Source organism: Canis aureus, chromosome 23 (genome assembly GCF_053574225.1).
Source record: "Canis aureus isolate CA01 chromosome 23, VMU_Caureus_v.1.0, whole genome shotgun sequence".
Lineage (NCBI taxonomy): Eukaryota > Metazoa > Chordata > Mammalia > Carnivora > Canidae > Canis > Canis aureus.
In genome coordinates, this window is record NC_135633.1 from 22,194,647 (window position 1) to 22,266,735 (window position 72,089).

General features: G+C 34.8%; 5 protein-coding genes across 6 annotated transcripts in view; all 5 read right to left on the reverse strand.

Moving 5' to 3' along the window:
• Positions 1–8,619: 8,619 nt before the first annotated feature.
• On the reverse strand, positions 8,620–9,579 carry LOC144294778 (olfactory receptor 56B2-like). The gene has a single exon (XM_077866729.1). The coding sequence runs from the start codon at positions 9,577–9,579 to the stop codon at positions 8,620–8,622; it is 960 nt and encodes a 319-aa protein (XP_077722855.1).
• Positions 9,580–19,469: 9,890 nt separating this feature from the next.
• On the reverse strand, positions 19,470–20,345 carry LOC144294781 (olfactory receptor 52N4-like). Its single transcript, XM_077866736.1, has one exon. The coding sequence runs from the start codon at positions 20,343–20,345 to the stop codon at positions 19,470–19,472; it is 876 nt and encodes a 291-aa protein (XP_077722862.1).
• A 12,467-nt stretch (positions 20,346–32,812) lies between these two features.
• On the reverse strand, positions 32,813–34,184 carry LOC144295348 (olfactory receptor 52N4-like). Its single transcript, XM_077867733.1, has one exon. The coding sequence runs from the start codon at positions 34,051–34,053 to the stop codon at positions 33,088–33,090; it is 966 nt and encodes a 321-aa protein (XP_077723859.1). The 5' UTR covers positions 34,054–34,184; the 3' UTR covers positions 32,813–33,087.
• Positions 34,185–45,978: 11,794 nt separating this feature from the next.
• On the reverse strand, positions 45,979–46,944 carry LOC144295349 (olfactory receptor 52N4). The gene has a single exon (XM_077867734.1). It carries the CDS (start codon positions 46,942–46,944, stop codon positions 45,979–45,981), a length of 966 nt encoding a protein of 321 aa, XP_077723860.1.
• Positions 46,945–67,196: 20,252 nt separating this feature from the next.
• The window catches only part of OR56B1 (olfactory receptor family 56 subfamily B member 1), a 6,381-nt gene continuing 1,488 nt past the window's right edge, over positions 67,197–72,089 (reverse strand). The window contains exons 3-4 of one of the 2 annotated variants that reach the window (XM_077867736.1): positions 71,072–71,222; positions 67,197–69,977 (exon numbers count right to left, since the gene is read on the reverse strand). In XM_077867736.1, the coding sequence (XP_077723862.1) occupies positions 69,000–69,971 (972 nt within the window). In that variant the 5' untranslated portion in view covers positions 69,972–69,977; positions 71,072–71,222 and the 3' untranslated portion in view covers positions 67,197–68,999. The remainder of the gene's footprint in view (positions 69,978–71,071; positions 71,223–72,089) is intronic. The other variant, XM_077867735.1, reaches the window with a different exon arrangement.

The window sequence follows — 72,089 nt, forward strand, 5'->3', positions numbered from 1 at the left end:
GAGAATAGCAAGGCCACACAAAGCAAACTAATTAAGAATACTCCTTGAAGATCATTCTGGGGTCATCACAGACTCATGAAGGAGGACAGAAGGAGCAATGAAGCTACATTTCGGAGGAGATTTTTTCAAAGAGGAAAAGGATTTTTTCAAGTGCTCTTCAACATAAAGTATGACTCGGATTCTGACAAATAAGCCATCCAGTCCATTCTTGTTTGCTCTTTCCTACCCAGATTCGCACTTTGTGATTGGGCAACCTTCTGATCTATTTTGTGTCCTCCCACCACCAAATTCAGCTTTGATCATCACCTTCTTCAGGAGAACTCAACTTTCTCTCAGAGAGAAGAGAGAGAACCACCCTTTAAATGTTCTCAATATAAATGCTCTGCATCACTTGCCATCAGGGAAATACAAATCAAAACCACAATGAGATACCACCTCACACCAGTGAGAATGGGGAAAATTAACAAGGCAGGAAACAACAAATGTTGGAGAGGATGCGGAGAAAAGGGAACCCTCATACACTGTTGGTGGGAATGTGAACTGGTGCAGCCACTCTGGAAAACTGTGTGGAGGTTCCTCAAACAGTTAAAAATCTACCTGCCCTACGACCCAGCAATCGCACTGTTGGGGATTTACCCCAAAGATACAGATGCAGTGAAACGCTGGGACACCTGCACCCCGATGTTTATAGCAGCAATGGCCACGATAGCCAAACTGTGGAAGGAGCCTCGGTGTCCAACGAAAGATGAATGGATAAAGAAGATGTGGTTTATGTATACAATGGAATATACTCAGCTATTAGAAATGACAAATACCCACCATTTGCTTCAACGTGGATGGAACTGGAGGGTATTATGCTGAGTGAAGTAAGTCAGTCGGAGAAGGACAAACATTATATGTTCTCATTCATTTGGGGAATATAAAAAATAGTGAAAGGGAATATAAGGGAAGGGAGAAGAAATGTGTGGGAAATATCAGAAAGGGAGACAGAACGTAAAGACTGCTAACTCTGGGAAACGAACTAGGGGTGGTGGAAGGGGAGGAGGGCGGGGGGTGGGAGTGAATGGGTGACGGGCACTGGGGGTTATTCTGTGTGTTAGTAAATTGAACACCAATAAAAAATAAATTAAAAAAAATGTTCTCAATATGACATAGTTGGAAAAGTGGCAGATTTTGTAGGTAAGGAATACATTTGCTAGGGACGCCTGGGTGACTCAGCAATTGAGCATCTGCCTTTGGCTCAGGTGCTGATCCCAGAGTCCTGGGATTGGGTCTCACATCAGCTCTCCTCAGCGAGCCTGCTTCTATCTCTGCCTGTGTCTCTGCCTCTCTCTCTGTGTCTCTCATGAAAAAATAAATAAAATTTTTAAAAAAGGAATACATTTGCCAATGGTTCAATATCTATTTTAACATCACGGTATTGTAAAAATTTACTGATGTTCTTGAATCAGCTACAATTTAACCAAAACCTTAATATTTGGAACATTGTATTGATATTTGTATTTGCAGTGTCTAGCAAGATGTTGCACACATACTAGGTGTAAACAGGTATTTTTGAGTGAATAAAAGATTAATATAAAGATGAATCAAATTTCATAATAGATATTAAGCATTCTTATATGTACTCAAAATATTATTTTTTGGAGAGTAGAAAGGAACCACTAGAGGAAACAGAACTATAATGTCTGCTTCACAGATCAATAGAAAACCCAAATTTCAAAAAAATACCCCTCGTAAAAGAGATAAAACAAAAAAAAATTTTAAAAAGCAGAGAAAAAAATAAGGCAGCATGTAAAATTAATATTTTGAATTGGATCATAAAAGGGAATTAAGTAACATATATTACATATGGGTCACAACCAACAGTGATAGTAAACACCAATTTATGCTATGAAAATATATGCAGAGGGGCACCTGGGTGGCTCAGTGGTTGAACATCTTCATTTGGCTCAGGCCATGATCCTGAGGTCCTGGAATCAAGTCCCACAATGGGCTCTCCATGGGAAGTCTGCTTCTTCCTCTGCCTATTTCTCTGCTTCTCTGTGTGTGTGTCTCTTATGAATAAATAAATAAATTCTTAAAAAATATGTATATATATGCAGAAATATACATTAAAAATATTTTTGAAAGTTATATGAGATGTACAAAGCAAACCATACACAAAGTATGCACAAAGACTTTTGGTTATCAAAATTCACACTAACACACTAAACACATACTTCAAAACTGTTAGGAAATATTAATATCAGACAAAATAGAAAACAAATTAAGCAAATTTTGAATCAAGAGCACTTTTGAGAAACAATAGATGACATGCTTTAAACAATGCAAATAATTCTGATCATATAAAATGTTTCATTTCCAGGTATGATATGGTTTTCCACTCACAAAATAATAGGAAATTCTGAAATAATATTTTTCACTTTATTAGTCCACGGTAGAAAATTCAAAAGTGGGGAATTCGCTAAAATATATTGCAACTCATTAGCTGATCCTTAATTTTTTGTATAACAATCCTGATGTGCATTGAAGTTAATAATTGCTTGACTCTCAAAACCCTTATAATTTGTATTATAGACAAAGAATAATAGGGATTTGCAGTATTAAAATTTGATTCCTTACATACCAAAATTTTCATCGAGTGTTTTTCTATGAGGCTGATAAATTTCTACTTAATATTTTCATATACTGCTATATTTTCATGAGCCACCCAGGGACTCCTATTATCATGTTTCTTTAAAAAATTATTAAGACACAAAACTGCAACAATTCATATGCACATATATACACATATATTTGTACACACATAGGCAATTGATCACTATGCATATGAGAGATTTTAAATGTATTGTTTATAAATATTTGATTAGTGTTACTGTCAAGATGTTAAAATTGGATCATTTAATTCAATTCTTGACTCCATGCAACAAGAGAAAGTAGAAAATTAGCTGAAACATGTATAACCATAAATTGAGATTAAGAAATATGTCTCAGGGATCCCTGGGTGGTGCAGCGGTTTAGCGCCTGCCTTTGGCCCAGGGCGCAATCCTGGAGACCTGGGATCGAATCCCATGTCAGGCTCCTGGTGCATGGAGCCTGCTTCTCTCTCTGCCTGTGTCTCTGCCTCTCTCTCTCTCTCTCTGTGACTATCATAAATAAATAAAAATTAAAAAAAAAGAAATATGTCTCAGATTACTTGTATTCCATTCTTAAGAATAGATTTCTTCTATGAGGGATCCCTGGGTGGCGCAGCCGTTTAGCTCCTGCCTTTGGCCCAGGGCGCGATCCTGGAGACCCGGGATCGAATCCCACGTCGGGCTCCCGGTGCATGGAGCCTGCTTCTCCCTCTGCCTATGTCTCTGCCTCTCTCTCTCTCTCTCTCTCTCTCTCTCTCTGTGACTATCATAAATAAATTAAAAAAATTAAAAAAAAATAATAGATTTCTTCTATGAGATAAACATCCTATTTATGTTCCATGTGTTTCCTTTTGATAGTTCTGGTGTTGATTACTATAATGGTCCTAATATTACATGAGAAATTTAGGTCCACTTTCAATACATTTGCCAAACTCTCAAAGATCCAAGTTAATACCAACTAATATAGTGGTAACCACAAATTATAGATCTTTTCCATAACAATTTTAAATGATTTCTAAACATAGCTTAATTTTTATGCAGGGAAAATTAAGTACACAAGTGTACAAGTTGTACAAGTATATTGAGGTAGTAGCATTAACACAAAAATATAGCTGCTTAATAAGGTAAAAATTTTTATCATCTGCTATTTCATTCCTACACCTCATAGACAATTAGCTTGTTTCCTCACAGGATAGTCCTTATTTTACAACCCAGGATGTTCTCTCAATATGACAGAGGTTCCTCCAAATAGATTTTGCTATCTAGAATGGAAAAAAACAGTCACAAATCAAATTTCTAGAAATGGATAAAGCAAATAAGATTTTCATTCCAAGACAATGGGAGGGCAGGTAAAGAGCAATTGTACTCTGACCATGACTGACAACTATTCTCTAGCTCTTCTCCATTTTTTTTTTTTTTTTGTCATGGAGGTGATTCATACCTGACTTCTGCTACAACAGAATCAGTGATTTCTATTTCGTTAAAAGATAACATAGCTATTAATAATCATGATAGAAAGTTACAGTGAATGGTAACTCTGATATTTAAGGAAATAAGCAAATGCCTTTGAATGGGTGGGTGGAATCAAACCTGTGTTTCTAAACATTTAATAATCAGTTAATATACACTAAAAGCCTGGCTCTAATTTATCTTAGTACTAACAACAACAAAAGTCCTGCCAGTAGTCCCACTTTTTATGTCCTTCAATACCTTAATTTCTGGATAGCAGACAGTGAGCCGAATGAAATCTGGTCCAGGTATTCAGGTCAAAAATGTCCTGGTTCTATATGTATGTACATGCACAACCCTCAACCTCTAAATCTCTGATGCCGGTACTACTGAACTGAATCTTTAAATAAAAATGTGTGTTATACATCCCAAAGGAATATTACACCCTATTAGAGACATAGGTGCTGCTATAGGAGATAAGCTAACCTCTACTGAGGGAGAAAAAGAGGATAGGTTTTACATTCTTACCACTTATGAAATGATGCACAAATAAGAGAATAATTTAATATGAGCATACCTATATTGGTATACTTGTGTGTGAAAAATTATGTATTGAGGGGTGAGAATGACACAATTTTATTTACATTTTTTAAATTTAAATTCAATTAGTCAATGTGTAAGTCTATCATCAGTTTCAGATGTAGTTGTATGCAACTGATGAATTATTGAATACTACATCTGAAACTGTGACACAATTTTAATGAAAATTATTGATTTTAATATTTATTGAGAGTTTCATTTCTCTTAGTTTCAGGCCTTTAGGACACAAGCTGAAAGCACTTAAAATGTTTCACAAAATTTCAACCCCCATCACACACATTTGTGGTTTCTTTAATTGTTTATTTTCACGTTCAAGTGATGCTGATAATGAATATTATGGCATTGTAGAAATTCAGGCTCAGCGTATTAGGACAAGATATTTTGAAGCTCTAATAAATAATAGTTTAAACACTAATAATGATGGTGATGAAGCAATAATAAGAAAGCATAATAACTGATTTTATTTTTCTAGGACTTATATTAGATAGTGAGCCATGGCTACATAGTTTTTTGATTGAAATAATAAAAGTGAGTTTGGAATAAATAAACAGAACTCATATTCTATATGTAAAGGTAACTTCTAATACATTTAATAGAGTTTTGCCATATGTGTTTTGGAAAAAAGCTTGGATAATACCATATTAAAAGATAAATTCTGACATTTTTAATGTACAACATCTAGGAAGCACATTCAAATATGATTATTTAGGGGACACCTGGGTGGCTCAGTGGTTAAGCGTGATCCTGGAGTCCCAGGATAGACTCCCACATCGGGCTCCCTGCATGAAGCCTGCTTCTCCCTCTGCCTGTGTGTCTCTCTTTCTCTCTATGTATCTCTCATGAATAAATAATAAAATCTTTTTAAAAACCCAAATATTATTTGGTAATATTATGATGAAATAACATTACATAATATGTATTTACACACTTTTTAAACCATTTCCTATTCTTAGACATATATGTTTCTTTAATGTTGCTAGAAATGGTGCAACAAATATATATGTAGAAGACATTTTTAGCACTTTTTCCATTTAATTTTTTTTGAGGAATGAAATTCACATACTATAAAATTACCCAATTAAATCATTTGAAAATGTACAATCAGGTGGCTTTTAGTACATTCTCATCAGCACTTTATAATTCCAAAACATTTCCATTATCTCAAAAGGAAACTCAATAATCGTCAAACAGTAATTCCCCTTTCCCCTTTCTCTCCTGCTCCTGGCAAAACTACTATGCTCTCTGATTCAATGGACTTACTTATTTTGAACATTCAATAACTGTAATCATAAAAAGTGTAACATTTGGGGCACCTGACTGGCTCAGTTGGTAAAACAAGTGGCTCTTGATTTCAGGGTTGTGAGTTCAAGCCTCATGTTGGGTATGGAGCCTACTTAATTAAAAAAAAAAAAAACCAAACACCTAAAATTGTATTGACAAACATATAATTTTTGTGTTTGACTTTTGTCATGTAGCATAATGTTTTCAAATTTCATCTCTGAAATAGCATGTATCCATATTTCTTCATTCTTTTTATGGGTGAATAATTGTGGCTTGTATGAATATGCCTCAGCCTGTTCATTCATTAGGCGGCTGATGAACATTTGGGTTCTTTCCATTTTTTTGCTAATAATCCTACTATGAACATTCATATACAAGTTGTTAGAAGGTGTGTTTTCAATTATTTTGGATATATACTAAGGAGTTGAACTGTTAAGTCATATGCTAGTTGTGTTCAACTTTTTGAGTAATTTTCACTGTTTTCACATCTCCTAAATGATTTTTATACTCCCACAAGCAGTGTGTGATTAACTAGCAGTAATACTAGCTAGTTAAAAAGAATTAAAGTTATTTTTTGATCAGAATATGTGTTGTTTTGGTGTTGAGTTGTTTAAGTTCTTTTCATACTTTGGCTATTCACCCTTTTTTGGTGAATATCCAATATCTTTTCCCATTCAATAGGTTGCCTTTTTGTTTTGTTGATGTGTCCTTTATTCTTTAAAAGAGTTTTATTTTGGTATAGTTCCAACAATTTGTTTGTTTTTGTTACATTCTTGAGGAGACATATACAGAAAAAAGTTGCTAAGGCCAATTTCAAAGAAATTACTACCTAAGTTTTCTGCTAGAAGTTTTATAGTTTCAGGTCTCACAACTAGGTCTTTAATCCATTTTGAGTTGATTGTGTGGAGGATGTAAGAAAGTGGTCCAGTTTTATTCCTTTGCATGTAGCTATGTAGTTTTCCCAGTACCATATGTTGAAGAGACTATCTTTTCCCCATTGAATATTTTGCCTCTTTTGGCATAGATTAGCTGACCATATAAATATGGGTTACAATTAGGGTTCTCCATTCTGTTCCATTGATCTATGTTTATTCTTGTGCCAGTGCCATACTGTTTTGATTACTACAGGTTTGCACTGCATCCTGAAACTAGAATTATGATACTTCTAGATTTATTCTTCTTCCTGAAGATTGCTTTGTTATTCAGGGTCTATTGTTGTCTTTTACAAATTTCAGGATTATTTATTCTAGTTCTTTGAAAGATGTTGGTATTCTGATAGGCATTGGATTGAATGTATAGATCGTTTTGAATAGTAAGGACATTTTAACAATATTGGTTCTTCCAATCTGTAAATATGGAATAACTTTCCATTTATTTGTGTTACCTTCAATTTATTTCATCAGTGTTTTATAGTTTTTGAAGTACAAGAGAAAAAGAAAACCTCTGGTAAGAATGCAAATTGGTGCAGTCACTGTGGAAAACGGTATGGAGGTTCCTCAAAAAATTAAAAATAGAATTGCCAAATAATTCATAACTCCACTACTGGGTATTGACTTAATAAAAATGAAAGTATAAATTCATATATATATATATATATATATATATATATATATATATATATATATATATATATACCTGTATGGGTTTTTTTGCAATATTATTTACAATATCCAGGATATGGAAGCAACCCAGGTACCTATCAATAGATGAACGGATGAAGAACATGTAGTGTATATATACAATGAAATATTGCTTGTCATAAAAAAGAATGTGATTTTTCCATTTTCAACAACATGGATGGACTTAGAAGGTATAATGCTAAGAGAAATAAGGCAGACAGAGAATGACAGATACCATATGATTTCACTTATATAAAGAATTTAAGAAACAAATGAACAAACAAAGAAAATGGAGACAAACTCTTAAGTATGTAGAAAAAATTGGTTGTTACCAGAGGGAAGGTAATAGAGAGGGGGTAGATCTATAACAATGTATAAAATTATTGAATCATTATATTGTATACCTGAGACTAATATAACACTGTATGCTAATTATACTTCAATAACAACTACAATAACACAGAATTAAGGCCAGTTTAGGGGATTGAGTGCTATCTTGTGCTTTTTAATTGAATTTGTCTAATGACTAATGATGTTGAGCATCTTTTCATGTGGTTGATCATCATTGTACATCTTCTATAGAGAAATATCTATTCCAATTCATTGTCCATTTAAAGAGATATGACACATTAAAAAGCAAAAAGACAAATGGCAGGAGTAAGACCTATGTTATCAGTAAACAAATTAATGTACATGGATTAAATGCTCCAATTAAAAAGAAGATATTGGCAGATATCTGCTCAAATCATGCCTACTCAATATTGTCTAAAGTTCTAGCCAGGGCAACTAGGTAATTCTTTTCCCATAGATTCCTTGAGACAATCAACATCATTGTGCTATGATGAAGGTCTTTCCTGAGAACCAAAATTTCAAATATTAGTTCGCTTCTGTTTTTGAAGTTTCATTTTCACCACAGAGTCTTAACTGAAAATTTGCCAGGGTATATGTTTCTTACATCTTCAGCCATGTGTAATGATTGGCAAATATAATTAAACATATGTAGGAGAATTATCTAAATGAGCCCATTCTCAGTGTTAATTACCTTTGTTGTACAGATTCAGAACCTTATAGAAGCCCTGCCTGAGGTCCTTGTTCTTGAGTGCATATACCATAGGGTTAAGGGCAGGAGGAATAACATTATGTAGTACATTAAGCAGAACTGGGATGAGAGGAAGAGTCATTGTTGCACTGTGGGTGATGGAAATGACTATAATAACTGAGTAGAAGAACAGGATTAGAATGAGGTGATAAGTACAGGTACTTAGGGCTTTGGATGCAGCTTCTGCTGAATTCAGCTTCAGCACTGAGTGAAGTATCAGAGCATATGATAAGAAAATCAAACCCAGGTCACTCCCCATCAGTGTCCAGGCCAAAAGAACCTGGTAGATGCTGTTGATTGTCCTGTCATCACAGGATAACCTAGTGACTCCAAGATTAGAGCATAGGCAATGCTCAATTTGGTTCTTGGAACAGTAGTGCCTCTGAGCAGCCAACACTGGCACTGGGATGGTGGCCAGACTGTTTCTGAGTGCCATGAACACAGTTGCCTTGACGACAAAAGAATCAGTAACTATTGATGGATAACGTAGTGGTTGGCAAATGGCTACATATCTGTCTATAGCCATGCAGACAAAGATACCTGACTCCATGGCCACAAAACAATGTATGACATACATCTGAGCAAAGCATTCAGGGAGACTGATGGCCTTTGCACTGAACCATAAGATGGCCAAAATCTTGGGCATGATGGTGGTAGCCAGTCCCATGTCTACCACAGCCAGGATCCCCAAGAAATAGTACATAGGCTGGTGCAGTGTAGCCTCTTGTTTGATGATAATCAGGATAAGGATGTTGGCAGTGAGAGCTAAGAGGTAAAGTAGTGCCAGGGGCAGGGAGAGCCAGTGTTGCCAGGTGTGAATGCCTGGGAATCCCATCAGAATGAACTCAGAGACCTGGAACTTAGAGATGTTGGAATGTCTAAGATCCTGGAACATCCTTCACTAAGAGAAAAACATATTTGAAGTTACTATGTTGAACAGACACTTAGACAATATTTGAAAAGGAATTACCTAGGTTGATGATACTGAAGGGGAGATTCATGTTCATTATTCTCATTCCATTACTAATATTTATGGGATATTATTGTGAAACTGGAACTGTGCATTTTATATTGTAAGTCATTTAATCATCACAAACACTCTATAAGGTGGTTCATAAGATTTCTACTGTCTCATTGTTGAGGAATAGAACATTATAGTAATCTGGATCATGTTTATTGTATTCCATAATAAGTCACGGAAGCTTGACAAAAAGAAAACCATCTGATATTATAGCCTGGTCTTTAAGTTTGACTTTGCTAATGGATTGTTTTCTTTGTAGACCAAATGCAAGTCTCAGAATAGAGGCTTTCAAGCATTGAGTCTTCTCAGATGACAGATTAGGTTATAGAATATATGTTTATACATATAAACTTCCTTTATTCATAGACTTGATTATTTCTGAACTATTTAATTGTTATTAAAATGCATTAGATCAGTTAGCATTAATCAGTTAGTATGTCAATTTTATAAACAGTACAGTGTTGTCCAAAATGCTGGTTAGCTGTCTAAAGCCTTGCAACTATGAAAGCGATAATATGGTTTGGAAATCTTAGTATTTTGAAGTCTGTTCTTTCTGGTTCTGTGTAACTTTCCTCTATTTGGACATGGCTTAAACAGTCTAGACAGGAGCAGCCCTGGTGGCTTAGCAGTTTAACGCTGACTTCAGCCCAGGGTGTGATCCTGGAGACCCAGATCCAGTCCCACGTTGGGCTCCCTGCATGGAACCTCCTTCTCCCTCTGCCTGTGTCTCTGCCTCAATCTCTCTCTCTCTCTCTCTCTCTTTCTCTCTCTCTCTCTCTCTCTCTCTCTCTGTGTCTCTCATGAATAAATAAATAAAATCTTAAAAGGATAAAATAAAATAAAATAAAATAAATAAAAACCAAAAAAAAAAGTCTAGACAGTCACATTATAATTAATAAAGCAGAAGTGAAAAAAAATCCCAAAAACTGACGATCTAATGAGTTTGGGATCAATGTTTTGCTGAGAAGTTCTGATAAAATCAAATTACTCTCTATATAAGACACTTTTTGATACAGTATTTTATTAATATTTTAATTTTAAAATGAAGGCAGATTATATTGTATGCTCCTTCAAAACGTGTGCTATTAACTATTTCTTCTTGAGTATTTCATATATTAAGGATACAACGTAAAATATATTTAAAAATTACTGTGAATTAAAGTTATATATAGAAAGGTAATGTTGATACAGTCTGGTGGGTATATTCATCTAATCCAGATAATGGCATCCTATATTCCTTATAAGATAATGAACTAAGAAAATTAAGATGTAACTAAGAATTTTTAATTGTTGAGAAAATACAATATTTTGACAAATATACAAAATTTGAAATTAAAAAAGCCTGAGAATGAAATGAAAAGATAAATTTAATTAAGATTTTTAAGATTGCAAACTGATGCCATAATAGTTTGAAGATATACTAAATAGGATAAAAGCTCTAGTGTCTGTGTTTTGGTATCTTAATACTCACACTTAAGAAGAGAAATAGCTTTGGGCATGCTATTTTCAGTACTAATAGTGAGATTCCTTCATCAGTTCAGAGCAATGGAATAGCTTAGGCTTTACTTAAAAGACAGTTTCTAACTTTCTAAAGGATCAAAGATATATATTCTAGTTCATCATGTCAATATACCTATCTCCTCAGAAAGCAAAGGCATGCATGGTATTTGTGTCATTTATAACATTGGTTTACTCCAAGAGCCTGACACTTAAACACTCTGTACATATTTGTAATATGAATGAATATTAGAAGAGGATTAGACAGCTTATATGCCTATGATTCTTGCATTATTCATAAGGGAGTCTGAAGTATCAACACATATATTAACATATGACTGTATGTTAAGAATGTAAAGGAATGATAGTAAGGGAGAATCATGTCAAAACAATAAAGGGTTAGAAGAGAATAACAGATATTTTGTCAAAACCAAAATAAAATCAAAAAATAAAATAATGTGTATTAGCATAAAGACAATTCATATTACATCTACAAATGCAATAATTATTATAGAGTACATTTGCCAATTAAAGAAGGCATTTTCAGATTAATTTTTTTTAAAAAAAACTACATACTATTTCTTTCTTTTTTTTTTAGGTTTAGTAGCTTTATTTTTTTTAATTTATTTTTTATTGGTGTTCAATTTACTAACACACAGAATAACCCCCAGTGCCCGTCACCCATTCACTCCCACCCCCCGCCCTCCTCCCCTTCTACCACCCCTAGTTCGTTTCCCAGAGTTAGCAGTCTTTACGTTCTGTCTCCCTTTCTGATTTTTCCCACACATTTCTTCTCCCTTCCCTTATATTCCCTTTCACTATTATTTATATTCCCCACATGAATGAGAACATATAATGTTTGTCCTTCTCTGATTGACTTACTTCACTCAGCATAATAGGGATACTAGGAATACAATGTTGGAAAGCACATGTGTAAAATGAATCCAGTATTCTTAGACAAAACAATTTAATAAATCTGTACCATGTATTTTTATAGCACTTAGTGCAGTTAAAAATAATAATTATATACTGAGGTATAGAACAATTGATAAGATAATATAATATTTGTGACTCATCTGATTCTAAACACCTAATCTTAACTTGAAAGAATTTCAAGTAGAAAATTACAAATTTAAAGTTAAGATGGACAAGAAATTTTAAGATATATTTCTTTTTTTTTTTAAGATTTTGCTTATTTATTCATGAGAGACAGAGAGAGAGAGACAGAGACAGAGACACAGGCAGAGGGAGAAGCAGGCTCCATGCAGGGAGCCTGACGTGGGACTCAATCCTGGGACTCCAGGATCAGGCCCTGGGCTGAAGGCAGTTCTAAACCACTGAGCCACCTGGCTGCCCTAAAATATATTTCTTGAAACAAATATGCAAACAAAATTTATAATAATATAAATCTATATCAGTATTAACAATTTTGTATCAAATAGTTTATGTATAAACCTACATGAAAAAATAGATTACAGACCATTTTAAGCACACAATATCAGTCATGTTCTAGATCATAAATGAGAAGTAACAAAAAGTTAGTATCACACAGACCATAAAAGAGACAAAAGAGATGGATATATTTGGAAAGATTTAGTAATAGTATTAAACAATAAATATTTCAAATATAATGTAATAATTGAAGTTGTGAAAAAGAAAGAATAGAATAATAATGAGAAACTTAAAACTTTGGGAATATGTTAATAAATCTGTAAGTTTAGTAAACATTCAATAAATCTGTAACTTTAAATGCACATATTACAGACAAGAATTAGAGTAATCAGTTAATACAAGTCATGATAGTAACTAACTTCAGATTTAACAAAGAAAACAATAAAAAGTAAGGCAGCACAGTAGTGGAATAAGAAAAATAAGAATTCTCAAAAAATGAAAGATATATTTAAAGAGTCATAAAATAGGCACAATTTTGTGGATAAGATAATGAGCAAAAAATGGGTAAAGGAGACTGGGAGATACAAACCTCCAGTTATGGAATCAATAAGTCACAGGGATGAAAAGCACAGCACAGGGAATATATTCAATAGTATTGTAATAGTAAAGTATGGTGACAGTAGCTACACTTGTGTTGAGCAAGGATAGCATACAGACTTTTCAAATCACTATATTGTACATCTGAAACTAATGTAAAATTCTGTATTAATTATACTTAAATTTAAAAAATAGGCACAATCTAAGATATTATTCAATTGAAAACAAAAAGTTGAGATTAGGCATTTGGAAAAATTATTTTAAAATATTAGAGGTTATAGTGAGTTTATGAATCAAAATTAAACACTTAGGTACTGTAAATTATATTTTTTGAGATTTTATTATTTGGGAGGGAGGGAGAGAGCACAAGCTAGGGGAGGGGCAGAGGTACAAGCAGACTCCTTGCTGATTGAGGAAAACCATGTTGGGCTGGATCCCAGGACTCTGACTGAGCCACTCAGGTATCCCTGAAACTGTACAGTATCTTAAGGAGAATAAAAGTATATTGACTAAACAGATAAATAATTTGAAACAGAAGTTAAAAATGTGTAAAATACCAGAAGAATTTGCCAGAGGATTTAATATTAACTCTTAAGTTAAATCTTAAAACAAAATTTACTTCTTAGAAGATATAATTATTATCCTACGTAGTTATTCGAGGAATAATAAAAAGAGGAAAACCTTCTAACAGCTTAACTAAGACAGTTTCAAACTGGCAAATACATTTCAAAAAGAAATGTTTTAGGACTATTTTGATTATAAATTTCAAATATTTGAAAATCTATGCAGCATGCAAAAATAGATATATATACCAAATATAACTTAGCATTAGAAATATATTAGCTATAATTCACTACGTTAAAATATTATTTTAAAAATGTATGTTTGGGGGCAGAGAATATATAGTCTGTACCTTCTCTTCATTTTTTTTGTTGTGATAAAACCTAAATAAAATATTTATTACCTTAACCATTTTAAAATGCACAGTTCAATGACATTAAATGAATTCCTATTGTGATCAACCACTATCCATTCCCATAACTCCTTCCATATTATGAAACTTAAATTCTATAACTATTAAACAATAACTTTTTATTCTCTCCTCCCCCCAACCCCTGGCCACCACCCTTTTTGTATTTATAATTTTTGACTACTAAATATCTCATTTAAGTGGAATTTTACAGTCTTTGTCTTTTTGTGAATGCTTATTTCATTCAGTATAATGTTCTCAAGTCCATCCATATAGCACATTTCAAAATTTTTTTTTAATTTATGATAGGCACACAGTGAGAGAGAGAGAGGCAGAGACACAGGCAGAGGGAGAAGCAGGCTCCACGCACCCGGAGCCCGACGTGGGATTCGATCCCGAGTCTCCAGGATCGCGCCCTGGGCCAAAGGCAGGCGCTAAACCGCCGCGCCACCCAGGGATCCCCATATAGCACATTTCAGAATCTCCTCTTTTAATATCCCATTCTGCACATACACACACACATGAGCACGCGCACACACACACACCACATTTTGCTATCCATTCGCTGGTCGGTGTTCCTTTGGGTTACTTCTATATTTTAGCTATTGTGAATAATGCTGCTATTATACATGGATGTATAAATATGTCTGTGAGACACTATTTTTTATTTGTCTAGACATACACCCAGAAGTCAGTAGGTCAGAGAAGTATAGGTCAGTTGTGTCAGAGAAGTATTTGATTTTATCTATCTATCATCTATCTATCATCTATCTATCTATCATCTATCTATCATCTATCTATCTATCTATCTATCTATCTATCTATCTATCTATCATCTACCTATTGAAAACGTAATAGCTATTTAAAAAGGAATTTGGCAAGTATTATCTAGCAAGATTCAAAGACAAGTTATTTAAATCAACAAGACAGTGGTGCCCACTACCTCAGTTTGCATTCATCAATATACTGGAGATCCAGAGGCTAATGTGTTAGTAAACAAAAAAAAAAAAAAGTTCAAAATAAAATCATCTAGATTGAAATACCAGGAATTTTAAGACAAACTTTTTAAAACATGAAAAATTATTTGGAAGACAACTGTGTAATGTGTTCTTCTTTTTTTTTTCCATTTGCATTGACTTTGGTTTTTTTTTTTTAACTTTTTATTTTAATCCCAGTTAGTTAACATACAGTGTAATGTATTCTTACAGTGGATTATATTTATTTATTCACTGATTTGTGTTAAAAATGAATATATTTTGCCAGACATTTAGGAGGAACAGAGTGTCCTTTCAATTATACAGTTTCTTATTGTAAGCCACACTGAAATGTCTTGTTCTTATAGTTCAGCGTTCAACTATTTTGAGTGAAAATGCGGCTTTGGGAAAAGCTGCATTTCCCATGTGGCTTTGGAAAAAAATACTTGAAAGACTTGAAAAATTACCTTAGCTTGTGGGATCCTCAGTTCCAAACTATAAAATGAGATAATTCGTTTCTAGTTCCTGGGTTTGGTTAAGACTTAAATTCTATTAAAATCCTTACAAAATAGGGCAGCCCCGGTGGCACAGCGGTTTAGCACCGCCTTCCGCCCAGGGCATGATCCTGGAAACCTGGGATTGAGTCCCACGTCCAGCTCCCTGCATGGAGCCTGCTTCTCCCTCTGCCTGTGTCTCTGCCTCTCTCTCTCTCTGTCTCTCATGAATAAATAATAAAATCTTAAAAACATAAAGTAAAATCCTTACAAAATAGGTTAATTAATATTTATGTGGTCATTTTAAGTGAGGTCCTGGATGGCTCGTCTTCTTCAGTCAGGACAGTAGTCATTAGGGCCTGATACCATAAGGCACATTATTAAGAGTTAAAAAGCTAAGAAAAACATGAATATGAATGTGTATAGAAACCCAAAGGAGGCTGACAACTTCTGAAACAGCCAACTAAATTTTGATTTTGGAAAATTTTCTGAAGAATTGTAAAGACGTGAAGTATCTAATAAAAGAGAATTGACAAAACAGTGAATATGATTCTAAAGAATATCAGTATTAACATAAATTCCTGTGATTTTTTTTGACATATTAGGGTATTTTTGTCCTACCAAGTTTGGTAAAATTTTCCACAATCTAAGTTGATTTGGCAAAGTGCACCTCATGATTTCTATTGGGTCACTGGAGATTATGATGCAGTTGCACTTCTCTTCTAAAGAAGGCATCCCAAAATCTCTGCAGAAGATGAAAAGACTGGCCCTGCCCCTAGATATGTACTTACTATGGGGGTGCTGCACTTGGCTTGTCTCAAGTAGTGGACTTCAGGATAAACATAGATGGAGTATGGGCATTGCAGGTGGACTTAAGGATTTTATAATCAACAGAGAGAAACTCAGGGGCCTGCCTTGTGGAGAGAAAGCCAGTTCCCTAGAGCCATAAATCCCAAGTCAGTTTGAGATCAGTCAAATCCAGCAATGTAATTCGGGAAAAGTTTTGAAATCATATCATTTAGCTAATCTGGCTTTGATGGAGCTAAGCTCTTATTACATTCAGGCATAAATGTATTTAAATGTCTACCTTTTAGGATAGATTTCTCTTTAAAGAAAGCTTTTTGATAGTGTTTTGGGGGGGTGTTTTATTTATTTTTTTTAAGATTTTATTTATTTATTTATTTGACAGAGAGAGAGAGTGTGTGTGTACAATTAGATGGAGTGGCAGAAAAGGGAAAAGGAGACACACGCTCCTGGGTGAGCAGACAGACCTGATTCAGGGCTGGATCCCGGAGGACCCTGGGATCATGACCTAGACCTAAGGCAGAAACTCAACTGACTGAGCCATCCAGGTGCCCTGGAAGTGTTTTGTTTTTAAGGAAAAGCATAATGTAAAATCTCCCTATGTTTTTTCTGTTTGAATAATTTTATTTTTTGATTCAAGTATAACTAATAGTGTTATATTAGTTTCAGATGTACAATATAATGATTCAACAATGCTATACATTTCTCAGTGCTCATCAAGATAAGTGTACTCTCAATCTCCTTTATCTATTTTGTGTACCTCTCTACTTATCTCCCCTCTGAAAACCTCCAGTTTGTTCTCTATTTTTAAGGGTGTTTTTGTTTGTTTGTCTCTTGTTTTCTTTGCTCATTTGTTTTGTTTCTTAAATTATATATATGAGTGAAACAATATGGTATTTATCTTTCTCTAACTGACTTATTTCACTTAGCATTATAGTCTCAAGATCCATCCATGTTGTTGTAAAGGGCAAGACTTCATTCTTTTTTATGGCTGGGGAATATTCCATAATATCACATACATGTAATGAATACCACATCTTCATTATCCATCCATCTATTAATAGACCCTTGGGTTACTTCCATAATTTGGCTATTGTAAATAATACTGCAATAAATATAGAAGTGCATACATTTTTGAACTAATGTTTTTGTTTTCTTTGGGTAAATCCAAAAAGTGAAATTTGCCAAATCATATGATAACTCTACTTTTAATTTTTTAAGGAAACCCCATACCATTTTCCACAGTGGCTGCACCAAGTCGCTGTTGTTGTATTCCCAGCAACAGTGCATGAGGGCTCCTTTTTCTTTACATCCTCTCTAACACTTGTTACTTTTTGTGTTTTTATTTTAGCCATTATTATAAGTGTAAAGTGATATCTCATTGTGGTTTTAATTTGTATTTTCCTGATGATAAGTGATGTTGAGCATCTTTCATATGTCTGTCTGTTGGCAATCCATATGTCTTCTTTGGAAAAAAGAAGTCTCTTCAGGTCCTCTGCCCATTTTTAAAAATATAATTATTGGTGTTTTTGGTGTTGAGCTGTGTAAGTTCTTTTTATATTTTGATATTAAGCTATCATCAGATATATCATTTGCAAATACCTTCCCTTATTCAGTAAGTTGCATAATACCCTCTAGTTTCATCCATTCCATTGCAAATGGTAAGATTTCGGTTTTTGATGGCTGAGTAATATTCTGATATACATGCCACATATTTTTTATCCATTCAGCTACTGATGGACATCTGGGCCCTTGCTATATTTTGGATATTGTGGACATTGCTGCTATAAATATTCAACCCCCATGTTGGACCCCCATAAACATTGATCCCCATTGGATCACTATGTTTGTACCCTTTGTGTAAATACCTAGCATTACAATTGCTGGGTCATAGGCTAGCTCTATTTTTAACTTTTTGAGGAACCTCCATACTGTTTTCCAGAGTGGCTGTACCAGCTTGCATTCCCACTAGATCCCAAAACCAGACAAAGGCTCCACCAAAAAGGAGAATTACAGACCAATATCCCTGATTAATATGGATGCAGAAATTTTCACCAAGATACTAGCCAATGGGATCCAACATTAAAAGGATTATTCACCATTTATTCCTGGGCTGCAAGGGTGGTTCAACATCTGCTAATCAAACAATATGATACACCACATTAATGGACAATCATATGATCTTCTCAATACATGCATAAAAAGCATTTGACAAAATATAGCATTCTTTCTTGTTTAAAACTCTCCACAGTGTGGGGTAGAGGGAACATACCCTAATATCATAAAAGCCATATACAAAAAGCCCACAGTGAATATCACCCTCAATGGGGAAAACCTAAGAGCTTTTCCCCTAAGGTCAGGAACACGACCCCTAAGGGATGTCCACTCTCACCACTATTGTTCAACATAATACTAGAAGTCCTAGCCTCAGCAATCAGACAATAAAAAGAAATAAAAAGGCATCCAAATTGACAAGGAAGTCAAAATTTCAATCTTTGCAATTAATTTAAAATATAGCAAATCCAAGTGACAATATTGTTCAAACTGGAAATTATGATTGCTATTTGGAAATAGGGCAAACTGGATTCTGGTTGTGGATGATTGCCTTCCATCAGGCATCCATCATAGCTGATTTCATATCCCTCAATCATCTTCTTATATTTTTGTTTGCAGAAACCTGGTTAATGATGATACCAGTCTTTCACGGAGGAGATGAAAAACTCACATAAAAAGTTGTGGGGATACCAATGACATTGGAATTCCGAAGACACTTAACAAGAATGCACCACTCAACACCCTCCCTTTTCATGGACAAAATGGTACTCTCAAGAAGGCACTATTAGACCCCAAGTTAACAGACAATAGAAGTATCTCTTTCCCCATATTTCCTGCTGTAGATGCCCTTCCCTTCTTTGTTTCTTTTCTCCTTCCTTTCTCTTCCCTTCCCTTACAAATATCCTTTTCATAAGATGTGGGATTTGATGTTCATAGAACCCAAAAGGATCTTTATGACACAGTCTCATATCTGCGTGGTTTTCACTCCATAAGCATAGGGTTCATAGTGGGAGGCAAGAGCAGATAAATATTGGCCACAATGATGTGGCAAGAAGGAGGGATCTTGTGACCCCCAAAGCAGTGGGAAAAGAAGCAGAAGAAGGCTGGGCTATAGGAGAAAACAGTGGAACAGATATGGGCAGTGCAAGTGGTGAAGGCCTTCTGTGGAGCATCTGCTAAAGAGAGGCTGATCATAGTGTAGGAGATTGTGATGCACAGGATGTCAAAGCCACCAAATAGGAGGGCAACCATCAGTCCGTAGATAACATTGACCTTGATATTTCCACAGGATAACTTGGCTACTGACATGTGGTCACAATAGGTATGGTATAGTATATTCTCTCTACAGTAGGGTAGTCTCTTGATGATGTAAGTCAAGGGAGTGACAAGCATCACTACTCTCAGAAAAGTAGCAAGCCCAACCTTTGCAATGCCAGGATTGGTGAGGATAGTTGAGTAGTGCAGAAGGTAGCAGATGGCCGCATAGCAGTCCAGGGCCATGAGTATGAGCATACCACACTCCATCCCTATTGAGGCATAGATTAAGAACATCTGGACCAGGCATTCATTAAAGCTGATTTCCTTAAGATGGAACCAGAAGATGCAGAGAGCTTTAGGGATTGTAGAAGTGCACATAACAAGATCAGTTAGGGAAAGCATAGCAAAGAAGTAGTACATGGACCTGTGCAGGGAATTTTCATAGCAGGTGAGGTAAAGCAACCCACAATTCCCTACCATAACCACAATATAAATGGAGAATAATGGGAAGGGAATCCACATGTTCATGTCTTCCAGTCCTGGGATCCCATTAAGAATAAATGAGACTGGGGTCAGGACTGTTTGGTTCAGCATTGACATGATCAGGCTGTTATAATCATTAAACAACTTAGATTTTTGTGTATTCCTCGGGTTTTGTTTTCTGATCCTCCAATATTAGAAAAAATTTTTTTTTAATTTTAGCCATATTTTCTCTCATTCTTCCTTTTTCTCTCTGTCAAGTGTGCATTTTAATATCAAATAACCAAATATTTCATACATGAGAGAACACGTAAAGGTAATAACAACAAAAACATTCTCACCATATCTATTAGGTCATTGGAAAAGTGATCGGTGAAGTTTTCCTTAAGAGAACATTTAAAGAAATATTTGTTCCTGTGGTGTAGACACAATATATATCTTAGAGCCCAGAAACTAGCAAGTGTCAAAAATGTTTTTGCCCTTATTGGGTCATATTTATGCTATACTAAATATTGTTCTAGGAACTTTACAAATATTGACTCATTTAATCCTCACTACAAGTCCAGGAAGTATTTTTTATTAATCTGCAATTTTGTAATTGAATAAATTGAGACACTATTTAGAAGAAGCTTTTTCATGTCTATGTACAGATATACAATACCAAAGCTAAACCCTTTTTGACCATTTTTAAAAAATTAATTCTTGTAAATTTTGCCATAAAAAATGTGTAGAAATAGTACTATAGATTAATAATGAAAAAAAAAATCCAGGTCCAAAAAAAAAAAAATCCAGGTCCATCTTTCCAACTGTTGAAGTCTATCCTCTCACAGTTGGTCATAATTACTTATTTTAGCTCTCTACTAGTATTAACCTTTGCACTTCTAAATAATATGTCCAGGCTGCTTTTTCTTCCTTTTTCTCTTGAAATTGTTTTTGTTAAAATTTGTATTACATGTTTAATTTTATATAATATAGGTTTTATCCCTTGCTGTCACATGATATGATGACTATATTTTCTTCTCAATTCATATTTTTCCTTTTGCTAATACTTTAGTTTTCTTAGTATTTAGTGTAGATATATGAAAATAATTTAAAATTTCAAAATTATAAAAAAAACATTTCTACTATTATTTCTTGATAAACACAACCTATCAATATTAGTCCTTCCCACATCATCTGTTTCTGAGAAGTCTCTGCCCTGCTTTTCTAAAATAGCTTTTTTCTCAATTAGACACATAATTCTTATCTAGAAATTCCCCTTCACCAACTCTCTGTAGATTTATTTGTAGATATGATTTTTTTCTTCTATGTTTCCAGGACTCCATGGAAAACATTTTTTTCGAAAGTATCAGTGTCTGAATATGGTTTAGTTTATTAATCTTTTTTGCTGGATTTAAATTCTAGATTAATAAAGGCATTTCGGTGTATCCTAGTTTCCAGGAAGACATTAAAAGGACAGTTCCAGTTCTTGATCCTTTGTACATGAACTATTTCCTACTGGCATTTTTTTCATTTGTATTGTTTTTGGCCCTGAACTATTAAAAAATATATATTTTTTTGCATTTTGAAATTTAATGGTGATGATAAAAAGATATGTGTGTTTGTGCATGTATAATTGTGAAGACATTTATGGGATTTCTGACACTGGAAATCTAATGCCTTTGACTTTGGAAATTTACCTAACTTCTAATAATTTATTCCCAATTTTTTTCTTGTTATTTTTCTACACATTTTTTAGTCTGGTATCGGTTCTTCTGAAATTCTTCTTTTTTTTTTTAATTGAAATTTTTTAGGCTGAATCTATTTAATCCACTTTCTGAAAGTGTTCTGAAAGTGTTATATATCCCAAACCTCTTGGTATTTTTTTGTTGTTGTTGTGTGATATTACAGGTTTCCAACATCTTATTTTTCTCTGATTATGGTGAATGTACAAAAATTAAATACACATATATTTACTCTACTTCTTGTATATTATTTACATAACTTTTAAATTTTAATAATTTAGTTTTATACTTTATTTTTTATTTTGGAAGTGTTTCTCAACTGTCTGATAATCTTTGACTTAATTCACACTTAAGAGAGAGTCTTTAGAAAGCTGATTTGAAATTTCAGTTGATGACTGAGTCTCAGCATTTGGTAATATTTACTTTGAATCCTCTGTAGGGATTGCTTCATTGTTGACATCCTTAGTTGTCATCATTTATAGGTCTTAGAGATTTGCAATTTTTTCCAAAGAGAATCCACCAATCTACTTCCTGAAGTGAATATTTAATTAGCTTCCAGAGTTCTTGGAGTTGAGTAGAAGGACACTACAGGTATCACACTTAAATATGAATATTGTATTAAATTCTCACATATTTTATTATGCCTCATCCTTGGCCTTTATCACATCTAACATATATTCATTCATAGATCGTGTTAGTTTCTTTCAAGAATAAACTTCCGGTCATCATAAGAGGATATTTAACATTGTGTAGGATAGTGGATGAGCCAGAGATACCAAGTTTCTCTTATTCCATTTTCCTATCTACATCCCTGTTTTATCTTTCTGTATTTACACTGAAGGATGAGAGATTAGACACTGCACAAAGCAACTCCTTTTAGAAACAGCAAAGCAACCTAGCTTGAATGTTATTGAGTGCTCTTCAAAGACCTGTTTTCATATAGTTACAAAATAAGAGTAGACAGAAACTACCATGAAAAAACGCTTGCAGGGCATCAGGAAAATTTTCAAACAGGAAAGTACAAATTGTCTTAGGCCAGAAGCATGATCCATTCTGTTGCTGTTTATTCCCATTACACTGCTATGTTTAGCTTTATGATTTTACAATTCTTTATCCTATTTGTGTCCCTCTCCTCCCACCAAATCTAGCTCAGTCATCAATTTCTTCAGGATGATTCAACTTTCATTTGGAGGGGATAGAGTGCCTTCCTCTAAATCCTCCTAACATGATGTAATTATAAAGGTGGCAGGCTTACAGGTAAGGAATAGAACTATTGATGAAATCAATCTCTTTTTTTTAACATCATGGATTCTGAAAACTTATTTATATACTTGAATCACCTTTAATGTAACAAAACTCTTAATATATTTTCAGACTGTATTTATTTTCATATCTGAAGTGTCTAGGAAGACACCAGGCATGCTTTCGATGTTAATGAATATTTTTGAATAAAGGAAGAGATAAATGAGTGAATGAATCATATTTCATACTTTAAGAATTATAGCACTGCAGTCTAAATATTATTTCTTAGAAAGCATAAAGGGGGCACCAGATGAAACAAAACTATGACGTCTGCTTCATCAGTCACCAGAAAATATGTTTCTAAAATTCTCCACTGGGATGCCTGGATGGCTCAGTCTGTTAGGCATCTGACTCAGTTTTGGCTCAGGTCATGAGATTGAGCCTGGGCTCCACACTCAGTGGGGTGTCTGGGGTGTCTGCTTGAGATTCGTTCTTTCTCTCTTTCTATCCCCCTTCCACTCTCATGCTCTTTCTCTCTCTCAAATAAACAAATCAATTTAAAAAAATAAAATTCTCCATCAAAAAATAAAGAATATACTTTTATTGCATATATTTACATATATTTTATTGTATGTTGAGTCAAAGTGACTTTTGAGAAATATTAGATTAAAAAATTTGAGGTCAAAAAAAACAAAACAAAACAAAACAAAATTTGAGGTCGAGCTCTTTAATTTGAACCAATTTATATCAAATTGTTGCAATCCCAGGCTTGACAAGGATTCTTCACAATCAAAATAATAGACAACACTGAAATTATTTTCCTTTATTTGTTACTACTACACAGTAGAAGCTTTTAAATTTGGGAATTTATTTAAATCATATATCAGCTTCTTAGCTAATCCTTAATTTCCTAGTTACTCAACTTAAGATAAATAATTGGAAGACCAAGAGAAGTCCTGTAATTTGTCTTATGGACAAAAGAAAAATATGTTTTTATAATACAAAAATAATTTCCTTGATTATCAAAATTGCCATCAAATCCTTTTCTATCAGGTGTATAAATTTCTACTTTGTATACAGCATTGTTTTTCAGATTACTTTTACAGATATTATTAAAAGTAACAAAAGCTGTAATAATTTATATATGTACATTTACATATATGTATACATACACATGCACACACAAAATATGTATAACATGTATAAACATTTTAAATATTTTTGTGTTTAAAACATAAACATATTATATATAAACATATGTACATATATATGTTTTACCTCATTTGATCATTGTAGAAATAAGATAAGCTTGCAATATATGTATACATTTAAAAGTATATATATATATATATATATATATATACACAATAAGAGTCTGTTTTATGGTTTGCCTCTCTCTTCTTTCCACCATGTTCATCAGTTTGTTTCTTAAATTCCACATATGAAACCATATGGTATTTGTCTCTCTGACTCACTTATTTCATTTATTTGATCGGTATATGCCAAATTCTCACACAAGTTGTTGAAAAATAGTATCACTACTTATTTATTCATCTCAATAAATTTGAATAGTAAACTCTTCTTTTGTTTTAATTTTCATTTATTAAGAATATGAAAGAATATTTTTCTTTGAAAACCTCAATAAAATTAATACATTTATGAAATTTAACAGTAATACAATACTTTATTGTAACCCAGAGTCCAACACTGGTTAATGCAATTGTGCCAATAATGTCCCATGTAGGACTGTTTTCCATATAGGATTCTGGCCAGGTCGTGTAATGAGTAAAGTTTGTGCATTTCTCCAGACTTCTTTAATCTGGGACATTTCCTCAGCCTTTCTTTGACTCTTAAAACTATCCATGCAGCAGAAGCAAGTAGAAAAATTGGGTAAAGCATAGATACCCATAAACTGAAAATATGTCTCAGAGATTGTGTTCTATTTTTAAGAAGGTGTTTCCTAAATATGATATCTTTATCACATTTATATCCCTTGTGTTTCCTTTTTGTAATCTAGTGTCAATTAATAAAACTAGCTTTATTGTTACATTTTACATCTATACATTTGCAAAACTCTTAGTTATAGATCCACCAAGTATATCCCAAGTAATACAATATCAACCATAGTTTAAATTACTTCTCCAAAACAAATTTAAAATTGTTTTCGTACCTTATAACTTAATTTTTCTACAAGGAAAATGGACTCATATTATGCTATCTGTGTGTAGGTTATACTGAAGTAGTAACATCAACACAAGAATATCACCACTTATAAAGTACATTTTTATGTCATCTGTTGTCTATTTTCATTCCCCAAATCCATAGGTAATAAATTCATTTTCTCATTAGACTGTCCTCAATTTTAAAAACCCAGTTTTTCCCTCAATATGATAATGGGTTCCTCCAACTATATTTTGCTATCTGGAATAAAAGAAATACAGTCACAAATAAATCTCTCTAGGAATGAAGCAAGGAAAGTAGGTCCTCATTTTGAGAACAAGGGGATGTCACATAAAAGTAAGTGTTTGACCAAGACTGAGAACTATTCTCTAGCTCTCTGCCATTTCTTCTTGTGATGAGGCTGACTCACACCTGAAAAAGACCAGTGATTCCTATTTGGTTAGGAAGATAACATAGATGTTTATAATCATGATGGTAAGTCCTACTGGTATGCAATCTGAAAAATGGAGAAATAAACATTTTTCCAAGAAAACCCAATCTTTTACAACAGTTCTACCTTCAAATGGGTGAATGAAATCAAACCTGTGTTTCTGAGAATATAATAATCAGTTGTTATATGTCTAAAGACTCTCTCCTCCTTACTGCCTATAAAATAAAAAGTCCTGTCTCTAGTCCCACTTAAAAAAAAAGATTTTATTTATTCATTTAAAGCAAGAGTGTGTGTGAACTGGGGGAGGGACAGAGAGAGAGGGAAAGAGAAACTCAAGCAGACTCTGTACTGAATGCAGAGTCCAAAGTGCGGGAGGGCGGGGGGACTTCATGACCTGAGATCATGCCCTGAGCTGAAATCAGGACTCATATGCTCAACCACTTGAGTCACCCAGGATTCCCTTTAGTATGTCCCTTAATACCTTGGTTTCTGACAGCAAAGCAATAAGCTGAATGCAATCTGTTTCCGGTGTTCAGGATGTTGATCACAAAAATTCACTATTCTACAATATGTGTACATGTACAGCCTTTAACTTCTAAATCCCTTGATATCTGTACTATTGAACTGAGTATTTAAAGAAACATTCTGTTTTTCTTAAGGGGATAAAATTGTATATTTCTCTAGAGAATATTTCAGAACATTAGAGACACAGGTGCAGACGTGAGTCAAGTCTACCCGACCTGTAGGAGAGGATCAAAACTAGAGGAAATGCTCCATGCTTACCAACTAAATAATATTACATAAATAATAGTTTCATACGTTGTGTATTTGTGTAAGCATGTGTATATGGGGACTTTTAAAAATGAAATTAGTGATTTTAATATTTGTTACAGAGTTGTTTCTTTCTATGTACAGCCTTATAGGATACAAGTTGCAAGCACTTACATGCAGAATGTTTCAGTCATTCACACATCCATCCACTTCTTTTTTATTTGTTTATATTTTTGTGTGTCTAACTAAATAACGTCATTGAATATGGAATACTTTCTAAGTCAGGCTAAGAACTATGAAAAAAGAAACAGATATTATGTATTCTAGTTTTAAAGAGCTTACTTTCTACTAACATAGATAATGAAATATTATGGCATTCTAGAAAGTCATCAAAAGTTCAGGCTTGTCATGCATACATATTATGTGAAGAATAATTAAATGCTTACATTTTGACATAATGATGGCTAGAGTGGCAACAATAAAAAAATAACTGATTCTAAATTTAGATTCCTTTAATTAAATAGAAAAATTGGAAACAATCTAAATATTCATTATCAGGTGAATTGATAAACAAAATATGGCACATTCCTATAGTGGAATACTCTTCAGCAATAAAAAGGAATGAATTACTAATATACATAACACAAATGAATCTCAAAACTGTCCCATTAGAAAATTCAACCTAATCTAAAGTGACAGGAAGCAAATTAGTGGTTGTGTGGGTCCAGGGTGAATGGAGGCCTGAAAGGAAAATTCATTTTTTACACAAAATCTTTGTATACAAGAGTTCATTTTTTATACAAATTTATATGTGTATAGCTAATATGTGTGAATATACACATATATATATTCATATACATATATACACATGCTAGCTATATGTGTTTTGGGCAAAAGTCTTGATTATAGCATATTAAAACATAAATTTGGCTATTTTCAATTGACATTATATAATTAGCCCATTCTAACAAAAATGATTTAGTGTTATTATGATTGAATAAAAGTTCTTTATACAATTAATTTAACCACTTTCCTATTTTTAGGCATGTAGATTCTTGTAATTTATAAGAGATAATACAATAATGTAAATGTAGCACGATTCTTTAACTTCCTTGAGTGCTTTTTAAAGTTGAAGTTAAATTCACACAATATGCAGTTAACTCTTTAATCATATAACAGCATATAATTGAGTAGTTTTTGATACACTCACAATGCTGGGATGGCTAGGTGGCTCAGTGGTTGAGCATCTGCCTTTGGCTCAGCACATGATCCCGGAGTCCTGGGATCGAGTCTCACATGGGGTTTCCTACATGGAGCCTGCTTCTCACCCTGCCTCTCTCTCTCTGTCTGTATTTCTCATGATTAAGTAAAAAATATTTTTAAAAAAGGGGATCCCTGGGTGGCTCAGGGGTTTACACCTGCCTTCAGCCCAGGGCTGGTATTTCTGAGTTCTCTATTCTGTTGCATTGATCTGTGTGTCTATTCTCTGCCGATGTCACATTGCCTTTATTACAATCGCTATGTAATAAACCTTGAAACTGAGAAGACTATTCTTTTTAATTTACATTATTTTTCAATATTTAAAATTTCTTTTTTTGGAGTTCAATTTGCCAACATATAGCATATCACCCAGTGCTCATCATTGTCTTTGATTTCTTTCAAGACTGTGTAGTGTTTAGCAAGCCAGTCCTGCAAGTCTCTGAGATTTACATCTAAGTATTTTCTTTATTCAGCAACTATGACTGAATTTACAATATATATTTTTATTGCTAGTTTATGAAACTACAATTGATTTATATATATATATATATATATATATATATATATATATATATATATATATATTCTTTCCTGTGGAAAAAAACAATACTCTTAGTAGTAGAATTTTTTTGGGTAGATTCCTTGGTAGTTTCTTTTCTTTTTTTTAAATTATACTTGACACACAATGTTACATTAGTTTCAGGTTTTTTTTTTTTTCCTTTACCAGAGTGATTCAACAAGTCTATACGTTATACTGTACTCACCACAAGTATAAATATCATCTGCCAAATTCCGTGGTAGTTTCTACATAAACAATCATAACATCTGCAATAGTTACGTTATAATTTCCTTTTTTTAAAATTTTGTGACTTTTCTTTACTTACCAGTGCAATAGCACTGACCAGAATTTCAAGTACTCATGTTGAATAATGATGGTGAGACCAAATATCCTTTCTATGTTCCCAGCATTAGGGGGAAACATCCCATCTTTCATCATTCAGAATAAGATTAGCTTTAGGAGATTCATAGATGATCTTAATCAAATTGAGGACATTTCACTCTATTCCTATTATCAAAAGATTTTTTAAGAATCATGAATGAATATTGAAAATATCAGCAAGATAGAAAAATTGAAAGCTCCAGACCTCATTCACTTCTAGACACACTGATTTAATAGCAATATATGGTCTAAAATAACCTCTAGAAGAACTCCGGAAACCATTTAAGAAGTCATTATACTTCATGGAAGCCCAAAGCCAAGAACAGCTGCATTGAAGTAAGTAAAAAAAGTGGTTTTCTTATCCTTATTTATTTTTATTTTGTTGTTTTAAGTTTTAATTTAATTCTAGTTAGTTCACATTTAGTGTAATATTTATTTCAAGAGTAGAATTTAGTAATTTGTCATGTACCTATAACACCCAGTGCTCATCACAAATGCCTGCCTTAGGATGCATCACCCATTTTGCCCATCCCCCACCAATCTCCCCTCCAGCAACTCTCAGCTTGTTCTCTATAGTTAAGAGTCTCTTGTGGTTTGTCTCCTTCTCTTTAAAAAAAATCCCTCTTTTATGTTCATCTGTTTTGTTTCTTATATTCCTCATATGAGTGAAATCATATTGTATTTGTCTTGCTTTGACTGTCTTGTTTTGCTTAGCACAATACACTCTAGCTCCATCCACATTGTTGGGAATGGCAAGATTTCATTCTTTTCAATTGCTGAATAATATTCCATCATATGTATGTATGTGTGTCTAATCTCATATCTTCATTATCCATTGGGATAATGGACATTTGGGCTCTTTCCATAATGTGGCTATTATTGATAATGTTGCTATAAACATTGGGGTACACGTGTCCTTTTGAATCAGTATTTTTGTCAGAACAGCATACTTTGGATGCCTGGGAGCAACTGAAAATAATAGAGAACTCAATTTCTTGTTGCAGTTCCAGAAAAAAAAAATGTAATACTGTAGACAGCAACTAGTGCTACTCAGCACAATCATGAGAAAGTGTTCAGTTCAAGAGAATATAGGTTGAATGGTCTGGCTTTTCAGGGAGCTGCCTAGGATACTGTTTTTTCTTTCCTAACTTGGAATACTGGAAGACTCAGGATACTTTGGATATCTGGAGGTTGCTAAAAGTAAAAGAGAACTCAGTAATTTATTGCAGTGCCTAAGTATGCCCCAGAGGTAGACTGATACCAAAGAGAGCAAGAAATTAGAAGTTCTTGAAAAAGAAGACAGTTGACCTCTATAACTGAGAAATTACACATCTAAGCCCAGGAAAATGCATTCCCATAAAAGGTTTGAGAGGCCATCAGAATTTCTAGTAAAGCTGATTGGTGAATGAAAGTTCATGAAGATTGGGAACTTTTTTCAGATGCACAAATTACAACAATAACAAAACACAAGAACAAAATAAGTCTTCAAAATCTGACTGCAAAGAAATGGAGATCTATAAATTACCTGACAAAGTATTCAAAATAATCATTGTAAAAAAGCCCTGTGTACTACAAAAGAACACCAATAGGCAACCAAACAAAATCAGGAAAAAGGTGTTTGAACAGAATGAGGCTGTGAACAAAAAGAAACTATAAAAGGTAACCACAAAATATCGTGGAGTTGAAGAATACAGTAATGTGACTTAAAAAAATCTACTACAGAGCATAAACTGATGTTTTGATCAAGCAGAAAAAAGAAACAATGAACTTGAAGACAGGTCATTTGATATTATTGAGCCAGAGGAACAAAACGGAAAAGGAATGGGGAAAAAAGTAAGGAAAACCTAAGATATTTATGGGAAATCAGCAAGAAAATCAACATATGCATGACAGGAGTCTTAAAAGAAGAAAAGGAGGAGAAAAGGGCAGTGAGTTTATTTGAAGAAATAATCACCAAAATGTTCCCAAATCTGAAGAAGAAAATAGACCTCTCACTTCAAAAAGCTTAAAGGATTCCAACTAGGCTAAACCCAAAAAGGTTCAGAGACACATTATAAACAAATTACCAGAAGTCAAGACAAAGAATCTCAAAAGCAATAAGAGAAAAGTAATTTATCATGTACAGATGAACTTCCATAAAATTAGCAATTTTCAGCAGAAATTTTACAAGCCATAAAGATGTCAGATGATATGTTCGAAGTGCTGAAAGGAAAGTAAAAGCTGCCAATCAATCTGGCAAACTGTCAAAAGCTAAGGAGAAATAAATAACTTCACAGATAAACAAAATCCAAAGGAGTTCATCAATACTAGATCTACCTTATAAGAATTGCTACAGGGACCTGAAGTTGAGACAAGAGGACACTGGACAGCAACATGAAATCATGAAAATACAAAACTCTTTGGTAAAGAATAAAGAATCCTGTAATACTGTAATAGCAGTGCGTAAATCACTTAATTCCAGTGTATAATTTATTTATGTATTTTTAAAGATTTTATTTATTCATGAGAGACACAGAGAGAGAGGCAGAGATATAAGTAGAGGGAGAAGCAGGTTCCTCCAGGGGGGGCTGATATGGGACTCTATCCCAGGATCCCGGGATCGCGACCTGAGCCAAAGGCAGACGCTTAACTGCTGAGCCACTCAGGCATCCCTCCAGTGTATAATTTAAAAGAAAAAGCATAAAAAATAACTATGAGACAGTGTTAATGGTACAAAATATAAAATAATGTAATTTGTGATATTGATAACCAAAAGCGGGGGTAAAAAAGATGTAAAGGAGTAGCATTTAAATAAATTATGTCATAATATAATTTAAATAGATTAGTCAAAATATATTATGACCAATATATAATTTTATGCAGTCCCCACAGTAGCTACAAAGAAAATATTTATATAAGGTGCACAACAGAAATAAAGAAATCTAAGCATGCCACAACAAAGAAATTAGTGAAACACAAAGGAAATAAAAGAGGGAAAAGATAAAATAATTAAAGACATACAGAAAACAATGGAGAAAGTAAGAATGTAAGTTCTTTCCTAACATTAATACTTTAAATGCAAATGGATTAAATAAACATAATAATCAAAAATATGGAGTGACTGAATAGATTAAAAATGCAAGATTCAACTATGTGCTATATTCAAAAGATTTTATATATGAAGATATAAACAGGTTGAAGAGAAAAGGATGGAAAAAGATATTTTTGCAAATGGTAACCAAATAAAGAGCAGTGAAGTCCATACTTATATCTGACAAAATAAACTTTAAGCCAAACTGTCACAAGGAACAAAAAAAAAAGGACACTAGATAATGATAACAGGGTCAAATAATCAGAATAATCTAACATTTCTGCCATTCTGTAGGTCCTGAATGTATTTTTACAAGTCCATTTTTTATTTATAGTGTTTTTACAATGTATCTCTTTGCATAGATTATTTAGTGGTTGTTCTTTGTTTTATATTTATATACATAGCATCACAGTCTCCTGATATCATCATTTGATAGTTCAAGTGAAATATAAAAACTTAACCTTCTTTTAAGTTCCTTTATCCTATCTTATTTATAGTTACGTTAAACATTTTAAACATAAATTTGAACCATATCAACAAAGCTATAAATTTTCTTTCAATAGTCAAATATAATTTAGAAAATTAAAAATGAGAAAAGATTACTATATTTATCGTTTTTTCTTACTATATTTTTTTTCTTCTTTCCAGATCCCAAAGTTTCTTCTTTGATCTATTTACTAGACAAATATCTTTAGTCATTTAGGAGTTTTCTACAGGAGACATAGTCAGATGACTTACTTCCAAATTACAGTCCAGAGGCTAAAATCTCATTAGACTAATGACCTCATAGTGTATTTACAAGTTTCTCCATCAGGAGGATGATATTGAAAAAATAGAGAAATTTTGGCAATGATGAGAAAAATATAGCACATGTTTTCCAGACATAAGTAACAACTGTCTTTCAAACAAAAATTCTAATCACTATTTGAAAACAAGACAAACTGGCACCTAACAGCAGATTCTCTCTTTCTGATTTATCCATTTCTTTTGATAAGTTACTCAGGTTCCCATTGTGTTTTGCTTATGGGAACCTGGGAACTTCTTCACAGGGGTGAGGAGGTGAAAAACAACATGGGGGGCATATCTGTGATTTGGAGATTCTGAAAACATTTAATGTCCCCCTCAGGTCTTTCCCTTGTGAAGAACAAAGTAGAAATCGTAAAAGGCATCTTTAGATTCTCACTACACAGCCAATGGAGTATTATTTTCCTCCTCCTTCATCTCTTCCATGAAAAATATCTCCCTTATGTGCTGTGGGATTTAATGTTCTTAGAACCTGAAAAGATCTTTATGATACAGTCTCGTATCTGCTTGGTTTTCACTCCATAAACAATAGGGTTCATAGTGGGAGGCAGGAGCAGATAAATATTGGCCACAATGATGTGGCAAGAAGGAGGGATTGTACGGCTCCCAAAACGATTAAAAAAGAAGCAGAAGAAGGCTGGACTGTAGGAGAAAACAATGGCACAGATGTGGGCAGTGCAGGTGCTGAAGGCCTTCTGTCGAGCATCTGCTGAAGAGAGGCTGACCACTGCCCGGAGGATCATGGTGTAGGAGATTGTGATGCACAGGATGTCAAAGCCTCCAATCAGAAGGGCAGCTATCAGACCATAGATAACATTGGCCTTGATATTTCCACAGGATAACTTGGCTACAGATAGCTGGTCACAATAGGTATGGTGTATTATATTGCCCTTGCAATAAGGTAGTCTCTTGGTGAAGAAAATCAAGGGAATGATGAGCAACACTGCTCTCAGAAAAGTAGCAAGCCCAACCTTTGCAATGACAGAATTGGTGAGGATGGTTGCATAGCGCAGAGGGTAGCAGATGGCCACATAGCGGTCCAGGGCCATGAGCATGAGCACCCCAGATTCCATCCCTGTGAAGGTATGGATGAAGAACATCTGGACTAGGCATTCTTCAAATCCAATTTTCTTGAGATGAAACCAGAAGATGCAGAGAGCTTTAGGGATTGTACTAGAGCACATAACAAGGTCGGTAAGGGAAAGCATGGCCAAAAAATAATACATGGATCTGTGCAAGGAGTCCTCATAGCAGATGAGGTATAGAAGCCCACAATTCCCTACCATGGCCACAATATACATGGAGCAGAATGGGAAGGAAATCCACATGTGCATGTCTTCCAGTCCTGGGATCCCATTAAGAATGAATGAGACTGGTGTTACATCTGTTTCATTCAGAATTATCATAATTAAGCTGGTGTAATTGTTAAGAAGCCTGTAGTATTGAAATTATATCTTTGTTTTGTTTCATTTTTTGATCCTCTGAGGTTTGGAAAAATGGGAAAAATAATCTTTGTTGTGCTCCCTCTCTCTGTCTCTTCTCTCTGTTAAATATTGTAATAACAAGAAAATAAACATTTTAAGTGCCAGGACAAATTTACATAAACACTGTTTAAGTTTAAACTATTGTTTGTTAATTCATTAATTTTTTGGTTCATTTAACAATATATACTTCACATCTACTATGTGTCAGGTTTTATGACAGATGATGTGTTTACATTATTTTAAGACAGAAAGATATAGATACAATCCCCTTAAACTTATAATCAAGTGTAATTGTGTTACACTTATGATCTATGTCATTATGATCTTTCAGATTGGTATTTGTTGTAATATCTTATTTAAATGTTAATTATTATAACCTCTCCATCTGGGTGTTTTCTTAAGGTAGAACTCATTGATTACCTAACAGGTATGATTAGGATGTATTTGTTATTGTTTTTATTTTTTATTGTTCTTATTTTTAATAATAATTCATATTTATACTTACTATGTACTAGGTAAAGTTCTAAGGAGTTTATATACATTAACTCATTTTGTCCTTACTATGAGCCCAGGATGCATTTTTATTATCTGCACTTTATTATTGAGTAAATGGAGGTTCTATGTAGATGAGGTTTCTTATGTCTGAATTTCAAAGGCATTCTCAATCTCCTAGTTTAAGATACAGATAGTAAAAAGACAGTTGATACTTTTTACATGAACTATTCTTCCTTTCCTTTCCTAAACAACCATTTATTTGTTTTCTGGTTCTGAAATACTTAAGAACATTTTACTTTATTTTATTTTTTAAAAGATTTCATTTATTTATTTGACAGAGAGAGAGAGAGCACAAGCAAGGAGAACTGCAAGGAAGAGCGAGAAGCAGACTCCCCGTTGAGCAGGTAGCCCTACCTGGGGCTCCATCCCATGACCCCGGGATCTCCATCAGAGTGGAAGACAGACACTTAACCTACTGAGCCACTCAGGCACCCTACTTAAATAAAATCTTAAAAAAAAACAAAAACAGGGTCCTTGCCTTTGGCTCAGGTCGTGATCCTGGAGTCCCTGGATTTAGACCACATCGGCTCCCTGCTCAGCAGGGAGTCAACTTCTCCCTCCACCCCTCATCCTGCTCCTGTTCTCTCTCTTTCACTGTCTCTCTCTCAGATAAGTAAATAAAACCTTAAAAAAAGAGAACATTTTAAAACTTCTTTGCTTTCATATTTAATGCTGGTGATAGTGATGACAGAGGTGTATGTGGGCATGTATGTCATTTACCAAGCAGGCATTTTTTTAATAATAAATTTATTTTTTATTGGTGTTCAATTTGCCAACATACAGAATAACACCCAGTGCTCATCCCGTCAAGTGCAGGCATTTATTGGGCCTTTTGGGGTCTGGAAATCTGAGGCCTTTGGTCTTAGAAATTTTCTTTTATTAACTTTTGATAATATCTTCCCAATCTTGTCCTTGTTATTTTACTACTATTGTTTTTAGTTAAATATGTGATTTTCTGGCCTTATTCCCTTCTTTTCATTGTTTCTCTTTAAAAAGTTTTATATTGCATCTATTTATTTTTTAACCACTTTCTAGAAAAATTCCTGAATTCTATATCCCAAATATATTGGCATTTTCTGTTGTCTAACACTACAAAATTCCAACATCATATTTTCTTCTGAATCTTGTGAATCTGACAGTAATATACATATATTATATATATATATTATATAATACACATGCTTCATATATTATCTAGGTTTCAATTACTAATTTTTATAGCTTTTTTCTTTTATTTGGAGAAGTTTCTCATATATATGGTAATTTTTGAATATTAATTCACGCTTAAGAAAGAGACTATCGAGAGCTGATTTGAAACTCCAGGCATTGAATGAATCTCATCAATTGGTAGGATTTACTTACAGTGCTCAAACAGGGACCTCTACTTCCTTGGAGACATTCTTAGTCTTACACTGCTAGTCATTATAAGAGGATAATTAACAGTGTTTAGGATAGTGGACGAATCAGATATATCAACTTGTTCTTTATTCAGTTTTTCTACCTACACCTATTTTTTATCTTTATATACTTGCACCATAGGATGACAGATTAGATACTGTAAAAGACCATTTTTTTTTTTTTTGGGAAATAGTAAAGCAACATAGGATGAACATGCCCTTCAAAGATCTCCTCTATGCCATTACAAAAATCATAGAATCATATAGAAACAGAAAGAAATGGCAATGAAGTTAACTTTGAGGCATATCAAAAAAGTTTCTACAAGGAATGGACAAATTCTTTTAAATATGAAGGGCCAAAATGGTCAGAGCAGTGTTCTCTCTTGATGCTTGTTTTTACTTACTCAAATCATACTGGTATTTTAACTTCTCGATTCTGCAAACCTCTCTCTTTTTCATATTCCCCCCAAATAGCCTCTAGTATAACATATTTCAGGAAAACTCAGTTCTCTTTTCAAGAGGTTAGAAAGCCAACCTCAAAGCCTCTTAATATCATGTAATTATCAAAGTACCAGGCTTATAGTTAAGGAATAGATTTGTTAATGGAATCAATGTCTTTCACTATTTTAACATCATGGTATCATAAATATGATATTTTTGAGTCATCCAAAATTTAATGAAACCTTCATATTAAGACAGTGGCAAGCAAAACACTTAGTACCTATTAGGTAAATATTTTTTAATAAATGAGCAGATTAATGAATTAATGAGGCTTAATCTATACCTGACATTAAGCATTATTAAATTAAATGCTGTAGTATAAATAGTATTACTTGGAAAGCACCAAGGAACCACCAAAAGAAACAAAACCATAATGTTTACCTCATAAATCATCAGAAATTATAAATTTCAAAAAAATAATGAAATAGAGAAAACAAAGGAAATCCAAGGAATTTGAAAAAATAATGTGCTAGAGAAAATATATTCATTGGGAAATAAATATCAACTATCTAAACTACCCTACAAAATTGGTCTTAACTCAGAGTGTTTTTTTTTTTTAACATATTTATGGTTTTTAAGAAGTGGTATATCAGAACGTAAAGACTGCTAACTCTGGGAAACGAACTAGGGGTGGTAGAAGGGGAGGAGGGCGGGGGGTGGGAGTGAATGGGTGACGGGCACTGGGTGTTATTCTGTATGTTAGTAAATTGAACACCAATAAAAAATAAATTAAAAAAAAAAAACAAAACAAAACAAAAAAAAAAAGACTGTGTCCTGGGGGTTATTCTGTATGTTAGTAAATTGAACACCAATAAAAAATAAATTAAAAAAAAAAAAAGAAGTGGTATATCAGAAAGTGAGCCATACTCAAAGTATGCAGAGAATTTTTCTATAAATAGGAAACATACCAAAATAAAAACATATCAAAAATTTTTGGATAAAATATTACTTTCAGATAATGCAGAAACAAAAGCAAGAAAATATTGGATCAAGATCACTTTTGAGAAAAATAAAAGAAAATCTTGACACAGTGCAATTAAAGCTGATATACCAAATTGTTTTATCTCTAGTTTTGGCAAAATTTTTCCACAACCAAAACATTAAACAGTGCTGATATAATTCTCTTGTTCACTTTGTTAGTATACAGAACACTGAAAATGAGAGATAAAAATAGGTAAATAAATAAATAATAAAATGAAACATTTAAATTCTATCACAGCTTATGAACTGCTTCTCAGTTTCTTATTTTAGTGTCATTGGTGTGGCCTTTAATGATACACAGCTAACAAAACTCTTACAATTTGCATTTTGGGAAAAAAGAACACTACGGGTTTTTAATATTGTGTTTCCATGAAAAACAATATTGTCATAGAGTTTCATTCTATTGGGCTTGTAAATGTGTACATTATGTTTGAATACAATAATATTTTTCTGATTATTTTCATAGATATCATTAGAGTAAGTTTTTAAAACTATAAAAATCATATATGTATATAAGTGCATATGTTTATCCATCTATATGTTTTCTATTAAAATAGATATTGAAATTAATTTCTGATAAATGTTTGACTAATGTAAATTGTCATAAGTTGTTGAAAAAATAATATAACTACTCACTTCTCCTTAATACATTCAGCTAGTCAACTCTTTATATATCTGTGCAACAGAAGGAGATAAATTTAGGAAAAGTACAGGTATCCTTAATTTAAAAATAGGCAATTTATTTTTTAGATTCCTTGTGCTGCATTCTAGAGAATGGCTTTCCTAAATATGAAATAAATATCCTAGATATATCTCTTGTGCTTTCTTTTTATATATTTAACTACTAAAACTGACTTTCATGTTACACAATAATTTTAAGTGCCATCTTTAATACATTTATTTGCAAAACTGTCAGAGGTCCACACTTATACATAGGTAATATAGTACTAAGCACAAAATAACTAAGGAAATTTCCAAAACAAAGTAAAAATTATTTCAATACATTATAACTTAATTGTTTTAGCAAGGAAAAGTAACTAATATTATGTCATGGGTGTGGATAGGCATTTTGGAGTACTAATACTAATACATTTATGTTATCTATAAGGCTCAACTTTGATATCATCTTTTGTCCATCGTCATTCCCAAACTCCCTTTACAACAAGTTTGTTTTCTCTTTAGACTGTTCTAAGTCTAAAACCCATGGTCTTCTCTAACATGACAGTGGGGTCCTCCGCTCAAGTGTTGTCATAACATTATATGGTTTCACTCATACAGGGAATCTAAAAAATAGTGAAAGGGATTATAGGAGGGAAAGGAGAGAAAATGAGTGGAAAAAATCAGAGAGGGTGACAGAACACGAGAGACTCCTAACTCTGGGAAACAAACACGGGGGTAGTGGAAGGGGAGGTGGGCGGGGTGATGGGGTGACTGGGTGACGGGCACTGAGGGGGGCACGTGGCAGGATGAGCACTGGGTGTTATGCTAGTTGTTGGCAAATCGAACTCCAATAAAAATATACAAAAAAGAAAAAAAAGAAACAGATGAAATACAGTCCTAACTCTCCCTAGAAATGAACCAAGAAAGATTAAGTTCTCTTTCTGAGAACAAGGGGAGGGCAGGTAAGAAGTAAGTGTTCTAATCATTGACGGAGAATCCTAGTTCTCACCCATTTCCTCTTGTCATGAGCAGGATTCATACCTGACTTCCAGTACAACAGAACCAGGGATTCCTATTTGGTTAAGGAGATGACTCTGACATTCAAAATCATGATGGACAGCTACATTGAATCACAATCTGAGCATTGGGAAAACAAACACTTTGTAACCTCCCAGCCAGCCCCCACAGCACTCCTGCCTTCAAATCTGGTGAATGGACAAAATCTGTATTTCTGAGACTGTCATAACAATTCAAAGGCTCCACTTTATCTTTCTGCCTGAAAATATAATAATAAATCCTGTCTGTAGTCCCGCTTTTATATTCTTTTAATACCTTAGGTTCTGGATACCAAACAGAGAGCTGAATGCAGTCTGGTCCAGGTATTCGGGATCTTAGTAAAAAAATGTAAGCTATATGTACATGCACAGCCCTCAATTTCTAAATCCCATGATACCTATACTAGTAAATTGAGTATTAAAGAAAAATGTCCTATATATCCTAAAGGGATACTTCAAAAATTGCAGACACAGATGCTTGTGTAGCAATCAACTAACCCTTATGGGACGAGGAAAAAAAAGGGAGCTTTCTATTCTTACTGCTATATGATGATAGTCAAATAAGTGAATTATTTCATACATATGTTATGTGTATGTGTGTGTGTGTACACTCACATGTGTGAATGTACTTAATGAAGAGGAATTGAAGAGAAATTGTAATAAAAGTGAGTTATTTTAATTCTGTAGAGTTTTCTTTCCATGTGAGGTCTTGTAGGACACATGGTGAAAGCACTTAGCACAGAATGTTTCGGTCACTCACACATCTAACCATTTTTTCTTTTATTATCTTATTTTTTAATGACTCTAATCAAATAATATGATTGAGTTCTTAGTTGTCTCCAAGGCAGTGCAGTATGCATAAAAAAGAGATCAAACAACATGAACCTTCAAACTTTAGGCTAGGTCAAACAATTCAGAGGCAGATAGCCACATATTATGTTATTCCATTTATATGAAATATTAAGAATAGGCAAATCCATAGAATAGAAAGTAAATATTCGGTTGCCCTGGGCAGGGGGAAGGAGATGACTGCTTAAATATATAGGCTTTTTGGGCAGCCCCGGTGGCTCGGCGATTTAGCGCCACCTTCAGCCCAGGGTGTGATCCTGGGAACTCGGGATCGAGTCCCACGTTGGGCTTCTGGCGTGGAGCCTGCTTCTCCCTCTGTGTCTCTACCTCCCTCTATCTGTTTCTCGAATAAATAAATAAAATCTTGAAATATATAGGCTTTTGGGGGGAGATAATTAAAATAGTCTGGAATTAGATAGGGGTGATAGTTGCATAGCACTATGAATGTACTAAAAACCACTGAATGGTATATTTAACATAAGTAAAATGGTGAATTTGGGGGTTCCTCGGTGTCTCAGTTGGTTAAGTGTCAGACTCTTGGTTTGGGCTCATATCATGATCACATGGGTTGTGATCTCATGGGTCCTGAGATTGACCCCTGCCTCAGGCTCTGCCTTCATAGGGGAGTCTTCTTGAAGATTCCTTCCCTCTACCTCTTCCACCACTCATGCTCTCTCTAATTCTCTCTCTTTAAAATAAATCTTTTTTTCTAAATAGTAAATTTTACATTCAATGACTTTTATGACAATTTTTGAAAAGTCACAAAGCTCTTACTGATATTAAGTTGGTTTTTTTTATTTATTTGTAAATAAATTGTTTTTGTGCAGCATGGGTTGTTTTTGTAAAGATTTATTTATTTATTTATTTATTTATTTATTTATTTATTTAAAGATAGCATGAGTAGTAAGTAAGAGCATGAGCAGCAGGGAGAGTCAGAGGAAGAGAGTAGCAGACACCCCACTAAGGAGAGTGCCCTATGTGGGGGAACTGGATACCATAACATTGGGATCATGTTCTGAGCCAAAGGCAGTTGCTTAATCAAATGAGCCACTACCTAGGTGCCCCTGTGCAGTGTAGTTTTAGAGTTTAGCATAGATCTATTCCCCAGGCTTCTACACAGAAGTAGACACACGAAACACTTATATCTTAACCAATTAAGATGTTACCTGAAAGACAGTCTATACCCAATGTAGGTTTCACTGAGTTAACCATAGGGCCAATACCATATGCTTTTAAATGTAAGTTTACATACACTTAGATCTTGTGGGGGGGGGGTTGTTTGTTTTTTTGTTTGTTTGTTTGTTTGTTAGACTTCACACCCAGGGTAGAGCCCAACATGGGGCTTGATCTCACAACCCTGAGATGAACTGAGATTAAAATAAAGGTGCTCAACCACTGACCCACCCAAGTACCCCAGATCTTAATGAAAAAAGATGTTAGTTGAAAGAGAATTTATCTGAGTTTTAATGAGTTAAGTATGTGGGCTATTCCCATATGCTTCTACATATATATGTGCAAGTGCTTTGTTTTTTATTGCTTTTTCTTTCTTTAATTCGAATAGTTGACACACAATGTTGTATAAGTTTCAGATGTACAATATAGTGATTCAATATTTCTATTACATTATGCTATACTTACCACAATTGTAGCTACCCTCTGTCATCATACAACACTATTTATTATAATAACATTGACTACATTCCCTATGTTGTACCTTTTATTCCCATTTGTTTTTTAGGATTCCACATATAGGTGATATAGGTGAAATCATATGTGTTTGTCTTTCTCAGTCTAACTTATTTCACTTAGTGTAATACCCTCTAGATCCATCCATATTGCCTCAAATGGCAAGATCTCATCTTCTTCTTATGGCTACATATCTAGCTTATCCATTTCTTTTATTGGACAAACTTTTTAATATTACTATTTTGCCATTGTCACTCAAGTCACTCATAGTTTATTGTTTTTTGTGTGAATACAAGTATTTTTCTGGGATAAATGCTCAAGAGTATAACTGCTAAATTATTAGAGTATAACTAAATTATTAGTTAAATAATTATTCCAGTATTATCTTAAGTAACTGCCAAAATATTTTCATAATGGCTGCCCTGTTTTATATGCCTACCAGTAATATATTAGTGATTCAGTTTTTCCATACTCTTAACAGAATTTCATGTTGTTAGTATGTTTAATTTTATCTTGTGTCATGGTTATATAGTGACATTCTATCTCAATTTAAATGTTATTTGTATATGGCTAACGATGATGACCATTTAAAATGTTTAATTAAAATTAAAATTAGTTAACATACAGTGTATTATTAATTTCGGGGGTAGAATTTAGTGATTCATCAGTTGCATATAACATGCATTGCTCATTATTACATCAGGTGCCCTCCTTAATGCCCATCATCCTATCCAATTACCCCATCCTCCCACCCATCTCACTTCCAGCAAACCTCCCTTTGTTTCCTATAGTTAAGGGTCTCTTATGGTTTGCCTCCCTCTCACTTTTTATCTTATTTTTCCTTCCCTTCTCTTATGTTCATCTCTTTTGTTTCATAAATTCTACATATGAGTGAAATAAAATTCAGTTTTTCTATGTGTCTGTTTGCCATTTGTATGTCCTTTTCAATGAAATGTCTATGTATATTTTTTGTTTATTTTCTAACTGGATTTTTTTTTTTTACCATGAATGTGTGTGTGTTTGTGTGTAACTGTGCGTGTGTGTGTGTGTGTTGGATAAGTCTTAAAAACATTTTTCCCGTTCTGTAGCTTGTCTTTTCATCCTCTTAATAAGGTCTTTCACAGAGCAAAATGTTTGTTAAAAATTTTAATATGGTTTAATTTTTCACTTTGATGTCAAGTCTAAGAACTCTGCTTAGCCCTGGATATTAAAGATTTATCCCATTGCTTTTTAAAATGTTTTAGAGCTTCAATTTTTACATTTAAGTTCATGATCCATTATTTTGAGTTAGTGTGTAGGTACAATCAATGTCCAATCTTGATTTAGGTCAATAGTATTTTTTTATTTGTTTGCCTATCGATGTCCAACCTTCCAGTAAACTTTTTTGAAAGGCTACATTTCCTTTATTGATTTTTTTTGTTTCAGTGTCTAAAACTGTTTGGACATATATGAGAGGGTCTATTTCTAGGTTCTCTATTCTGTTCCATTGATCGAAATACCTATCCTCTACTAATACCACAGTCTTGATATTGTAGCTATGTAAGTCTTGAAATTGCAAAGACTCCTTCCTCATTTCATTATGTACTTTCAATTGCTTTAGCTATTGTTATTCCTTTGATATTTCAAGTAAATTTTAGAATAATTTTGTGTATATTAACACAAGTCTTGCTGAAATTTTTATAGGAATTGCAACACTCCTGTGTATCACTTTGGGGAAAACTGGTACCTCTTCATCCATGAATATTGTATGTCCCTTCATTTAATTGGATTTTTAAAAATTTCTTTATTGGCAATGAATAGTTTTATATATAATTTTATATATTATTATAATAAAGATAACTACCATTATACTTTCTACTTTTATGGGCTTAACTATATTAAAATATCTCATTTAAATGGAATCATTGAAATGTTTATTCTTGTGTGACTGATTTATTTCACTAAGCATAATATCCTCAAGAGTTATCCATGATGCAGCATATGACAGTTTCCTTTTATGTCTGAATAATATTTCATTGTATGTATATACTATATTTCTTTACCTATTCATCTATCTGTGGACCTTTAGGTTACTTCAATACCTTGGATATTGTGAATAATGCTGCAATGAACATAAGAATACATATATGTCATTGAGATCTTATTTTTCAATTCTTTTGGCTAAACATCCAGAAGTGGAATTTTAAATCATACAGTAATTCTATTTTTAATTTCTTGAGGAACCTCCATATTGTTTTCCATAGTTTCTGTAAAATTTTTCATTTCCACTGACTTTTCCAGACATGGGTTCTAATTTTTCTACAACCTCACCTACAACTCTTTGGTTGATCTTATAATTCCTATCCTAACAAGATAAGAAGTGAAATCTCATTGTGGTTTTGATTTGGGTCTCTCTAATGATTAGTGATGCTGAGCATCTTTTCATATCTGTTGGCTATTTGTGTGTCTTCCTATTAAACAGGAGTGATGAAAATCATAAAATGTAAAGTGCTTCTGAAGTAAAATAGTGCAAATGTTTCAAGTTATCAAGAATACGGAATTGCATTTGATATTCCTAGGAGATAGAGTTAGATGAGACCAGAAAGAGGCCTATTTAATTTGTTAACATGGAAGCCACTGCTGATATTGAAAAAATCAATTTCAGGTGATGGATCTGACCAATTAGGGGGAGAATGATTTCAGGTTGATAAAGTAAAGGGAAAGAAAATGCTAATTTGTTCTTTGAAGAGGTTGTCAAGAGGGCATGATCCCAGGTTGACCTGAGCACTGGACCTAGGCAATTGTAGGCTCCTTATGCTTTCCCCTGTCCTTGGACTATGCATTCCACTTACCTCTCCCACACTAGATGCTACCTTAAGGACACAAATTTAGGACAGTTATGTATTGCTGAGACCATTCTGGATGGTATATGTGACTGAACACAGGGAATGCCTCCATATACACTCCTAAGATTCCAGCAAGCAGGTGCAGAGAGCTACTCATCGTGCAAGACAAGTCTTGTATGTATGTTCTCTTGCTTATATAAACTGCCACCTACCAATCTGGGGTGGTCTTCCTCTCTCTTCAGTCTCTGCTTGCTCTGTATGTATAAAATACAATTGAAACAACACTTGTTCTAGAAGTTTTGATATCAGAGTGAAGCAGAGAAACAGGGTAAAAAGTGGAAAGTGGTTATATCTTACGGGTTGGTATTCTGTAAGATTCCAAAATTTGAGAATGTAAAAAAGGACTAATTAAATAATTAAATGCAATTTCATTGGTATAGTTAACTAAACTGGGCAAAAATAACATGTATTCTTTTAAGCTGGACAGAGAGATATAAGGATAATGATTCAGTTTATTCTATATTTCTTACAAAATTGGCTTAGATCGTGAAACATTAATATAAAAGTACTATTTCCTTCAGTCTTCCATTTGTTCATTAATTTAAAAGAATCTTAAATATTAGAATGAAATATTTGGTTTTATTTATTATGTTCACAATTGCAGATAAGAGGAAGCAGTTGATTTTGACCCCTTCTCATGCTGCTTACAAAACATTATATTGTTTGTTACATTCGTTAAGACATCTATCTACCTCAACCTCCAGACTGTGTTCTTTCAAAGATCCTCTTGAAGAAAACTGGATAGCAGATCAGTCTGTGTAGTAGAAAAACGTGTGTGTCATTGCTAGGAGAGACCTATTCAGCCAGATTCTCTCAGACATCCAGAGACTTAAAATTCATTACATTAATGACTTCATGCATAGAATACTTTATAGCTTCTCTTTCAGGGAGGAGTCATTAAAAATATTTTAGTAGTGATTAAAAGTATATGCCATATATTTTCCAGGGGAAGAAAACAACTGGCTTTAAATATAGAAATTGTAATTTGTTTGGAAACAGGATCACCTACTTTTGTTTTATTTTTTAATGAAAATGGTGTAATTAGTGTTTGTTCAAGGATATGTATTCTTTCGCACAAAGCTGAGAAGGAAAAATATTTCATAGAAAGTTTGTTTGGCAGTCCATTTAAGATTTTCAGGATATGTATGTAGAAATGCATCAATCAATATGCTCTAACTCCATGACCAAAATAGTACTTCTCAAAATATTTTTTATCTCCTGACTAAATAGGAGCTCCACTCTGTCATGAAATTGTCTTTTTTTTTTTTTAAGTCTCTTCTATATGCCATGGGATTTGATGTCCTTAGACCCTGAAAGGATCCTTATGACACGGTCTCGTATCTGCTTGGTTTTCACCCCATAAACAATAGGGTTCATAGTGGGAGGCAAGAGCAGATAAATATTGGCCACAATGATGTGGCAAGAGGGAGGGATTGTGTGGCCCCCAAAGCGGTGGGAAAAGAAAGAGAAGAAGGCTGGACTGTAGGAGAAAACAATGGCACAGATGTGAGCAGTGCAGGTGCTGAAGGCCTTCTGTCGAGCATCTGCTGAAGAGAGGCTGACCACTGCCCGGAGGATCATGGTGTAGGAGATTGTGATGCACAGGATGTCAAAGCCACCAATTAGGAGGGCAACCATCAGACCATAGATGGCATTGACCTTGACATTGCCACAAGACAATTTGGCTACAGACATGTGGTCACAGTAGGTGTGGGGAATTATATTGCCTCTGCAGTAGGACAGGCGCTTCGTGAGGAAAGTGAAGGGAATGATGAGCAACACCCCTCTCAGGAAAGTAGCAAGCCCAACCTTTGCAATGACATGATTGGTGAGGATAGTTGAGTACCGCAGAGGGTAGCAGATGGCCACATAGCGGTCCAGAGCCATGAGCATAAGCACTCCAGACTCCATCCCTGTGAAGGTATGGATGAAGAACATCTGGAGCAAACATTCATTAAAGCCAATGTCCTTGAGATGAAACCAGAAGATACAGAGAGCTTTAGGAATTGTACTAGAGCACATGACAATATCAGTAAGAGAAAGCATGGCTAAAAAGTAATACATAGGTCTGTGCAATGAATCCTCATAGTAGATGAGGTATAACAGCCCACAATTCCCTACCATGGCCACAATATACATGGAGAAGAATGGGAAGGAAATCCACACATGCATGTCTTCCAGTCCTGGGACTCCATTAAGAATGAATGAGACCAGGGTCCAGTTTGTTTTATTCAATATTATCATGATTAATTAGGCCTAAAATTCATGTGTGTTTTCCTAGAATAAGAAAAAGAAAAGAAAAATATAACTTATGGATACTGTCTCCCCCTCACACCCACATTTTAAAATTCCATGATGCATTTTAATGATCAGCCAAATTTTCTGAGGTCTACAGAGTAGGGTTTTTTTGTCTATTTGTTGTTTATTAATTAAGGTATATGTTCATCTAACAAATTCTTGTTAAACAATCCAAGTTTTCATCACAGACACTGATCCTACATTTTTTTTAAAAGATTCCCATTGTCAGGCAGCCCGGGTGCCTCAGAGGTTTAGCGCTACCTTCAGCCCAGGGCCTGATCCTGGAGACCCGTGATCGAGTCCCACGTCCAGCTCTCTACATGGAGCCTGATTCTCCCTCTGCCTGTGTCTCTACCTCTCTGTCTGTGTGTGTCTCTCATGAATAAATAAATAAAATCTTTAAAAAATAAAGATTCCGGGGATCCCTGGGTGGCGCAGCAGTTTAGCGCCTGCCTTTGGCCCAGGGTGCGATCCTGGAGACCCGGGATCAAATCCCACGTCGGGCTCCCGGTGCATGGAGCCTGCTTCTCCCTCTGCCTGTGTCTCTGCCTCTCTCTCTCTCTCTCTGTGACTATCATAAAAAAAAATTAAAAAAAATAAAGATTCCCATTGTCAAAGTTTTAATCAAGTATAACTCTGTTAGGACTTCTAGGGATTATTTTAGAATACTCTACTTACCAATTTATAACTATATGCGTATCTCTATTGAGGTGACCTAAAAAGAATTCTCTGTTTACATCACCAATGAACCAACAGATATGATTATGTTTTATTCATACTGTTGATTAGCCAATAATTGTTTTTGATTACTAAAGTACTGTTTGAAGCATTTGTAAATATATTTCTTAAATAGTTATTTACTTACTTATTTATTTATTTATTTATTTATTTATTTATTTATTTGAGAGAAAGAGAGAGAGAGAGAGAGAGAGAGACAGGCAGAGACACAGGCAAAGGGAGAAGCAGACCCCATGCTGGGTGCCCGACGTGGGACTCGATCCAGGGACTCCAGAATCGAGCCCGGGGCCAAAGGCAGGCGCCAAACCGCTGAGCCACCCAGGGATCCCCAGCATTTGTAAATATTAAAATATTAATCCTCAATGGAACTTGGAGTCTCCCAATTCAATAAAATTTTTAATTCACTCTTCTCACTTTTAAGACATCTTATTTTTGTTCCATACTTGGCTATATGCATTTATAGGAATGCTTTGAATTTACATGCAAAATAAACTTCTAGTTATACCTAAAGAACAGCTAATATTGCTTAGGATGCTGAATCCATCACTGGTAGATTGTACCCATCTGTTCTTTCTGACTTGCTTTACATTTTTTCATAACTTTAGCAATGAAACTAGCCAATATAAATGAAATTTAATACTTCTAGCCATGCATCAAATTCATTTCTCATCCAAGAGAAAAATTAATTAATCTGAAATTCTGTATTAACATCTAAACTTCTTTTTCAAATTAACTAAATATTGAGGGTGTATAAATGACATCTTGTTCTTTCATTAATCTTTTCCTTTCTCATAAATATTCAATGAGCACTTACAATGTGGTCATGTAAGGAACCATATACAGTTTCATACTTTAAAGAATTCGGAGTTTAATGGAGAGACCAAAAGGCACACAAACAATCACAGGAAATATAACAAAAACTAAAATAGAAGTATGTGCAAGGCCCAAAATAAAGACTACATTAGTAGAGTGGATGTACATTTTTGAAGCACTGGTAATTGTCAAGAAGGACCACGTTGAAGAGAAGGTGTTTGATGTCTATTTTGAAGTAAGATAAGGTATAAGGGTGATACATTTGTAAAAGGAATTCCAGAGGAAAAAGTCAATATATAAAAGTACATAAATCAAAGCAAAAACAAAAACAAGGAAACAAACAAAAATTAAATCAATTAAGTCCATGAGAATTCATCAGTATTAAGGGAATAAATAGTAAGTATGAACTGACCAGAGCTAGATCATAAAGAATCTTGTAGTTATCAGATACTAGGAAATTCCTTGGTAATGGAGAGTAAATAATAAAGAATTCACAAGAATCCAGAGGGTCAGGAGTGAACTCTGTGATGTTTGGAAGACTTACTAAGCAGTGAAAAAGTCAGAATCCTCCTTCTGCTCCTCAGTGGGAATATTCCCCAGCACCCAGCAGAGAGGGCAGAAAAAAGATGTGGAAAACTTTGAGATATTATCATCTCTGCTCAAAAGTAAGCAAAGTAAGAATTAAGGGGAGATGGAAACTGATTAGAATGGTAAATAATCATTTAGTTAGCGGGCTTCAGAAACAAATAATTTATGAAAGATTTCTTCTTCCTGAAAGGAAAGGAACTCTGGTCAAGTTTCCCAAACAACCTCATTGGTTTCCATTAACCACCTTCCTAGTAACACTACAATGACCAGAAATAGGAAAAGGTGGGTATGATTTTCCATAGAAAATTATCAACTAAAGGGACTATAAGGGAAAGGAGGTAAAGTGAGTGGGGAAAAATTAGAGAGGAAGACAAACCATGAGAGACTCCTGACTCTGGGAAACAAACAAAGGGCTGTAGAAGGGGAGGTGGGTGGCAGGATGGGGTAACTGGGTGACATGCAATAAGGAGGGCACTTGAGATGAGCACTGGGTGTTATAGTCTGTGTTGGCAAATTGAATTTAAATAAAATATGTTTTTAAAAGGAAAATTGTCAACTAATACAATAGAAATTTCACCAATATATTAGAAAGAATACCTTGGCTTCAGAGCTGATTTTTATAATTCATTTTAAATCTCTTTGAGGTGTTTTTGCTCTTTCAATGTCCCTAAGATCAGATCTGGACAATTGTGTCTTGGTGAATTATATGGATTTTAACCCCATCTTTCCAATTCCTAAAGGTATACATGTGGACAATTTATGTAACTTCCTTAAAAATCAGATTACCTATCCTTTTAAATACAGATAAAAATACTATTGTAAGAAATACAGTTCAGAAAGCAAATACTGAAACAAACATTTAAGCCATCTAATTTCTGACAAAGGAAACAGATTATGAATAAAAGACATTTTTAAAGGGGTCCTGGATAGCTTAGGTGGTAGACTTTGTGACTCTTGATCTCAGGATTATGAGTTCAAGCCCCAAGTTGGGTCTAGAGCTTACTCTAATTGAGCCCCCCCCCAAAAAGCAAACTATAAAATTGAATACAAACAGAATATGAAACTGTGTATCACAATGATAACACAACTAAACACAGTAAAAATAAATAATTCAAGCGACTTTCAAAAAAAAAGCCGGTATTTTCAATAAATATTACTGAGTCAATGGATATATGTGTGAAGAAAAAGAAACACACCTTGTTCCCTAAATCATGTCATACACAAAAACAATCTCAGAAAAATATTAAAGCTAAATGAGAAATTCAAAACACACTTCTCCTTTGGTATTTGGAGTAGGCAAAGATTTGAAAACAGGACACAAAAATTGCCAGTCATAAAAAAATATTGATTAAATTAAATTACCATTAAGAGTTTTATTTGAAAGACACTGCTAAAAGTGTGAAAAGACAAGCCACAGGTAAACAGGGGATATTTGCAATCCATATAGTCAACAAAAATTTCATAATTGAAATACATGAAATACTCCTACAAAAATAATAAAGTAATGGAGAGGAACAGGTTATTCATACATTTCATAAAAAAGGAACAAAAAATACCAATAAAAATGTAAGTAGAAAACAATTTTTATAGTTATTAGGGAAATAAATGGAAATTTAATTTCTCATGACATAGCAATACATATCAAACTAAAAATTACAATGAAAAACACTAAAAATACCAAGTATTGGTGAAAATATGAAACAATGGCTGGTAGGAATGTAGATTTGAACTATTTTGGGCTTATCTGGTAATGATGAATATGTGTATTACCATCAGTTCCATTCCCAACAAAAATATATACATATTTTTACCAGAACATATCAACAAGAATGCTTACTGCAACACAATTATAATATATTAGTAATAAAACCTGGAAAATACCTAAATGTCTAATATAGTTAGATTGGGTGCATAAAATTTGGTCCCTTCCCGCAATGAAATTCTATATAACAAAGAATAAACAGTCCACAGCTGTGTATACAACATAGATGTTTAATTTAAAAACCAGACACAAAATAGTGTGTCATGTTTGAATTTATAAAAAAATACAAAAATGGATCAAACTAATCTAAGCTATTAGCAACAGGAGAATGTTCCCCGTAAAGGGGAGAGAATGGAAAATGGAAGGAAGCATATGTAGAGGGGTCTTGTGAAGTGCTGTGAATATTCTTTTTCTGTATACCAGTCATGAGGTATATGTGTTTCAGGTTGTAAGAATTCCTCAAGATATAATTGCATGTGTATATTATATTTTATCAAGAACAGAAGAAACATTTTGCTGAGAAAATGAAGGAGATAGCATGGTAAAACATACTACCACATTTTAAATGCTCAATACCTATTCTTCTCATACTGACAGCAATTTTGGCAGGTGTACAAAAGTTAACTTCATGGAAAGCAATTGAATTTGCTACTAAATAAGTTCTCTTCTGTGTTCCATCAAAGGAAATATTGATTCTCCCCTCCATTGAAAAACTGACTATTCTAAAATCATCATCAAATAAGGAAAATAGTCACATGGAAATTCTGCATCACATATGATGTCAAGAGGGGACAAAGCAGATTTGTCAAAAGGTAACTTGATTTGGAATAGCAAGGAAACACAGGTTGAACATGGGAATAAGCATGCTCTTCAAGGACCTCTTCTCAGATCATTGTAATTGTAGAATTATACTGGGTGTCACAGAAGCACCTGTGTATCCCGCCCAGTCTCAGGAGAACCTTCTAAGAGAAAAGACCAAGTGATCTTAGACCCGAAGCATGAATAGGATTCTGAAGGATCAAAATGGAAGGAACAGTGTTCCTACTCTCATCGCACTGATACTCTTGGCTTCAGGATCAAAGTCCTCTGTCCTTTTGTTGCTCTCCTCTGGGGGCCTCCCTCAGATGGAACTAATTCCTATTCATTATTCAAAGGAAAACTTCAGGAGAAACCAAATGTCTCTTGGATGTGATATTAGTGACACATCCTCTAATTAATCTTAATGTAGTTACAAAGAGCCATGATTAGAGGTAAGGAATTGTTTTGCTTGAGAATTATCTTGCATTTTATTTACCTCACAATACTATAAACATCAATTGAAATGTGGAAATTCTCAACAATTCAATGAAACTATTGATATTAAGGGCAGTTTGTATTTATAGTTACATCCCCAGTGTCTAGCAAACCATCTGGTACATGAAAGATAATAAATTTTAAAAATAAATGGATAAGTTAATGAATAAATAAATAACATTTTTAACATGAATTTTGTAATTAGTAAACTATAATCTAAATATTATTACTTGGAATGCATACTAGAAACTACTACAGGAAAAAAAACACAAGACATCTTCCTCAAGACTACTAGGGAAGATAAATAAATAAAACATTCCTATGATAGATTAGGAAAACAAAGAAATCATAAAGAAATGGGAAGAAAAAGTCAGATTACAAAGGTGGAACAAATATATCAATTGGTCAGTAAATATGGATTATGCAAACTACCCATTAATTTAAACATAATTCAAAAAACTTTTTAAAATTATATATGCAATACAAAAGAGTATATAGAATGAAAGCTATACACAAAAGTTTAAAACTGTGTACAAACACACACACACACACACATTTTTTAAGTAAATAGGATACCAAAGAATTGTGGAGAAGATACTAATATCAGAAAAAGAGAATTCAAAGTAAAACACTTAGGTCAAGATGACTTTGGGGAAAGAAAATCTTGACGATGTGTCATTAAACCTAATTGCATCAAATTGTTTTATTTCCAGGTTTGATAAGGTTTTTTTTTTACAATCCAAACCATAAAAACACTTAAATTCACTTTCTCACTTTATTAGTACAAAGGGAAAGTTTTAAAAGGACGACTTCTGAAATTCACATTTAAATCATATGGTAGCTTGTTAAGCTGACTTGCAATTTTCTATTTAAAGTAAGGTGTTGAGTACTGGGTGTTATTCTATATGTTGGCAAATTGAACACCAATAAAAAATAAAGTTATAAAAAAATAAAAATAAAAATAAAGTAAGGTGTTATTCATAATTTAAAATTTTAGCTTTGGAATTCCAAGCAGTGTGTTAATTTTCATTTTGTGTAAAAGAATAAAATATGACCTTGACAATATAAAGAAAATGTTTCTTTTTGAAGACCAAAATTCCCGATAAGCTTTTATCTTTAAACTTGGTATATTCACAATTTATATCTACAGTTAGCATTATATGTTCTGAGTTTTGTTTTATATATATATATATATATAATTAAGAGAAATATACAAATATACATATATGTGTATATATGCACACACAATTATGGTTGCAATAAAAAGATTCATAAAATCAATATAAAGAAAATGTTTCTTTTTGAAGACCAAAATTCCCGATAAGCTTTTATCTTTAAACTTGGTATATTCACAATTTATATCTACAGTTAGCATTATATGTTCTGAGTTTTGTTTTATATATATATATATATATATATAATTAAGAGAAATATACAAATATACATATATGTGTATATATGCACACACAATTATGGTTGCAATAAAAAGATTCATAAAATCATTTTAATTACATTAAAACTTAGCATTAACTAGTCAATAGGATCACTATTATTTTCCCTTCTGTCCCATTTTAGTACATTGAACAGTGTCTCTGAATGTGATGTTCATCATTGCTTATACATTTATATTGTAAATAGCATGTGCACAATACAATACTGCAGATTTGGACTTAGAGTCCCATAGCAAGAGTGGGCAGTATTAGTTCAGTGTCTTGATTTCTGCAAAGAAAGAACTACTTGGATTGGAGAAAAAGATAGTATATTTTTGTATCCAAGTACGTTTCCTTAGCTCTATTGCATTTTAACTTTATCCATGTATAAGAAGCAAGTAGAGGAGTTAAGAAAAACATAAATACCAACCACTAAATTAAAAACTGATCTAAATGTGAGACAAGATTCCATCAAAATCCTAGAGAAGAACACAGGCAACACCCTTTTTGAACTCGGCCATAGTAACTTCTTGCAAGATACATCCACGAAGGCAAAAGAAACAAAAGCAAAAATGAACTATTGGGACTTCATCAAGATAAGAAGCTTTTGCACAGCAAAGGATACAGTCAACAAAACTCAAAGACAACCTACAGAATGGGAGAAGATATTTGCAAATGACATATCAGATAAAGGGCTAGTTTCCAAGATCTATAAAGAACTTATTAAACTCAACAGCAAAGAAACAAACAATCCAATCATGAAATGGGCAAAAGACATGAAGAGAAATCTCACAGAGGAAGACATAGACATGGCCAACATGCATATGAGAAAATGCTCTGCATCACTTGCCATCAGGGAAATACAAATCAAAACTACAATGAGATACCACCTCACACCAGTGAGAATGGGGAAAATTAACAAGGCAGGAAACAACAAATGTTGGAGAGGATGCGGAGAAAAGGGAACCCTCATACACTGTTGGTGGGGATGTGAACTGGTGCAGCCACTCTGGAAAACTGTGTGGAGGTTCCTCAAACAGTTAAAAATATACCTGCCCTACGACCCAGCAATTGCACTGTTGGGGATTTACCCCAAAGATACAAATGCAATGAAACGCCGGGACACCTGCACCCCGATGTTTCTAGCAGCAATGGCCACGATAGCCAAACTGTGGAAGGAGCCTCGGTGTCCAACGAAAGATGAATGGATAAAGAAGATGTGGTTTATGTATACAATGGAATATTACTCAGCTATTAGAAATGACAAATACCCACCATTTGCTTCAACGTGGATGGAACTGGAGGGTATTATGCTGAGTGAAGTAAGTCAGTCGGAGAAGGACAAACATTATATGTTCTCATTCATTTGGGGAATATAAATAATAGTGGAAGGGAGAAGAAATGTGTGGGAAATATCAGAAAGGGAGACAGAACGTAAAGACTGCTAACTCTGGGAAACGAACTAGGGGTGGTAGAAGGGGAGGAGGGCGGGGGGTGGGAGTGAATGGGTGACGGGCACTGGGTGTTATTCTGTATGTTAGTAAATTGAACACCAATAAAAAATAAAAAATAAAAAAAAAACTGAAAATATTTTTCTGGGTCTACAAGTGCACTTATTTTGAAGGATGTATTTTAAAAAATACTAGATAAACATTCTCTTTATACTCTTCAATTTCCTTTTTTAAAAAATCTGTATAGCTGTAGTTACTAAAACTTGCTTCAAGATTACACAATAATTTGGGTCCTATCTTCAATATATTTGCAAAACTTTCCAAGATCTAAGTTAAAGATCTAAATATTAACTACAAACTTAAGCAGTTTCTTTTTCAAAACAAATTTAAAAGAATTTTGATGCATCAAAATTCATTTTTTTCTGCAAGGAAATTTGATTTATATTATGCTAGCATGTAGACAGGGTTACTGGAATAGTAATATTAAACACATGACTAGCACCAAGCTTATAAAACATAATCTTGATGTCACCTGCTGTCTATCCTCATTTTTTACCTTTTTGTTTAGAAAATTTGTTTTTTCTTTAGAACATTTTCAATCTTTATATACATATATTTTTTTTGTATGAGGATAGTTTCCTTTTTGTTGTTTTGATACTCAAAGTCAATGAAACAAAGTCACAGCTCAGTCTCTCTAGAAAATAATCAAGGAAAATTACATTATGATTTGGAGGACCAGTGGGGGAGGACAAGTAAGAAGCAAGAGTAATCTGGTCATTGATCTAATTGTAGAGAACTATTTTCTAACCCTTCTCTGTTTTCCTTGTCATAGGAGTGATTCATACCTAACTTCCACCACTATTGAATAAGGATTCCTAATTAGGTAGAGAAATAACACAGATGATCATAATCACAATAACATTATGCTAAATTTTAGTGCTATATTTGGAAAAATACACCTTTAATAAGAACAACCCATCCCACACAATACTTATGCCTTCTAATCATGTGAATGAAACCAGGTTTATTTCTGGAAAAATAATAAGCAATTAATATAAAACCCCTGTCCACTTTCTCTCACTGCCTACAAAAAAAAAAAAAAAAAGGAGAAAGGAAAAACAAAATCCTGTCATTATCCTCTCTTTTATATGCCTTAAATACCTTTGTTCCTGGATAGTAAAATAGTGAGCTGAATGAAGTCTGGTCCAGATATTTAGGGTCTTATTCAAAGAAAATCATAGTCCTAGAATAAATGTGCTGTGTTGAGCCAACCTCCAACTTCCTTGATATCTGTACTATTGAACTGAGACTTTAAAGGAAAATGTGCATTGTATATCCCAAGAGAACATACAGAGTCCTGGAAACACACATGCTAGTGTGAAGATCATGATAACCTCAATGGGATGAGGAAAAAGAGCAAGAAATTTCCATTCTTAGTGCCCAAATATGGATAGATCAATATATAAAGCCAAAATAATCATGATGATAGCAACAATTAAAAGCACATAACTGATTTAATTTCTTATCTATTTAAAATAGATGAAACTAATACCAATGTACATTTGAATATTGGGAAAATAAAAAGGTATTTTAAAGGATATCAAAAACGGTCATAGTTCTACAACCTAGAAGGAATCTGGTGTGTTTTTATCCTGACTTTAAAAATGCATAAATGTAAATGTATTAATATGCATTTATTATATATTTTAACAAAAAATGGTCATAATGTAGACTGATATTTTCATCTAATGTTATATAGTCATTCCAAAATAGGGTTAATAGGATTGAATAAAAGGTCATTGTGGATCTATATAATTTATTTAACCATATTTTACACTTCAGTATCCTTTTAAAAGAAAAGCTATATTAGGGCTGCCTGGATGACTCACTTGGTTAAGTGTCTGCCTTCAGCGCAGGTCTTTTTTTTAATAATAAATTTATTTTTTATTGGTGTTCATTTGCCAAAATACAGAATAACACCCAGTGCTCATCCCGTCAAGTGCCTCCCTCAGTGCCCGTCACCCATTCACCCCCACCCCCCGCCCTCCTCCGCTTCCACCACCCCTAGTTCGTTTCCCAGAGTTAGGAGTCTTCATGTTCTGTCTCCCTTTCTGATATTTCCTACCCATTTCTTCTCCCTTCCCTTCTATTCCCTTTCACTATTATTTATATTCCCCAAATGAATGAGAACATATAATGTTTGTCCTTCTCTGATTGACTTATTTCATTCAGCATAATACCCTCCAGTTCCATCCACATTGAAGCAAATGGTGGGTATTTGTCATTTCTAATAGCTGAGTAATATTCCATTGTATACATAGACCACATCATCTTTATCCATTCATCTTTCGATGAACACCGAGGCTCCTTCCACAGTTTGGCTATTGTGGCCATTGCTGCTATAAACATCGGGGTGCAGGTGTCCCGGCGTTTCACTGCATCTGTATCTTTGGGGTAAATCTCCAACAGTGCAATTGCTGGGTCGTAGGGCAGGTATATTTTTAACTCTTTGAGGAACCTCCACACAGATTTCCAGAGTGGCTGCACCAGTTCACATTCCCACCAACAGTGTAAGAGGGTTCCCTTTTCTCCGCATCCTCTCCAACATTTGTTGTTTCCTGCCTTGTTAATTTTCCCCATTCTCACTGGTGTGAGGTGGTATCTCATTGTGGATTTGATTTGTATTTCCCTGATGGCAAGGGATGCAGAGCATTTTCTCACGTGCATGCTGGCCATGTCTATGTCTTCCTCCGTGAGATTTCTCTTCATGTCTTTTGCCCATTTCATGATTGGATTGTTTGTCTCTTTGGTGTTGAGTTTAAGAAGTTCTTTATAGATCTTGGAAACTAGCCCTTTATCTGATACGTCATTTATAAATACCTTCTCCCATTCTGTAGGTTGTCTTTGAGTTTTGTTGATTGTATCCTTTGCTGTGCAAAAGCTTCTTATCTTGATGAAGTCCCAATAGTTCATTTTGGCTTTTGTTTCTCTTGCTTTCGTGGATGTATCTTGCAAGAAGTTACTGTGGCTGAGTTCAAAAGGGGTGTTGCCTGTGTTCTCCTCTAGGATTTTGATGGAATCTTGTCTCACATTTAGATCTTTCATCCATTTTGAGTTTATCTTTTTGTATGGTGCAAGAGAGTGGTCTAGTTTCATTCTTCTGCATGTGGATGTCCAATTTTCCCAGCACCATTTATTGAAGAGACCGTCTTTCTTCCAATGGATAGTCTTTCCTCCTTTATCAAATATTAGTTGACCATAAAGTTGAGGGTCCACTTCTGGGTTCTCTATTCTGTTCCATTGATCCATGTGTCTGTTTGTGTGCCAGTACCACACTGTCTTGATGACCACAGCTTTGTAGTACAACCTGAAATCTGGCATTGTGATGCCCCCAGATATGGTTTTCTTTTTTAAAATTCCCCTGGCTATTCGGGGTCTTTTCTGATTCCACACAAATCTTAAAATAATTTGTTCTAACTCTCTGAAGAAAGTCCATGGTATTTTGACAGGGATTGCATTAAACGTGTAAATTGCCCTGGGTAACATTGACATTTTCACAATATTAATTCTGCCAATCCATGAGCATGGAATATTTTTCCATCTCTTTGTGTCTTCCTCAATTTCTTTCAGAAGTGTTCTATAGTTTTTAGGGTATAGATCATTTACCTCTTTGTTTAGGTTTATTCCTCGTAAAACAACCAATGTGATTCATCATATCAGCAAGAGAAAAACCAAGAACCATATGATCCTCTCATTAGATGCAGAGAAAGCATTTGACAAAATACAGCATCCATTCCTGATCAAAACTCTTCAGAGTGTAGGGATAGAGGGAACATTCCTCAACATCGTAAAAGCCATCTCCGAAAAGCCCACAGCAAATATCATTCTCACTGGGAAAGCACTGGGAACCTTTCCCCTAAGATCAGGAACAAGACAGGGATGTCCACTCTCACCACTGCTATTCAACATAGTACTGGAAGTCCTAGCCTCAGCAATCAGACAACAAAAAGACATTAAAGGCATTCAAATTGGCAAAGAAGAAGTCAAACTCTCCCTCTTCGCCGATGACATGATACTCTACATAGAAAACCCAAAAGCCTCCACCCCAAGATTGCTAGAACTCATACAGCAATTCGGTAGTGTGGCAGGATACAAAATCAATGCCCAGAAATCAGTGGCATTTCTATACACTAACAATGAGACTGAAGAAAGAGAAATTAAGGAGTCAATCCCATTTACAATTGCACCCAAAAGTATTTGTCATTTTTAATGGCTGAGTAATCTTGATCTCAGGTTCGAGGGATGGAGCTTCAAGATACATCAGGCTCCCTGCTCAGTGGGGAGCCTGCTTCTCCCCCTCCCTCTGCCTGTTGCTTCCCCTACTTGCATTCTCTTTCTTGTGTCAAATAAGTAAATAAAATCTAAAAAAAAAAAAAAGAAAGGCTATAATAAATGAACATGTATGTGACACTTACATAGCAGTTTTTATCAGACTATTTCTCAAAATAAACTCTTATCCTGTATTAGGTTGTTTTTCTTTCATTCCAATAGTTATTGTCATTTTGATGAGACTGTCTCATTGTCACTTCCCCAGGTAGTGTCACCCAGGTCAATGACTGTAAAATACATTTTGTGAAAGGACCAAAAGAAATATTAGAAGATATGTAAATATGTTAGTTACACTGTTGCACATAGAGTCATTCCTCCCCTGGGGACCTGGCCACTTCTTCAGTTAAAAGATTCTGAGTATGAAAATTGACTCAAATCTGGGAACTGAGCAAGGAATCATGGCATTTTTTAAAAAGATTTTATTTATTTATTCATGAGAGACACAGGGACAGAGAGAGAGAGAGAGTGAGAGAGAGAGAGAGAGAGAGAGAGAGAAACAGACACAGGCAGAGGGAGAAGCAGGCTCCATGCAGGGAGCCCAACACGGAACTCCATCCTGGGTCTCCAGGATCAGGCCCTGGGTTGAAGGAGGCGCTAAACTGCTGAGCCACCTGGGCTGCCTGAATTGTGGCATTTTTGAAGCCACTACTCACACCCTCTGTTTCCCCATTCTTGCTTTCTTCTGACTATAGGTATTAGGCAACACTCCTGTTGGCTGCCCATCCGTTTGTCCCTAATGACACCATGTTATGTTAACTATCTCTATAATTCCATACAGATAAAGTCTTTTTAGCCACCCCTTTGAACTTGCTGGTTGTGCAAGTAATCACAAGTTCCTGGTTTCTGGCAGTTGCTTGTGCCTACCTGTTCCCTGTTACTTTATTCTTCCATCATCCCCACAGTTACTTACTAATCCAGAACTCTGACTGTTTCTCCTACCTCAGATCTGTTCTTGGAGAGGACAATCATATCTCAACATTTTAGTGATACTGGTGCCCCTCTCATGGGTACATTCCTTGGTAAATGTTGTATTTTTCAGGCTTTCCCATAGAACACAGTTCTCTGATGGCTTCTGGATTTACATAATATATCAACTCCAGCATTCTCACTTTCTTTACCTTGCCCTGCTGCCAGGGCAACTCTTTCTCTAGGCTTCAAAGAGACATTTTGTGAGTGTGTTTGTTTTATATCCCAGAATTTTTACCATGGTGCTCAATATAGTGTCTAAAGAAAGTTCCTCAAGTTGATGAATTCTTGTTTATTCTCTATGTTCTTCTGTCTCATGTTCTGGCCTCCTGACTGAGCACCTTGAAATTCTAACACCTGGGTCCTGTTAATACACACTATCTTTCTTTTGTAACTCATTCATAGTGTAATCGCATTGAGATTTAACCTTAGTTAGTAGCATAGCAACCTGGAGAGGGCGATGACGATAACCCTGTATAGGAGGGGCCTCTTCATTGACTTCCTGCATTAAGGTAGCATTAGCTCTTACAAAAAAGGGATAGAACAAACTCTGAGGGTTCAGGTGTAAGCATACAATGGTAAACATACTAGGTAAGCATATCCTTGAACTCCAGAGTCAAATCCTCAGGGGCATCCATCCAAACACCCACATCCCATGTTTCACAATCCCAGGATTTCCAAACCAGGGATAAGACCTTAGTATATTGAAATTATTGCACTAGAAAGGGCACATTCCTCCGCAGAGACATTTTCCCACTTCACCATTGGTAAACTCTTCAACAAGTAGGCCATCACTGTTGCAGGATTGCAGGGCTCTTATCTCATGGAGTTGAAGAATGAATCTCATGGACACAAATAGGTGAAATGAAGTGAGTTTATTAAGTGAGGTGAGAACAGAAAGGAAAGGGAAAAAGCTCTCTAGAGTGAAAGGAGATCCCGAATGGGTTGCCACTGAGGATTTTTAGTGGCAGTCCTTTATTGAGAACTGACTAGGAAGCTTGTGGCCTTGAAATTCTTACGCTATCTTGGTTTGTCCCCTTATCTCTTGTTCCACTTTGTGTCAGTGTTTCCACCTGCCAGGAATAGTTTCAGAGCCTTGTCAGGGAAGTCAGGGACCTCCTCTTCTCCTGCCTGGAACTTAACCCCTTTCCTACTCATGGGACAGGACCTGTGGGCAGAATGAACTATACAGGAATTATGAAGAATGACTGATTGTATATTTTGTTAGTTAATGGGGATTAAGGATAGCACAAATCTCCAAGCAATCTGGAAGCAAAGTCCTCAGGACCTTGAGGGGCCAGCTGCTGCCAAGATAAGGTTACTTTTAAGCATTAAGGCATGAAGGTGGCCATGAGTTCCTTGAGGAAGGCCATGCTCTGAATGTTTCAGGGACCTATCAATGGGCTGCAAGCTGTGAGGAGATTTTGTTAGGTGAATTTCTTTTGTATTTGTTTCCCACATCAACCCCTTGTGCTAGGGACTAACGGTGACCCCTTCCCCACTCAGATTGGGGTTCTTCTTATCTGTGTGAAGTTGGAGATCAATTTCAGAACCCTTTCTAACCACTTGTTTTCTTGAATCACCCCATAGTTATAGACTTCTAAAAAGCAGACTACAAGATAGGATTAGACACTAAATAGATATATTAGGGAAAACAGCTATGAAGTGTGAAGGTGAAGGAAGCAAGAGAAGATGAAAAGAGGGTTTAGCTTTGGATGCTGGTCTGACATCCCTGAAAAGAGAACAGTAAGCAAGGATTGAACGAGCCCTTATTGCAATGCTGAGAATGCCTAGGCCAGGCTGGTACGGAATCCTTGGGCAAAGTTAGACCATTAAAGGAGTTCTATTTTTGGCAGGAAGGGCCCAGCTCAAGTTCCCCTACTGTGTCCAGTGATTATCTGGGAGCATCCAAGGAAGTGTGATCTATGTGTGAGTATCATGGCATACCCGAAGATGAAGCAAGCGGGGCACAATTAAATTATTGGTGGATCTGTGTAAATATTATGCAGAATTTCTTGTAGTCTTACAACTATTCTATCAGCTTCAAATTATATCAGAATTAAAGCTTCTTTGACTTTTGTTATAGGTATTTATCAAGCAGTAAATTAATTAAAAAGTTATTTTTTTAGGATTTGGATAATATATATGTAATTTGTCAGCTTTTGAAATTGTATTATTAATTCTTCCTTCATTCTAAGTAAATACTTATTTTGTAAGTAATATTATATTTTAAGTGAACTCCTAAATTTGCATATCTTTCACACCTAAAAATCTGATTGCACACCTAACCACATGCATAGAGATGTAGAGAAAACTGACCTACACAAAGAGAAAAATAGTGCCAATTCTCTCTCTTCCTGTCTGTCTCTCTGTTTGTTTCTGTGTCTCTGTCTCTGTCTCTGTTTCTGTACTCTCTCTCTTTTTCACACACACACACACACACACACACACAGGAGGTAAGAAGCCATGTAGCTCAGAGGAACAAGGAATACTTATTTCATTATGAACCTCAAATTTCTGACTCAGGAAAGCCAGTTTCACATTCTCCCTAGATTCTATATGCTTCTCTTATTGTCTTAAATCACATACTTTTGGCCAATAGTGGTTAAGGAATGTTATGCTTCTTAAAGCCAGAAGAAAACCTCTTGAATCCCATACTCAACTATATTTGTACAGAATAAGTACTCTTATTTTTTTAAAGATTTATTTATGTATTTATTTATTTTAGAAAGAGACAGAGAGAGAGAAAGAGAATGAGCATGAGCTGGAGAGAGAGAGGGAGAGGGAGAGAAAATCTCAAGCAGACCTGTGCACCTTGGGGCTTGATCTCAAGACCCTAAGATCATGACCTGATCTGAAGTCAAGGGTCAGACACTTAACTGACTGGGTGACATGGCACCCTGCAAGAAAGTACTCATATCTTTATTCATTTTTCTATTCTCTTGCTTGATTTTCTTTATTATCTAAAGTCTTTATTTAGACTACTAAATTGCTACCAGATTACCTCACTTTACTGAATTAGAGTAACACTATGATATTGGAAACCATATCAAGTAGCTAGACCAAAACAAGAAAACGTTAAGTCTTAGGTATATTTTTATTTTTTAGTGCCCAAATCTCCCTTTTTAGGCGTAAACTTTAAATATATAATTTGTATACATAGTACATCTATCATACTTGGCCTGCTGTATCCTGTTTGGGTTCTAAGCATATCTCTCCTCAAAAGTGTAAAATTAAACATTGGGGATCCTTGGGTGGCTCAGCGGTTTAGCGCCTGCCTTTGGCCCAGGGCGCGACCCGGGATCGAGTTTCACGTCGGGCTCCTGGCATGGAGCCTGCTTCCCCCTCCTCCTGTGTCTCTGCCTCTCTCTCTCTCTCTCTATGTCTATCATTTAAAAAAAAATTCCTAAAAAACGATTTTTAAAAATTAAACATCATTTTCATTTTGAGTTTTATGATACAAGGTTTTTTTTTGTTTTTTGTTTTGCTTTTTGTTTTTTTTTTTTATAAATTTATTTTTTATTGGTGTTCAACTTGCCAACATAAAGAATAACACCCAGTGCCCATCCCCTCAAGTGCCCACCTCAGTGCCCGTCATCCAGTCACCCCCACCTCCCGCCCACCTCCCCTTCCACCACCCCTAGTTCGTTTCCCAGAGTTAGGAATTTTTCATGTTCTGTCTCCCTTTCTGATACTTCCCACTCAGTTTTTCTCCTTTCCCCCTTATTCCCCTGCACCCCGATGTTTATAGCAGCAATGTCCACAATAGCCAAACTGTGGAAGGAGCCTCGGTGTCCATCGAAAGATGAATGGATAAAGAAGATGTGGTCTATGTATACAATGGAATATTACTCAGCCATTAGAAATGACAAATACCCACCATTTGCTTCCACGTGGATGGAACTGGAGGGTATTATGCTGAGTGAAATAAGTCAATCGGAGAAGGACAAACATTATATGGTCTCATTCATTTGGGGAATATAAAAGATGATACAAGTTTTAAAACAAACACACATGTATCAAATCAAGTGTTTTTTATTATTTTAATTCAATTGATTAACATATAATGCATTATTAGTTTCAGAGGTAGAGTTCAGTGATTCATCAGTTGTATACAATACCCAGTGCTCATTCCATAACATGCCCTCCTTAATGTCCATCATCTAATTACCCCTTCCTCCCACCCATCTCCTCTCCAGCTACCCTCAATTTGTTTCCTATGATTAAGAGATTCTTATGGTTTGTCTCCCTCTCTGATTTAGTCTTGTTTTATTTTTCCCTCCCTTCTCCTATTCCCCTGTTTTGTTTCTTAAATTTCACATATGAATGAAGTCATATGATAATTTCATTTCTCTAATTGACTTATTTGGATCAGGAAAATACCCTCCAGTACCATCCACATCAATATAAATGATTAGATTTCATCTTTTATGATGACTAATATTCCATTATATATGTATATATACATATATATAGTCCATTATATCTATTATATATATACATATATATTCTATATATACATATATATATTCTATATATCTCACATCTTTTCTTATCCTTTCATTTGTTGATGGACATCTGGGCTCCCTCCACAGTTTGGCTATTGTGGACATTGCTGCTATAAACATTGAGGTGCAGGTGCCCCTCAGATCGTTACATTTTTATCTTTGTAGTAAAAACCTAATAGTGTGATTGCTGGGTCATGGGGTAGCTCTATTTCTAACTTTCTGAGGAGCCTCCATGCTGTTTTCCAGTCACTGTATCAGCTAGCATTCCCACCAGCAGTGTAAGAGGATTTCCCCTTTCTCCACATCCTTGCCAATATTTGTTGTTTCTTGGCTTGTTAATTTTGGCCATTCTGATTGGTGTGAAGCAATATTTCATTGTGGCTTTGGTTTGTATTTCCCTGATGCCAAGTGATATTGAGCATTTTTTTCTTGTGTCTGTTGGTTATTTGTATGTCTTCTATGGAGCAGCGTCTATTCATATCTTCTGCCCATTTCTTGACTGGACTATTTGTTCTTTGGGTATTGAATTTGATAAGTTCTTTATAGATTTTGGATACTTACCCTTTATCTGATAAGACACCAAATCAAATGTTTTAAGACAAAATACATCAATTGTTTACATCTTTGGTATGAGGAGGAAGATGCAAAGAAAGGTGTTTTTTTCCCCCTCTATCTGTAATGTATTTTTTAAAAGATTTTATTTATTTATTCATGAGACACATGCAGAGACAAAGGCAGAGGGAGAAGCAGGCTCCATGCAGGGAGCCCGACGTGGGATGTGGGACACGATTCCGGGACTCCAGGATCGTGCCCTGGGCTGAAGGCAGACGCTCAACCATTGAGCCACCCAGGCGTGCCCTTCATGTATGATTTTTATCTACTTTTTACATACATCTTATATGTTTTTATTTATTTTTACTCGCCCCTTTTAAAAAGTATCAAAATCGGTAGTCTTGTTTAATGTAATCAAAATACTGTTAATGTACAGAAAAGATAGGTAGAGAGAATAAAGATACACTGATTGTAAGAATGAAAGAATGTGAAAGATAAATGGAAGATAAAATTTGACAAATTTATTTATATTTTCCAAGAGATTAAAAAGTAGCGATATTACCAAAACCTCCCAGAAAGTAGTAAGCAAGAAAGAAGGGATTTGCACTGTGGGTCAGGGTGGGGGAGGGGGGAAAAGCTCCCCACAATGTGAAAATGTTTTCCCCAATGTGAAAAGCTTCAATTATAGTCTACATGCTGAATTTCACAAAATTTTAGTTACTGTAATGATAAGTCAAGGACTTTCATAACCACCTACCCTCTGATTCTCAAATAAGAACTAGAACACTGGATGGAAAGCATAGCTATTGTCTGATAACATTCATATTCCAATCACCTAAGCAAGTTCCAAGAGGTGGACATTATAACAGGGGAAAAGATACCTAGAACATACAGGGAAACGTCAAGGGCAGCAATTCAGAAGCAGAGAGGACAATGGTTCTTTTACTAGACAGCTCTGAGGTGCCCCCTCCCCACCCTGACCCACAGTGCAAATCCCTTCTTTCTTGCTTACTACTTTCTGGGAGGTTTTGACAATATCGCTACTTTTTAATCTCTTGGAAAATATAAATAAATTTGTCAAATTTTATCTTCCTATATTTTTTTCTTCCTATATTTATTACTGTCACCATCCAACATGGGGTTTTGAGTACTTTCTCTCACTTTGTATCCCACTAATGGCATATTCCCTTCCTTGAGCTTCTGCTCTTGACATTCAATCATACATTAAGCCATTGTTGTTGGGATCAACCTTTGTCATAGTCTCTTTGAGTTCATTAGGCTCATCTTCAGAAATCTGAGTCGATCCATCTCATCCACTTAACGAAGATCTGTGGTACTAAAATGTCACTAGATGTGGCTAAACACCATTTTCAGAGCTATTAAGGATAGAATGTCACAGGTGACCTGATCTGGCCCAAAAGCTGTGACCAATGCCCCTAGACAATTTCTGCCCTTAGAATCTTGGTATCTGTTGTGGTTTTCTTTTCAGTGAGAGAGGAGAATGGTTTATTCTGGAAATCTGTTGTCCACCACTTAAGCTTCAACGTATTTATTTTCACTTAAAGGCTAGTAAAGAAAAAATATCCATTGTCCCATGGACACATAACATTTTCTTTAATAATTATATATTTCAGAATAAGATAATGAATATATATATATATATATATATATATATATATATATATATATTCTGCCTTCTGTGTGGGAAGCCAGACTAATAAAGAAGATCTTTCACATTATTTTCATTATACCTGAAAACTTGTAGAATTTACCTTTTACATCTAACTGGAAGATGAGTGACAGTATACAATGTATGATAGAGCAGTTAGCATGAGGTAGGCCTACACCTTAAATTAATCCTCTTTTTTCAAGAGATAATCCATCATAAAATATGCCAGCTACTTAATGAAATACTTTAATTACATGGGCTCAGTGGAAACCAGCCCAGATCATAATGAAATTCACAACACTAGTAGGGTAAGCCTTATTTCTTCTATTCATTGGTTTTAGCATCATAGAAAAAACAAAAACATTTTCAGGGCATAACCATCCTGCACCTGCCTCCTGCTTTACAGACTTCTTATTTCTGTCCTTCTATAGATCTGCTTCTCACCCACTCATGCTGCCTACATCCTCATTAGTCACAGCAGAGGAGTAGTTGCAGTAGAGGTGGGGGGAAAGTAGAGGTAAATCATGAGTCAGTCAGGGTCTGGGCAAGAAATAAAAGGTACACACAATTGTGACTCTGGGGAGAATTTCATGAAGTTGCCATTAACTGAGCTGTGGTTGGGTTAAGGAAACAAAAAATGGATGTTGAAAAAAAATAGTGATGTTTGGTACCTGAAGACCAATATAATGACTTGACAACTCCCTTGTCCTGAAGGAGAGAGAATATTTTAAAAATGTTCTTGGGAGGCACCTGGGTGGCTCTGGTGGTTACACTTATGACTTTTGATTTCAGCTTGGGTCAAGATCTCAGGTCATGAGATCAAGCCCCATGTCAGGCTGCACACTCAGTCTGGAACTACTAAAGATTCTCTCTCTCTCTCTCTCTCTCTCTCTCTCTCTCTCTCTCCCCCTCTGCCAGTGCCCACCACTCTGCTCATGCTCTCTCTCTGTCTAAAGTAAAAAACAAAACAAAAGAAAAAAACCCTTTAAAAATGTTCATGAGTAAAACATACATGCTGTAGCTGTTGCAGATGAGCTGCCTAGCAAGTCTTTTGGGAGATAGGAGAAGAATAAATAACCCAAACTCTTGCACTCAAACCTCCCATCAGTGATTACCATTGGCACAATCTAATCAGATCCTAGAAAACAAAGAAGCTCAGGTTACACAGTTTATGAACTCCAGACCTCTAAGGTACGGAACAGTGCAGTAAGGGCAGACAGCAGATCCAAAGAAGTGAATGGAGCAAAAGATAAATCCTCTGTGCATCCATTTCTCTCTCTATTTCTCATTCTCTCTTTTCTCCCTCTCTTTTCTACCAATCTATCTGTATCTTCTGGCTCCTGTTTATCCACGTCTGGTCATCTTGCCCTATTCTATCCAGAGCCCCATTATAGGCTGGTAGGTTATGCTCATCTGAAGTGTTTTCTATTCCTGCCTCTGCATGCACATTATTGGAATGAACTTGTTCATACAGATAGACTTTGGTCCCAAGTTACAGCTACCAATGAACAGTCATGATCTATAACTCAAATATCACTCACTTGTTCTATGGTTGTGTGTGCGTGTATTATTTTATTCATTTTTATTTTAGGGGAGAGACATAAATCATAAGCTCTAGTTTCTAATCCATTTGATTGATTTGGTAGAAAACCCTTCCTTCCCACATATATTCAGCTCTTATGAATATTTTGGAGCTACTGTGAATTTTTGTTGTTGTTGTTTTCAGATGCTTTTACCATGTGAAAAAGATCTCTCAAAGGCTTTCACTTTCCCCTTCATATTTGAAATTCTACTACTATCCATTCCAAAAGAAACCAAAGTTTGTGTATATCATGGAGAAGGTCACTGGTGCCTTGTTTTCTTTTCTAAGCTCAAACGAAATACCTTTTGGAAGCCTGTCCTAAGTTCTTTAGTCCTAAGTGCATATACCATAGGGTTGAGGGAAGGGGGGATGATATTGTGCAGCACATTGAGTAGAACTGGAATCAAAGGAGCCTTAGGTTCTGCCAGGTGAGTTACTGAAACAACTACAACAGCTGTGTAGAAGAAGAGGATAAGGATCAGATGGGAGCTACAAGTGCTCAAAGCTTTGGATGCAGCTTCAGCCGAGTTCAACTTAAGCACAGAGCGCAGAATCAAAGTATATGACAATATTATAAGACCTAGGTCACTTCCCATTCCAAGCCATGCCAGAATCAATTGGCAGATGCTGTTTGGCCTCCTGTCATCACAAGCCAGGCTGGTGACCCCAAGGTTTGAGCACAGACAATGCTCAATCTCATTCCTGGAGCAATAATTACGCTGGGCTGCAAGAACAGGCACTGGAATAACAAACAAGCCATTTCTAAGTACCATGAACACAGTAGCTTTTAAGATTAAGCCATTGGTGACAATTGAGGGGTATCGAAGAGGATGACAAATTGCTATATATCTATCAAGAGCCATGCAGAGGAAGGTACCAGATTCCATGCCAAGAAAACAGTGAATGGCATAAATCTGAGCAAAACACTCAGGGAGGCTGATGATCTTGGCATCAAACCAGAAGATGGCCAGAATCTTGGGCATGATGGTGGTGGCCAGGCCAATGTCCACCACAGAGAGAATACCTAGGAAATAGTACATAGGCTGCTGAAGCGCAGGGTCTTGGCAGATGGTGACGACGATGAGGGTGTTAGCACCAATTGCTGAGACATAGAGCATTGCCAATGGTAAGGAAAGCCAATGCTGCCAGCTGTGAATACCTGGGAATCCCAACAGGATGAACTCAGAGACCTGCAATTTGGAGCTATTAGAGCCTTTCAGAAATGCAGACATCTTTTCCTAAGAGAAAAAAAAAATGATTTTCAAAGTTACTTTCTTTGATCAGAATTATCATCAAACATTATTTTTAACCTGTCGCTACAAAATACAATTTTGTGCTGTAATAAAATGAATTATGCAGTCCATTCCTTACAGCAACTTAAAATAAATTGCAATGACTTCTGGGGCTTTTTCAGCAGAAGTTAAACTTTCGAGGAGCAATTATCAGTCTCGACCAATCAGAGAAGATTCAGCATTTATCTCAAATCTCTATTTGCACTGTCATCAGCCAGCTCAATTTGAGACCATCACATAAATATTATTTTTGTTATTGTTTTCTAAAATTTCATCATTTCCTCAGAAATTTTGTGGAATTAATGTGTTTGTTTTCTTCATATTTGTCTTAATCTTGCTTCAGACTTTTAATAACTAACAATAAGGAGATTTTTTTAAATGCAGAATTATGGGAGATTATATTTTGTAGCTGTACCATCCCTAGTTACTTTAGATGTCCACTAATGTTTTATATAGCCTCCAAAAATTTTTTTTAAGATTTTATTTATTTATTCATGAGAGACACACAGAGAGAGGCAGAGACATAGGCAAGGGAGAAGCAAGCTCCTCACAGGGAGCCTGATGCAGGACTTGATCCCTGGACTGGCATCATGCCCTGAACCAAAGGCAGACGCTCAACTACTGAGCCACCCAGGCATCCCTAGCCTCCAAAAATGTTTAGATTGATAGATATTTAGATATATATTTAGGTAGATAGATATTTAGAAATGCAAACATACACATGGTGCATATTGGAAAAAGAATAACTTTTTTTCATGTCCTACTTTGTATGGACTTTTGAGAAAGTCTCAAAAAAAAATAGCTTGAAAAGTGAAGTGACCATGACCAAATTTGTTGATTTGAGGAGTCACGTAAAAGAGAAAACTATTGAAATTTTTTTCTAGATTAGTCTTAGAGAATCTAAAAAGGCTTGTAAATATAGGATTTAGGCAAAGGTAATAAGATGATTTTGATTTTACTTAATAAACAAGAATTATTTGTCCATACTGCTGAAGACTTTGCCACTGTAACTTCAGATTCATATTTAAAAGTAGACTCACCGGGGCAGCCCAGGTGGCTCAGCTGTTTAGCGCTGCCTTCGGCCCAGGACATGACCCTGGAGACCTGAGATCAAGTCCCACATCAGGCTCCCTGCATGGAGCCTGCTTCTCCCCCTGCTTGTGTCTCTGCTTCTCTTTCTCTCTGTATCTCCTATGAATAAAACAAACAAACAAAAAACTAGACTCATCTTTCATTGCATTGTTGTTTCTCATGTACTTTTTATTCTGTTTAGGAGCCCACCACCCAAGCCTGAGACTAACAAACCATGTTTCCTTTTGGCAAACCACTGCTTCCTTGTCCTGTTGCCTTCTCCCCTTTACTTCAGTCAGAAGCCCTCCCCTTGAGCCCTGCTTCTGCAGCCTTACCTGTTCTCATTTGCCTTTCCCCATGCTTCTTTCCTTTGTCAGCAATTCCATCATCGTATTCTCTTGTTTAAAATGACCCAAGACCTCACACTTTCTTTTAAGTAAAATTTAAATTCCTTTATAACACATAAAATAGTTACAGATTTATTCCTTTTTTAAAAGGTTTTATTTAAATTCCAGGTAGTTGGGATGCCTGGGTGGCTCAGCAGTTTAGCATCTGCCTTCAGCCCAGGGTGTGATCCTGGGGTCCTGGGATCAAGTCCCACATCGAGCTCCTTGCATGGAGCCTGCTTCTCCCTCTGCCTGTGTCTCTGCCTCTCTCTGTGTGTCTCTCATGAATGAATAAATAAAATATTTAAAATAAATAAATAAATTCTAGTTAGTTAACATATAATGTAACACTGGCTCCAAGAGTAGAATTTAGTGATTCATCCCTTTCATATAACACCCAGGAATTATTCTTGATATAATTACTTATAAATATAGGAAAACATATCTGAAAGAAATTAAAATTCTCTCATGTTTCACCAACAAAAGATGATTCCTGTTTGCAATTAGAAGCATTTTTTTCCAGAAATTTCTTGCTATCTTTATGTTTGGATAAGCATGTACTGCCTAATCATGGGGCAAATCATCCTTTTTTCATGGTAAT

What these genes read in the sequence shown, in the direction of transcription:
- LOC144295349 (XM_077867734.1), bottom strand. Translation starts at nt 46,944, where the DNA reads ATGATAATATTGAATAAAACAAACTGGACCCTGGTCTCATTCATTCTT.
- LOC144295348 (XM_077867733.1), bottom strand. Translation starts at nt 34,053, where the DNA reads ATGATAATTCTGAATGAAACAGATGTAACACCAGTCTCATTCATTCTT.
- LOC144294781 (XM_077866736.1), bottom strand. Translation starts at nt 20,345, where the DNA reads ATGTCAATGCTGAACCAAACAGTCCTGACCCCAGTCTCATTTATTCTT.
- LOC144294778 (XM_077866729.1), bottom strand. Translation starts at nt 9,579, where the DNA reads ATGTTCCAGGATCTTAGACATTCCAACATCTCTAAGTTCCAGGTCTCT.